Source organism: Sorex araneus, chromosome 10 (genome assembly GCF_027595985.1).
Source record: "Sorex araneus isolate mSorAra2 chromosome 10, mSorAra2.pri, whole genome shotgun sequence".
NCBI lineage: Eukaryota > Metazoa > Chordata > Mammalia > Eulipotyphla > Soricidae > Sorex > Sorex araneus.
The window spans coordinates 18,511,147-18,583,235 of NC_073311.1; the positions used below are offsets into that span (position 1 = coordinate 18,511,147).

Below are 72,089 nucleotides of genomic sequence, written 5' to 3' on the forward strand. Positions count from 1 at the left end.
GGGCAATTCCGTTGACAAGTTCCTTGCTTCTCCAAGTCCACAAGGCCATAAGTTCCATAAGGCCGCATCTAAGTGAGATTTTGGTCATATCCCAAGTGAGTTCTTTCCCAATGTCTAACACCAATAAAGCCTCTTCGGATGATTCCAGATCATCTTAGAAGCCAAATGCTCAGTACTAAGTTTCCAGCCATAATGGAATGTCATATCTACAAAATATTGTCTGTATATCTTAATCCAGTATTTTTTTTAACTTAAATGATGTAGAAAGGGCATTCATAGTGAGTATTCCTACATTCACTGTGAAGATAACCAAAAAAGTCACTTACCTTGCTTACCGTATAATTAACAACACTGCAGATTTAGGAAATCCTACTTAACCTACATATGCAAAAATCTGCCAAGTACCCTTCATCTTTCAGACCCAATATTTGAAGTTAAGCTGACAGTAAACTTCCCTAATGTACTACTTTGAATAAAAAGAACAAGTTCAAATGTGAACCAAAAGGTAGTTATCTAAAGCTTCTAAGCTGAACTAATGACATGCACAGAAGTTCAGGTTCAGGTGCAAGGGAGATGGCTCAGAATAAGATTCTCACAGAAACTATGGGTTCTATCTCGGGTGCACCCCTGTTCTTCAATATCACCAGATGTAGCTCCAAATACTAATAGTTTATAAGTCCAGAGAGAGGAAGTAAAAAAATAGGTATCTGTTGCTCTAAAGACTCTAGCTCTGATGGTGAATAGTTAATTGATATAAGTGCACAACTTCCATGTAGGAGGCCAGGGCTCCATCTTTGCACTTAAAAATAAATATGACCACAAAGTCAGGAATAACCCTCAAACTTCACTAATTTGCCTCCAACATCCCCTTTGGCCCCCAACCCCAAACACACACAGGGTCTAGGCTCTATGACTTTGTTATCAAGTCAAGAGAGAAACCAGGCCCCTTAATTTTGAAACATATTGACCAATGAAAATCTAAAATTACACATTGGGGGGCTGGAGCAATAGCACAGTGGGTAGGGCATTTGCCTTCACTCGGCCCACCCAGGCCCACCAGCATCCCATATGGTCTCCTGAGTATCACCAGGGGTAATTTCTGAGTGCAGAGCCAGGAGTAACCCCTGTGCATCACTGGGTGTGACCCAAAAAGTAAAAATAAAAAATAAAAAAAATTTAAAAATACACCTGGGGCCAGGGAGAGTGTTCAATTGGCTGGAGTATATACAGGTTCACCATGGAAACCCTAGGTTCAATCCCCTGTACCAACATACTGCCATAAATACTACCAAAAGTAGCCCCATAAACACAAACATTTTAAAATAAAATCGCAACTGCTCAAGATGAACACCCATCTCACTGTCTACCTAACATCCAAGAATTCATTCAAGTAATAGGGATTGGAAAAGATGGAATAAGTAATAATTTAAAATGCGTAAGACTTGGGCTGGAGAAGTAATACAGGTGCTTGTTCACCCAGCATATCCTGTGCACCACAGGATATGGTGCCCTCCAAATAATGAGACTCAGGCTAGAGACAGGGAAGGAAGGAAGGCACTTGCCAAGCACGTGACAGATCCTGGTGTGAATCCTTGGCACCACATATGGTCTTCAGAGCACCACCAGGGGTCACTCCAAAAGTAAAAAATAAAAAGGCTTAATTTTATACATCACTTTGACATTCAGCAAATCAACATAAGAAAACACGCATTTCCAATAAAATACACATTTAAAAAATATTTTTACTTCAATTTTTGGGGGGCACACCAGCAGTATGCAGAAAAATATATGTAGTACCAGGGTTGGTGGAATATAAGGCAAGCAGCTTAATGCCTATTCTATCTCTCTGGCCCCAAATCATGTTTTAAAAGTAGTTGATTTTTCAAAACCTAGTTGATATTAGGTAAGTGAAGCAAATTGTTTTTGTTTTAAAAAAATTAAAGTAATTTAAAAATTGGGCATAAACTCACTTACTACCCAATATAAAAATTAACCCAGTGTACTTACTTTGTGCTGCCAATACATTACTTCTAAATCTTAGTTTATTTTATACTTAAAAATTAGTCAAGACCTTGATTTCCCACCCCAATGCAAAAATCTATTTATTTTAAAAAAAAAAAACAAGATACAAAGTATACTGTGTTTTTAAAAATATAATTAGCCAACACAGCAATCAAAGTTACTTATGAATCATACACTTATCTTTAAAGTTCATACTAAAACAAACATGCTTCCATCTTCTGAACTCACTGGTCCTAAGAACTGGCTTAATGTTAAGGTTGTATTTTTACCTGGATTTCTAAAACCAGTATACAAAAATCATCAGTAAACACTTATAAGTTAATCTCACCATTATCATTTACATTTAACTTTTCAGGTATTAAGAGATTTAGTACTTTAGTAAATTACCTAAATTATGAGCACATATTTTCAAAACAAAATCCACTTCACGAATATCAAGTATATAATGTATATATGTAAATATATACAATGCATAAGGTCTTAAAAGAAAAACTAAATTAGCATATGGGTTAAATTTGCTATATGGTAGAACATATGCTGTTTCTTCTAAAGTATCTAGTTATTATGTACATTGGAAGTAGTCCAAAAAATAAAAGCTACAATTTTTCTAAGACTAACTAACTCATAAAAATGGACTCATTCTGTATCAAGCATTCAAAGAAAAACTGAAGGTTAAACAGTTTAATATTCTGCATGGTACGATTAAGATTTTCACAAAAATACAAAGTGTTATCTTTATTTTTAGTAATGGGAATGAACTCAATGAAATGGACTCAAACCCACAAATGTCTTAAAAGCAGCAGTAATATACAGTTAATTCTTATCATGGGGCCTTATCATAACCATTTAAACTCATTTAACTATTTACAGAATAATGAAAATATTTTTTATTAAAGCTATAGTTTCCTTCTAGGTTATTAAGTGAACTTAAAAGAAAATGGAGGTAGAATCCCATTTTTTAAAAGTACCTTTTCTATAAGCTAATTCCAAACAACTTTCATGTGATATAAACACCAATACTATTTCAGTGGACCAGATATAGTAATTAAGAAATTAGATATAACTTTTAATATCTGTATCTACTAAAAAAAAACAATAGATTATTAGAACTGTTCTTTGTTAATTTATCCTACTGATGTGGTTATTAAAAGATAAATTTTTTCCAAAGTATTATTTCCTATGGAATTTTACCATTTCTAAAGAGGAAATAAACTAGGGAAATGTAGCCAGTGCCCAGGCTAGAACAAACCTGAGAAATTAGAAATAAACAAAATCTAAAAAATGTCTGTAATTTAATCAAGTAGAATCTGTAGAAACTGGCGTATCTTCTGTTCTAATTTTCTACTACTTAGTAAGGGCGTTGAAGTTGTCTCACTTTATTGATTTACAGGCCACTGTGGCCTATGTAAGGAACATCTCTACTCTGTACTTACAAAAAAAAAAAGGTATATTCAGATATTTCTTTAAAAAACACCCAGAATGTCACTAGTACATTTTATAAAATTAAATGCAAATTTTATTAAGGACTTCAAATTACAGCATTTCAAAAGTTTATTCTATTCCAGGACGAAATAGAACTATGTATGAATTTGAGAAATGGCATAAACACTGATACTCTTTAAACATTTTTATTAAGAAAACAAATCCTGCAAACCACAACCCTTTAAGTAACAAAATGAAATCCTATCTACCTTCACTTTGGCAACAGCTATTTCCTAAAAGAATGGGGGGAGGGGCAAAGGGTAGTGGTTTCTGCTAATTCTTTAAGTTCACAAAAATGGGATTCTATCTTTAGTCAAACAGTTTAAAGTTCAGAAAAAAAAGTTACATTAGATGAGTGATGAGTAACCCCCCCCCCACCCAGTAGTCAGCAAAGATATCTGAACTGAAGCAACCAAAGTTATTTTGAAAATAAAGAGTAAAAATGTGAGGTGTATTCAAAGTCTTATCCCCCACAGACTTTTAATTGGTTAAGGATTTCCAGTAGTTAAAAATTTAAGAATGGATAGTACCATACAAACAGCAAAAAGCATTCAGACTCCAAAACTAAATGTTCCAAAATATAACTCAAATGTCTGAAGATGACCCCAGTGTAATTTTGTTAAGAGCAGGAACTCTAAACTTTCCAATTATAATCCAATTAGCCCATATTAAAGTTCACCACCAAAAAATTAACAGTAATTAGCCTGAGGTATTTTAAATGTGGCTCTACAGTCTAAAATTTAATGGCAATTTTTCATTTCTAAAATTTAACTTGTTTCTACTTTAGATCTCTGTAGATGTGCTACAATACGGCCATAACTACAATGCCTGGAAACACTCACCGGGCCTCCTTCAGTCACTCGCCCATTCTTACTATTGAAAAAGGAGCCACACAAAGATCCAGAAGTGTGGCCTGGCTAGATCCAGCTTAGAAGTACTCACTGAGCATTTGATTTCCAGTTTGATTAGCCCTGGTATGAATAATATGCTATAATATGCTAAAGATCATACTTGTGGCACAAACAGGTCCAAAATTTTAAGATTTTAATAAGAATGAAGAACATTTCATAAAATTTTAACTAATAATGCTTTAACACATCTGTGAGGTAGTTTAGTGAACAGTACTACCCATTTGAATACATAGATAACAGAAGCATGGGTAAATGACAAACTCATACTTTAAGCAATAAAACTTGGAATTAATTAGAGGCTTGGGTCCATCTCTCTAGTTCTAATAAAAGAAAATAAAATTTAGCTTCAATCACTGAGAAAAACACTACATTTAAGAACGCTTTTTTCTTTCATTTTTAGTTTCTTATTAGATGTAGTACTTCTTCCCAAGTCAGCGCCCTGTTTTTCAGCAGTATAATAAACTGGGAACGAAGTTTAGTTTTAGCTAGGTCTTGCTTCTACCTGAATTAGTACAAAATTAAGACATTATTTTGTGAGAACTAAAATTATACTTGACACTTTTATTTTAAACTGGAAAAACATAAACAAGCAAACAAACAACAAAAAAACTTGAAATAGGCTTGTCAAATGATGTAAATTCATCCTTTCCAGGGAAGCAGAAGGTAGACCCTACCACAAAGAAGAGATGCTTATTAATGGAGGTTAAATTTGAAAGTACAGTTAAAATAATGAGTGAGACTAACTTCTGAAAATTCTAGGCTTTATTTGTCTCCCTATGATAACCAAAACTGTACTATGGAATTAGATTTCTTTACAATTAACAATGTTATCTACAACACAAAAATCCATGAATAATCTAAGTAACTGAGAGTGGTCTTACTGGAAATTCTTAACCATACACTTGTCTGGCCAAGCCCCCCCATCCCAATGATGAATAGTCTTAGTAAAGTCACTACATTTCTATAACAAAGTAATGAAAGGCACAGTTAATGCAAGCAAACTTAAAATCCATTCAACTACTCCAGCTGAATAAAATATTTTGGTTCCTGTGGGGAAAAAAATTGTCAATCAAAAAAATGCTCTATTTGGGGGCTGGAGAGACAGTCTTCATTTTTATAGCTGTTATCTAACAGCTACAGGTTAAAAATACTCTGAAAGAACCAAATTATGTAGCAATGGATGAACATGCTTGAGAGAATCTGTGCCTTCAATGTATTTGGCAGAGGAATCATAGTTAAAATGCTAAGTAGAACAAACTGGTCTTTAAAATATCAGTTCCTCTCCTTAAAAAAAATTACTGAGTCTACTAAGAAAATACAAAAACATAAGGCTGTAAGTAAATAATGGTTGTATTTAGGTTATTACAGTGCAGGTTATCCTCAAGGCCACACACATCATGCTTCACTGCTGCTTGCATTCTGCTGGGTTTTGATCCTTCTGTTAAAGGAAAACAAGAAGTCAATCTACCTTTTTCTACCTGCTTCAAATAATTTTCTTATAGTAACTCTTAGTTACCATATTATCTCACTGTTCTCTGAAAGTTTTTGCCAAATTATAGTATATATAATAGCAGTTCACCCAAATATCTGCATATCAGCAAAGCTAAAGTACATAAAGTCCATACTTTATATTGTAGGCTTAACACTATAAATAAAACATACTCTTAATGAAGGCAAAATGCTGTAATCTTAACAAAATAACCAATGTGTTAGTTGCTATCAATTATTCTGTTTAAAATCAGTTATTCAAAATATTAATTCCATTTGTAATTAGCTGCTAATGTAATTCACATCTGTAAGAATTAAATTCTATGGAGGCTGGAGCGATAGCACAGCGGGTAGGGCATTTGCCTTGCACGCGGCCGACCTGGGTTGATTCCCAGCATCCCATATGGTCCCCTGAGCACCACCAGGGATAATTCCTGAGTGCACAGCAGGAGTAACCCCTATGCATCGCCGGGTGTGACCCAAATAAGCAAAAAAAGAAAAAAAAAATTAAATTCTATCCACTGGGCTGAAGTGATAGTACAGTTAGTTGCCTTGCATGTGGCTGACCCAGTTTCAAACCCTGACATTTCATATGGTCCTGAGTCTACCCTGAGGTGAAACCTGAACAGAGCCAGAAGCCCTGAGCATTGCTGGGTATGGCCCCACAACAAAAACACCACCACCACCACCACCACCACCACCACCAAACCAAACAAACAAGAAAGTCAAAAAAGAAGATAGTCAAAAACTATCTTCTCCTGTGTCCCAGATTACATATCTTCTAAATAATTTTAGAAATAAAATTATCTTCTAAATAATTTTTATAATCTTTAGCAAATGAATTAAAAAGAAATATTTCAAATGAATTCTGATAGTTTTAAATACTTTGTGGCTAACCCTAATGTGGCAAATTCCCAGGAATAAGGAACTGGATGGGAACAGAGGGGCTGAAAAATATTTCAAAGACAGCACTGCTCCCCTGCTTCAGCACTCAAATAATTAAAAATTGTTCATTTGTTAGCTTTCCTTTGAAGGAAAAACCACCAGAGAATAAGAGCAATAAATAATTTATAGCATTTCTTTTGGATTTTCTTTTAAACAGTCTCCCAAGTAATTTAAAATATTTCTATTATTCCTAAAATTTGTTTAGAATTTTCTTCTACAACTTATTTTTTTAAAAATGCTCAAGATAGTATGTGATTAGAGTAGAATCATCGGGGTTGTCTGTAAAATACCAAGTCAGAAACAAAAACTTTGAAGTGTCTCAAGAAAAACCCATTAGTTATGTGCATTTGTTGAAATGCCAGAGGGAAATGGAAACAAAAACTTATCTAGCCAATGGGTTTTGTTGAAGACCATTTGAATGGACAGAAAACAGCACTACTTTTGCTCACCTTTGAGTCATAGTCTGGATCATTTTCCTCATCTCCTTCTTCTTCCCCTTCCTATATTAAAGTTCAAAATGCATCCATGAAGTAGGTACAGAGTATGAAGAAATGGCTCATAATGTAGGGAGAATTTAATACAATTTACACTACAGATCAACAGATTTTCATGATTACAGAGTTTGGTGACAATGCAATTTAATTTGAAAGCTTCTAATATGAAAAATTTCCCAACACAACTTGAGACATCCAGAGAGCTTTTATTGAAAAGATTTACTGCAGCCAACGTTGAAAAAGTTTACTGCAGCTTTTGACTTCTTCAAAGAGCTGATAACCCTGCAGCAGAACAGAATTATTTGAAATAAAAAAAATGTTCTGAGTTTTGCAATTTATTTATTGAAACCTTATACATACATTGTTTGGCTGTAGAATTCTAAAGTATTTTTTCCAAAAGCATTTTTATCCTCTACCACAGAAAGGTTATGGCAAAGAAATACACAAATTATTCAATATATTTCTCAATTGTTAAACAATGATTTGCTCATTTGGTAAACATTACCTCATCTGCTTCTTCACCTTCTTCATCATACTATAAGAGGGAAAAAAAGATGAGAGTTTGAATAAACCTGACAAACACCTAGAAAAAGCATTAGTTATATCAATCACTGTATCCACTAATTTCTAGAGAAGAAACATACTTTTCTCTAAAGTAAATAATTATGAAAACAAGGGCAACAAACTACAGAAATCATTCAGTGCCATTATCTAACAGACAAAAAAAATCCCCACAAAAACTAAAGAATCCAGTACAATTTTGGATAAGCTGAGATAAGACAATTATAACTAAACTTAGTACTTGTACAGTATATGTAAAACACAGCACAAAAACAGAACCTAAAGCCTATTTGTATTATCTCCATTCAGCAATAAAATAAAGATTTAATCCAAAACATTTGAAGAGATTAACTTTACCTCAACTGCTATTTAACATTCCTTTGTATAAAGTTGCATACCTCCCAATACTTTTTTAGTTACTTAAAAGCATGAAGTATATTTTGTCTACTCAGAGACACATACATAAAAAAAAATAAAAGATAAAATGACCAAGCATAATTTCACAAAATCCTACAAAAAATAATTTGCTGTAGGAAAAAACAACAAATCCCCAACATTCTAATAGGATTTAAAAGAAATCAGAAGTTATCTAAATAGTAGTTATGATAATATGCTATATTATGGTAAAGCATATGATATGCTCAACCTTTTTTATACCTGTAGATAGGTATGTGAACAAGTGGTTAAAAACTAGTGATCTATAATCTAGTTTCTTAAACAATGGGTTGTGACCGCTATATACCAGAATTCAAACTGAATCTAAGGGCTGCCAAAAAAAAAATCTAGCAACAGGAAAAGGTTTCTGAATACAAGATGACCAAAAATTCCAAATAAAGCACCTGGCAAATTGGAAGTTTCAATGATACATTTCTCAGACTGAAATTGATTTTAAGTGAAAAAAGTTTGAGACAGAAAAAAAATTATTAAATCTCAACAATTCTAATTTTCATACCCTCACCAATTAAATTTCATTGTAGAATTCAGAATACTTACATCATCATCATCATCTTCAATGGCTTCTCCAGTAAAGTATAACACTGATCTTGGAATTATACGCTCACGTAAAAAGTGACCAATTTCAAAGTCTGCAGCAAGGATAGCTTCAGCATCATCATCCTGTTTTGTTTTTATAAAGGTAAACACACAAAATTTGATAGTTTTGTTACTTAATTTAGCACATGCAAGACTCGGGGTATTAAATAATATAGAGAAACATTTAACTATTAACTACTATGTTACAAAATAATATACTGTATAATATATAGCATATAATAATATAATATATATTGATAATATATATCATCATCATCCCATTGATCATCGATTTTCTCGAGTGGTCTCAATAACGTCTCCATTCGTCCTAGCCCTGAGATTTTAGAAGCCTCTCTTTACTCATCCTTCCCAATGGTGCCACATTGGAGGCTCTTTAAGGGTCAGGGGAACGAGACCCATCATTGTTACTGGTTTGGCATATGAATACGCCAAAGGGAGCTTGCCAAGCTCTCCCATGAATAGACTAAAATATATGTATAATATATTTAATAATATATAATATAAATAAAATAATAGAGAAACATTTAAGTTTTACTTACAAACCAGAAACAAAAATTACTACTGCTTTGTTTTTTCTGGCTCACAAGTAAAATAACTTTCGTTACAACTAGAAAAAAAAGGCTTTTAAAAATAAAATCACGTTTCATTTGAGTTAGTTAACTTTAGGCAGAAATATCGGGCAGATCTGGTATTAACCAAAATGATTATAAATTAAAAATACTGAAAAGAAAAAAGAAGCAGAAATTTAAATTTTACATATATAAAAATCTAAACTACTTCAAATTTTTTTTTTTTTTTTTTTTTTGCTTTTTGGGTCACACCCAGAGATGCACAGGGGTTACTCCTGGCTCTGCACTCCTGGCAGTGCTCGGGGGACCATATGGGATGCTGGAAATCGAACTCAGGTCGGCCACATGCAAGGCAAACGCCCTACCCGCTGTTCTATTTTCAAATGTATATAGCTTCCCCTGCACTGCAAAACTCAGAACAAAAGGCCTGCTGTAAATAATCCATTCCCCACTTTTGAAAACATAGACAAATCAATTAAACTTACCAGATCTCCACTCTCAGGAACTGTAAAATTGAAAAAAAAAAATTATAATTAATACAAAATTAAACATAGCTTATAATAAAACAAGCATCGATACCTGCCCCAACAAAGTTCTATTTACCTTCAGGAGGAGCAAAGAAATTAAAGAAAGAATCATTGGAAACTGTTTTGGTCACAGTACGAACTGTCCCACGTCCCTTGTGTTTCTGCTTCTTTTTAATGGTTTTCAAAGTGACATTCTTTCCTTTTTTCCAATCTATCTGGCACCTTCAAATGTAAAGGAGAAGATCGTCAGCACATGATTCAATAGTTCAATAATTAGGGAGCTAAATTTTTTCTAAAGAATATTTTATGTAGAGGAAAACTTTGGTTCAACTGCTATCTGCAAAAGTACAAAAAAATATTTTAGCTGCCATTTCTGGCTTTGGGGCAGTACCTGGGCAGTGTCAGCGCCACTCCTAGCTCTCTATCCAGGGATCACTCCTGGTGATTCAGGAGACCAAATGAGGTGCCAGGGATTGAACCAACCACATGCACAGCAAGTGCCCTACCCACTGTACTGTCTCTCCAGCCCCCAATCTTAATTTCTCAGATTATTTCCCAAAAATACAAAAACCATTAGTACTATCAATTTAAAATGTGCACCCCAGGTGGAACATGTGCACTGGTGAAGGGATGGGGGTTCAATCATTATATGACCGAGACTTAAACCTGAAAGTTTTGTATTTTTTTTCACGGTGATTCAATAAAATAAAAACTTAAAAATAAATAAAATAAAATGTGCACCCCATTGGAAGAATATCTGCATCAAGTCAATGAGTCAGGATAACTCTAGGAAAGTAGGTATGTTCTTGGAACACATCACTGATAATTTAGATAAGGTAAATATTTAGACAACATATTTGAATTACACCAAGTGCACTGGGAGGAAAATATCAAGTGTCATAAAATAAAATACAAATTTAACATTCTATTATAAAGTAAAATTAAACTCACCCTGTACAACCCATAATTTCTGGTCCATCAAAAGAAAAAGGATCAGAGTCATCTGGTTCTGATCTCATCCGGTATGTCTTTGTCAATACTTCATTTGTGAAATATTCATTGGGTTCAAAGTGAAATTCTAAGACAAAACTCTTAAAAAAGAAAAAAAAAATCAAATTCCTATACCACAAGTTTCAGTATTTTGCTAAAGTATAATTTATGATTTTAACAAAGATAAAATTCTAAGCAGTAATTTTTCCCAAAATAAGGCTCAGATAAACCCAAATTATATTGAAAGCACAAAGTAAAAACTTAAAATTTATTCAATTCACAACTATTTAACACATTTACAAAATAGGTTAGGCACACTTGAATAAAAATAAAGGTCTCCCTCTTCCTCCCAAAAAGGACTTTAAAATTTAAAACCCAATTTAAAACCCAAATTTGACAGAGGAAAAACCCAAACTCACTACACAAAATTAGAATCTACAGACTAGAACATCTCTTCCCAAAGGATACTGGTGGTTTATGGAAAAAACTGTTCATTTTTGCTTATTTTTTTTGTGTTTGTTTTCAGACCACACCTGCAAAGTCCTCCTGGTGGGGGTCGGGGAAGTCCTCTGGGGGCCTCCCAGGCTGGGCACACACAGGCAAAAATATCCTACCTACTGTACTGTGTCTCTAGCTCTCAGAAGATGCTAATCTTTTATTACAAGCAAGGAGAGGTTCTCTCAACATCTATTTATGTAATTCCCAAACAGTGATTTTTGAAACAGAATAAATTTATGTCCCCTAGCTATTTGTTTTAATCTATTTTAAATTTGGGCTGGAGTGATAGCACAGCCGGTAGGGCGTTTGCCTTGCATGCGGCCGACGCGAGTTCGATCCCTCTGCTCCTCTCGGAGAGCCCGGCAATCTACCAAGAGTACCTCGCCTGCATGGCAGAGCCTGGCAAGCTATCCGTGGTGTATACAATATGCCAAAAAGAGTTACAAGTCTCACAATGGAGATGTTACTGGTGCCCGCTCAAGCAAATCGATGAGCAACAAATTGATGACAGTGACAGTGCTTTTAAATGCAGGATCAAAGAAGGGCTATTTCTAAAACAGTGTTTAAAGGGAGTACTTCTTAGCTGCCAGTCTCCATGGATTTCTTGACAAAAACCAAGATTATCAAGCATCAATTTTAATTTCTTCTTATCCCTCTCTCCACCCTTAAATATTACTTTTTACCTTCCCCTATATACCAAATATTACAAAACAAACTATTTCAAAGTTATTTACCATTGGCTGGCCAGCATCTGAGAATTTCACTTTGATATCTTTCAAATGCTTTAGAATAGGTTCATCATGTTCCTTTGAATAAAAAAAAATTACAATCAGTATCTATGACATTTTTAGGATTAGTAATGAACAATACTTAGTTGACAACTGATAAGTAAATCTTATATAATCTATAAAGCTTAAGATTAGTTCTCAGTGTGGTTTATACTAGTAAAACAAGTTTGCTTAAGTTCTACTTATACTGTCACTGGTAGAAAAAAAGTGACTAAATACAGAACTACATAATTATAGACTGAATGGGTCCAACAGCACAAAACCAAGTCTCACTAAGCATTTGCTGTAAAAACAAATGTCCCTTCCCAATTATAATCGCAGCCTTTCTCTTGCTACTTGTTACTTTTCTTCTGCTTGATCCATTTCTACTTTACTAAAGTAGAAATTAGTGATCATTAGAAATTCAATAATCAAAATTTAAAGTACTACAATACAGTTGGTAGTACCTTGAGATAAGTTTTGATTATGAGAGTTTCCCAGAAAAGGTGACATCTCTACTGATTTCGCAAAAACAATTTTTTCCCACTGACAAATAATTGTTCCAGAATAAAAAGGTCTCTTTTCTCCAAAGTCTTTCTTTTTGGGGGTCCACACCTCCTGGAGGCTCAGGGCTTATTCCTAGCTCTTTGCGCAGCAGACCATGAGTGGTGGGTGCCAGGGATAAAACCGGCCCGAGGACTGTTATTTTTAACTATGGTATCAAAGAGACCTAAACATACCAGCACAACAAAACTATCCTGATTACCTTACTATGCTTCCTTAGAAATAATTTTTTATGTGGTGCTATGGATTGAAACTGGAACATTACATGTACAAAGCATGTACTCTATTACTGAGCTATGTCTCCAACTTGAAAAAGTGTTTCAGAGTAAGTTAGTTAAAAGTTGAAGATTGGGGCTTGTTCTTCAAGCCCACTCTTGAATATACCTTGCTGGCTTTTCTCATGTTTCTCTGCTTATTTCTACGCCGGAAAAGTCTGTATTCTCTCTTAAACAATTATTCTCTTTCTATCCTCTCAAATCTTTCTAATCAAGTTCATTCAATAAAAGCTATCTTGCTTCACACACACACACAAAAACACCTAGGGAGATAGCTCAAAAGGCTGAACACTACATACAAGAGTCAATCCCCATCATTGCCACTGTAGTCTTGGTCACCCTGAGCAACATCAAGAATCACCTAAGAATTAAAAAAATGTTTTCTCATCCTACCTCCATACTAAGCTTCAAAAACAAAAGACACAGGGCTATATAAAAAAAGCACCAATTGATGAAAAGAACTGTAATCGAACGTTTCATTACTACACTTTTGTTTTGGGGACAGGGGACACACCTAATGGTGCTAATTGTTGCTCAGGAAACCGTATGTGGTGCTGGGAATAGAGCCCAGACTTCCCACATGCAAAGTATGCATTAGCCCCTTGAACTATTTCTCCCAGTCTCATCACTATTTTAAAATGAATCATATTTTATCACATTAAACATTAAGCTGCAGGCTGGAGCGGTAACACAGTAGAGAGGGCATTTGCCTTGAATGCAGCCAACCTGGGTTCAATCCCCAGCATCCCATATGGTCCCCTGAGCACTCAGTCATTCCTGAGTGCAAAGTCAGGAGTAACCATAAGTATTGCTGGGTGTGACCCAAAAAGCCCAAATAAATAAATGAAGCTGAAAATTTCTTATTATTCAAAAAAAAAAAAATCATTCTGCAACAGTCAGTAATAGTCACTACAACCATTTAAAACTTCAAACGATTACTCTATAAAGTAAACTGTTTGCAAAAATTTACCTGAACCATATCACTGAGCAAGTCAACGTTCTTAAAGACAGTTAACCAAAATTCAGGAATTCCCTTGGGGTCTTCTTTTTCTTCATCTTTTTTCTCATCTTCAATTGTGACCTTGTCTTTCATCTCCTCCTTGATAAAAATAGTACACATTAATGCATGCCTAGATCACATCTCTTGATAAAATATCATATGCCCGTAATTCACATGCAGTAGCAAAGTATAGAAACAATAAACCTGGATAGGGAGATAACATAAAGGATTGGAACCCTGGGATCAATCCCAGGTACTAAATGAACCCTGGCACTGCCAAGTATAGCCTAACACTCCAAACCAAAGAAAATACTAGCCAACCCTTTATTAGCAATTACAACTTTTAGCAAAAGAAATTCTAGTCCAGGGCTGGAGTGATAGCACAGTGGGTAGGGCGTTTGCCTTGCACGCAGCCAACCCGGGTTCGAGTCCCAGCATCCCATATGGTCCCCTGAGCACCATGGAGTAATTCCTGAGTGCAGAGCCAGGAGTAACCCCTGTGCATCTCCGGGTGTGACCCAAAAGGCAAAAAAAAAAGCAATTCTAGTCCAATTGCATAAAACAATGCTTCTACTATACATGCCAAACTTTATCTCTGTAATACTGCTACTACCATAACCCTCCCAGAAAGAAAACCCTAAGGTCATGAGCTTTAGTGAAAAAAAGTTTTTTTTGAGGGGAGGAAGTAAAACTAAAGACTTTGAGCACAATAACCAGAAAATGCCAAAAGATCTAAACCTTATTCAATGCCTCACACCTTGCTGAACTAAGAACTTAGGCTATTATATTCTTTTATCAACTAACATTAAAATAACAATGCTAAAATATATGGTCACTACGTATAATATAGATGAGAAAAAACATATATACAATATAGCTGTACCTTATATTTTATAAAATATAAATATATTTTAGTACTGATTTGCCTAACTCTTCCATTTATCACTAATTGGGCAGGTCACTTTAAACTTGAATTTTTCACTCAAATAATGGGACAATCCTTTGCATGTCACCATTAAACTCAAGGAGAAACAACAATGACAACACAATGTAAGAGAACATACTATGAAAATTCAGATACCAGCAGTGCCAAGTTTAATAAAGACTAATCTGTACTCACTAATCATCTTAAATAAAGAATAATTTCCCAAAATTATTAAAAGATACTAACCGATATTTCATCTTCCTCATCTGGTTTCCATTCACATTCTTCTTCTGTAGGTTCATAAATTGCATTAATGATCTCAAATCGCTGAAATGATAAAAGTAAAGCTTGCCATTAAAAATCATGAACACCCAAGCTAAAAGCTAGCTAGTCTTCACTGTGGACTCAGAATTAATATATACCTCACAACTTTTAGTGCTATGATTGACAGCTTTTTTTTCCCCCTTGCTTTTTGGGTCACACCTGGCGATGTACAAGGGTTATTCCTGACTCTGCACTCAGGAGTTACCCCTGGCTGTGTTCAGGGGACCATATGAGATGCTGGGAATCAAACCCGGGTTGGCTCCATGCAGGCAAATGCCCTAACCACTGTGCTATTGCTCCAGCACCAACAGCTTTTTCAAATACTTCTAAAAACCATTTATTACCCACACAGTTTTTATTTCCAGAGCTTTATTGTCTTCTCAAATTTTAGATACGTGAAATAGTATAAAGCATTACCTTATCAAATAGAGGCTGATAGAGAACAGCATACTTTCTTTCAAGATCATGAACTTCCTCATAAAACTTGGCTTCTATCTGTGCACATTTAACTTGAAGGTTTTTGAGAGCATTCACTCGTCTTTTAACTACCCTAGGCAAGCTGAAAGAGTATAAAGCACTCGTTACAGAAAATCACAGTAAAACCTATACTTTTATCATATTAAACTGGAAAGTATGAAAGTTAGTGATAAAGCAAAACAAACACAATTAGAATTCAAATTAGATACAAATACATACACCTCTAAACCTTATAAAACATTTTAATCAAGTACAGTAAATGGGTAAGGTGAAAATCATAAAATCAACCTTAACTCTTTCATCATAATCTCAAATTCAATACTAGATGCATCAATGCTGGCACCTTGGCTACAAAATGTATCAAATTATCTCAAAATATATCAGAGTATCTCAAGTTAGTAAGTCATCAAATGATCGCCTTAACTTTAAGAACAGCAGCAACAACCTAGAACTAAACATGTGAATATTGGCGGAAAGGATGGCACGTGACACCACTTGTCCAATTTTAATTTTTTAACCTGGAATTTGAAATATTAAAAAATTTAAGGGGGATTTTAAAAAATAACAGCTTTACTGAGGTATAATTTATCATATAATTCAATATGGAATACAGAGTTAAGGAGAGTATACACACCTATATTGAACCCTTTGAAGAATGACTAAATTATAAATTCTATCTTCCCTCCCAAAATGTCTCTAACTTCAGAGAACCTAAAAACCCCGAATCCCCTTACTTAACCACTATTTTAGCTGAGATAGCAACTTTTTCTTACAACTGAAAATAAAAAATTTAATATTCCGTAAAGACGGTAAAATAGGGCCCAGAGAAATAGTACAGCGGGTAAGGCACTTAACTTGAACACCACTAACCAGGGTTCTATTACTGGCACCTCCAAGAGTGATGACTGAGCACAGAGCCAGCCCCTAAGCAAACAGATATGCTGCAAAAACAACCACAGAAAATAAAACTGCCTGAACCACTACCAGTATCTCCAAAACAAATCAAACTTTAAAACCAACAAGAAACTATTTCAGGCAGGAATAGGCAAAACACACACAGAAAGACACATACAACCTCTATGTACAGAAGAAACAATTTCAAGCAGGGATGAGCACACACCAGACAGTCAGCCTCTCCTCTCCTGTCTCACTGAGTACAACATAGTAAAACCTACGAGACTATGCCCTCCCAAGGCAAGGGGGGAAGGGGCCCGGAACGGTCAAACAACTTTGAATTCCATTTACCCTCTCACTGCCTTCTACTTCTTGAGAATGTCACAAATTAGAACTGTCACAAGCTATGTCTAATCTTCATCCCCCCTCATATTAATTATTGGAGTAACTGGTATCACCTCAGTACCCCTCAGGTCACCAGTAAAGTTAATACAAGTCAAATGTATTGCTCAAATTTGAGCAATAACAATCTCTATGAAACCTATCCTCTGAAGCAGAATTATAAAATTAAGAACTTAAGAAATAGGGAAATGGTTACTATAAATACCAAAAAATTGAAAACAAAACAGGAACATTAGCTATGAAAAATAATGTGAGTAAAATAGTTAACCTACACATAAAATTAAAAGGATAGGTTCAATTGGAGAGAATAAGTCTGTGAAGCTGACAACCTCACCAGAAAGGAACAGGAACATTAATGAGAAATGGATGACAAAATTAATTGATAAACAGAGAAGATGAATTATCTTAAGAAGTAAGAAAAATCAGAGTAAATCAATAACCTCTTTGAGAAATGGCAGCAGCAGCAACAGCAGCAAAAAAAGAGACTCATCTTCTTGTAGAGGGAACAGGCAGCTTTCCCGCCCCACCCTATATGTCACGGACATACTGGTGTTTCTCCCGGGATAACTGTGGGGCGCCCTCGGAAGGGCGGGCCACACTGTCCGACTCTGCCCAAAGCTCCAGCGGCCACACTCACGCCCTACCAGGCCAAATGGCTTAACTCAACTGCTTCACTAATAATCTCTGCTAGCACCAAACAATGAAAAATTTCAGGTACCCTGATGTCCAGGCTTCGGGAGTCTTTAAGAGTGAGGCAGACCAGAGCAGATTCTTGCAGCCATGCATTTTGACTGCGAACTGAACTACAACCTCGTGCAGCCCGGGGAGGGATTTTTTTCCCTCTCCACCCCATTTTTCTGAGCGAAAATGGCGGCAGCGGCAGCAGCCACGCGGTGAGAGCCACCCTCTAAGACCCCTACACCAGGAGGTAGGACTTTCTTTAGTGACGTAGCCTGTAGGTGATCCTGGGAGGGGAGGTGTTCCCGGCGCGCCTTCCGCCCAGAGATGAACCAAGAGCCGCGGCACGAGAAGCAGAGCCTCCCGCCTACTGACTGTGATCCTGAGGTCTCCTAACCCATTTTGGCACCAGAGCAGATTCTTGCAGCCATCCATTTTGACTGTGAACTGAGCTAAAGTATTAGAAACCCAAAACCGCGCGGCTGCTATCGCGGCCGCGCAGGCTCAAAATCTTCACTTTTACCAAGGAAGAGAAATTATTAGATGATGCTTATTCAGCAGGCCTGATTGTTGGGGAAAATTTCCAATCAACAATAGTGAGTTCTGTATGGAAATATGAAATGTACTCAATATATAGAGAGAATAATGGGAATATCATCAACTACTTAGATGGGGGTGGGGTGGGAGGGGGGTGTATTGGGGTTCTTGGTGGTGGAACGGGTGCACTGGTGAAGGGATGGTGGTTTAATCAGTATTTGACTGTGACTTAAACCTGAAAGCTTTGTATTTTTTTTTTGTTTTCACGGTGGTTCAATAAAATATTTCTTAAAAAAAAAAAAAAAAAAAAAAAAAAAAAGGAGAGAGAGAGAACAAACTGGAATGCCCTGTCTCAGAGGTGGGGTGGGGTGTGGGGGATGGGATTGGGGGGTGGGAGGGATACTGGGTTCATTGGTGGTGGAGAATGGACACTGGTGGAGGGATGGGCTCTCGAACATTGCATGAGGGAAAAACAAGCATGAAAATGTGTGAATCTGTAACTGTACCCTCACTGTGACTCACTAATTAAAAATAAATAATTAAAAAAAAAAAAAAAAAAAAAAAAAAAAAAAGAGTGAGGCAGGCTCCTCCCTGCCCCAAGGGACCCAGCTCCAGTTTCCAGCCCCAGCAGATCTCCACACACCTTACCCACGAGTGAACCTGTTCCTGGACAAATCATACCTCACACCACCCATACTCCAAGAGTACTGCACCACATTTGATGGGGTTTAAAGTAGGAGGCAACTAATCTTAGAGGGAAATGTTTTTCTTTACAGATATATATAAGCACACAAAGCTCAACCTTTAACAACATGTTAGTGATCTCTTATAGAAGGGCTCAATGGTCCCTGGGTGAAATACAACAATCTTCACACTCTTTCCTCTATGGAAATTTTTTAATAGCATTTTCAGAAGTTTTTCATAACAATACAAAATAAATTATTTCAGTTCTGCTTTGGGGCAGAAGTTGGGGTTCAGGATGGAAACATCCAAAATATGACAGTGAGAAGGTGTAATGGTGGTGGGATCGGTGTTCGAATATTACATGTAATCAAATATTGTGAACTACCTTATAAAATAAAAAAAAAATTAAAGAGTAGGGGCCTGCAGCTTCCCAGCCTCCCCATCCCCCATGTACTTCCCTGAAGCCCTGGCAGCCACGCCCACCCCACCGCACCCCTCCCACCCTCCACCTCACCAGTAAAGCCAATTCATTGGCCTAAACACTGGACCACACAGCTTCTATTCAACCACAAAACCTCCTAATTCTTCAATACTGAAATTCCAGTAGCACACCTAATTAGATGGGAAAGTAACAGAAAAACCAGCTAAACTCAACAAACTAAAACAACACAGTTGGCTCAACTAGCAACAAACAGCTTGGTAAATCCTTAGACAAAGACTTAACTCCACGATGAAACATAACAATTTTCACATACAAATTTGATTTTTTTAAACCTATCAATTTTAATACTGGAGCTTTATTATCTAATCAATTTCAACTAGAAGACTAAAAAAAATTTTAAAAAAGAAACTATGGGAGAAAAAAATCCTAAAATGTTACTAAGATGGGGGCTGGAGCAATAGCACAGCGGGTAGGGCGTTTGCCTTGCACGCGGTTGGCCCGGGTTCGATTCCCAGCATCCCATATGGTCCCCTGACCACCGCCAGGGGTAATTCCTGAGTGCAGAGCCAGGAGTAACCCCTGTGCATCACCGGGTGTGACCCAAAAAGCAAAAAATAAAATAAAATAAAATATTACTAAGATCTATGTGTATTTAAAAATATATATTCTAATTGTGTTTGATGAAAAACTACAAAGGAAAAGCAAGTCACACTGACATCAGGTTTAAAATGACTAAGAAATTAAGTGATTATTTTTTTTTTCTTTACTTTTCGGGTCACACCCAGCAATGCACAGGGGTTACTCCTGACTCTGCACTTAGGAAATACTCCTGGCGGTGCTCAGGGGACCATATGGGATGCTAGGAATCAAACCCGGGTCGGCCACGTGCAAGGCAAATGCCCTACCCACTGTGCTATTGCTCCAGCCCCTCCTATGTGATTATTTTAAAGATAAAATATTTAAGAGCTTCAAGGTACCAATTTTATACCATACTATTATTCAAATATGGAAGGGGAAAAAAATCCTGCATGAGATATACCAGGCTTCAGCAAATAAGCCACAGATATTTACTAACCATAGAACTAAGAGATCTATATTTGTAAAGAATGTAGATACTGGAAAAAATAAGAGGGATTAGTAACATATTAGGCTGAGTCATTTTACTATAGAAAAACTTAGAATGTATTGTCTTTGAAATGAGAAGATATAAAATTTTAACTATTCAGTGGAGCAGGAATGCACACACACAGGCACACACACTCACTTAGGGGCCAAAGAGATTATAAAGTGAGTAGGGCATGTGCCTTGCCTGGGGTTTGGTTTGATCCCCAGTATCCTATATAATCCCTGGAGCACCGCCAGGAGTGATTCCTGAATACACAGCCAGGTGTAACCCCTGAGCATTACCAGGTATGGCCACAAAACCAAAACCAAACAAAAACAGTACTTTAAAAAGAAAAAAAGATAGCAAGTAAAATCAAAGACATATTACTTTTAAGAAATGCAAAGTTTGAAACTACTAATAAGAAAGCAAACATTCACACCAGAGTAAAATTAAAAGGATGAAAAAAAGACATGCCAAGTAAAAGAAAAGCTGGGACAGTTCAGGCAAAACTTTCAATAATTGGAACCAGAGCAATAGCATAGCAGGCACGGTGTTTGCCTTGCATGTGGCCGACCTGGGTTCGATCCCTGGCACCCCATAAGGTCTCCCAGGAACCACCAGGGGTAATTCCTGAGTGCAGAGCCAGGAGTAACCCCTGAGCATTGCTGGGTGTGACCCCCCCCCAGAAAAAAAAAAAACCTTGCAATAATTTTGTTATATAAATAATAATCCGTTTTGTTATATAAAAAATGGGGCTGGAGCAACAGCACAGCAAGTAGGGTGTTTGCCTTGCACATGGCCAACCTGGGTTCGATTCTTCCGCCCCTCTCGAACCGAGAGTATCTCACCCCACGGCAGAGCCTGGCAAGCTACCCGTGGCTTATTCGATATGCCAAAAACAGTAACAACAAGTCTCACAATGGAGACGTTACTGGTCCCCACTAGAGCAAATCAATGAGCAACGGAGTGACAGTGAAAGTAACTGTTATATAAAAAAATAATCCCTTACTAATGAACTAAAATAAGAAAGTCAATATATCATAAGACATGCTTAATAATACAAAATCGGGGCTGGAGCAATAGCACAGCGGGTAGGGCGTTTGCCTTGCACACGGCGACCCGGGTTCGATTCCCAGCATCCCATATGGTCACCTGAGCACCGCCAGGGGTAATTCCTGAGTGCAGAGCCAGGAGTAACCCCTGTGCATCGCCAGGTGTGACCCAAAAAGCAAAAAAAAAAAAAGATACAAAATCATAACTGATGAATTATACATAGAAACAAATAAAAACTAAGTGTAAACTATTTTGCCAGGTGGAGGGATCAAGGTCTCACAATGCAAGGCAGACTCTACCACTGACCCAGCCAGGGATCATGCCCAGCAGTATCTGGAAGACAGAAGTATTTGCTTCCCAGAAACTGTTCAAACAGACAATAACCAGAAACAAAGAGAATCTGAATGATATAAACCCAAGCTATTTAATTTTGGCATAGTCACAGAACATTTACAAAAACAGTAATAAGGTAAGAAAAATTACAGGTCAAATTTTCAAAATCTAATGAATAAGCATGTAGAGAAACTGGAAAAAGCAGCAAACTCAAATAAGGAAACAATAACATTCCAGCCAGAAGAGCTCTAATAAATATATAAAGAACCACCAGAGGTCAGTCCTGAGCACAATCAAGAACAGCCCCTGAACACAAGATGTGGTCCAAACCCCAAACACGAAATGCAAGATTACACAACTGAAACCTAATAGATGAAAAACTATAGATTATGTAAAGGAAAAGTTACTTGAATGTATTATACACTAATTAATTTGAGGCTTGAATAAACATAAACATCTCAAAATATAAAAACCTCCAGAACTAACCTTAGAAAACGAGAAGGTGGCAAATCCCCAAACCCTAAAGTCCCAAGTTCATTTTTAGAAGAGTTCTAAATACTGTTCAGTGACTAATTCCTTCCTCCTAACTTGTTAAATCCCCAGTATTTCACATAGTCTCCCAAGTACCACCAACAGTAACCACCAAGACCTATGAGTGTGGCCCAAAAACGCAAATTGAAAATAAGTAAAACCAGGCAAGGACAAATGACCATTAAAAAAATTTTGCTGTACTTTCATATATATATATGGATATATACAAACTCGTTACATTAGTCAAAAAGAAGTGTAAATAAAATATTGATTACTTAGTAAAAAGGTGTAACAATTACACATCATGATAAAGTTTACTGATCATCAGTAAAGAGTAAAAAGAGGCTGCTAAAATCTCAGGGCTAGGACAAATGGAGATGTTACTGGCGCCCCCCCCCAGCAAGCTGAGGAACAATGGGATGACAGTTGTACAGTGATACAGTGATAAAGATTATTCCAGGAATGGAAAGCCAGTACAATACTGGAAACTTTATTTCCAGATATATATATATATATATATGTATATATATATATAGTATATAGCCTTAAAAAGATCAAAAGTTACTTGAAACTGACAGACTAAAAAAATGTAAGAATTCAGACATCACACTTATTGAGTTCCGAGTAAGTATGAAATATTTAACACAGTACTCAAAGTCCTGGCTGGTGTTAAAAAGAAAAATCAGCCCTGGCTGACGGTGTAATGTGATTACAGCTAAAAATTGTATTACAAGAATTAGCCAAGAAAAAAAAACAGAAGAAAGCTTTGCAGTAAGACAGAAAATATGACCCGAATATAATATGGATGATAACTCAACAGTAAAAAAAAATTTTCTGCATACAAATATCCTGCATACAAATATCAAATAAGTCCAATTAAACAGAAAAAATACTGCTCAAAGACAAATATAGGTGCTTACAAGAAAATGAATAGTACCACAAAAGATAGTACCACAAATAAGAGAAGAACTGATAAAAAAAAATCTCACTAACAAGAGGAAAAAAGGAACTGGAAGACTTATTACACCACATACAAAAGTGAACCTAGAAATTTACTAAATATAAAAGGCTAAACTAGTCAGTAAGTTATGTCCGTAGAACTAGGAAAGATTTAACTTCAAGAGAACAAGTCATAAGTTAACAATGTTAATGTAAAAATTAAGAACTCTGTCTATGGCGATGCTACTAATAAAATTAATGGAAGTGACACATCAGATTTTATAAGTGTAAAACAGATAAGGGATTAATGTCCAGAATATAAACTCTAAAAAAGACAGAAAACTCCAAGAGGAAAAAGAATAAAGGAAACACATGATAATCTAGAAGGCTAAAAATCAAAGAAACTTAAGTACACGTAGGGGAAGAGAAATAGCTCTTGTCTAGAACACATGTCTAGCACATGCAGGTTCCAGAGATTGATCCCTGGAATTAAGTGCCCTCCAATGCAAGCACTACTGGATGTAGCCCATACAGAAAATAAAAACTGACAAAATAAGCCTATGCCTCTTAGATTTCTAAGACATAAATAACTGTGATGCTGAGTTGTTGGCAGAAACACAAGGGAAAATGGAACCTTCATGTACTAGATAGTTGTTCTTAAAAAGCAACCTAAAGAACTGAAGGGTTGCATATACCAAAACAAGTCCAAACAAGAAATTCTTACAACGTTCTGTAAGAGGATTGTTACATGGGAATTTGTACTGATGAAACTGGAAGGCAAACTAGGTCCATCAAAGAAAAAGGACATAATAAGATACAGTGGGCACACATCACAGAGAATCATGTAACACTTAAAAACTAGAAACTACTACTGAGTAAAGACCCATATACGCAGCAATCAAATCTTAAAATAAAGACTTATTAAAAATTCCAACCAAAAAAACTATTTGAAAAGTTACCAACTTGTTTAATCACCAATTTAAAAAAAATGTGCATTTCTTCTGAATCTATTCTTCTAACAAATCTCAGCTATGACAAAGATCGGTAAGTACTTAACATGAGGATGAATCTAAATAAACTTTAAAAGAACCTCTAACTTGGTGATATTTAGCAAAATCTTTCATTCTCAATAATCCTACACTAATTACTAGTAGACATTAGCTTTCTATTTGCATATAAATTCTAGATGGTCTACAAAATAGATACACCTATAATGATGACAACATAAAGTAAGGAACTGTGGAAAAGAACTTGTACCTTTCAATGTATCCTGTTGGTGTTTCTACCAGACCATCAAGTCTTTCTTGAAGGGCTGCAAGAATCTGAGGATTTTGCATCATCTGAACAGTCAGCTGACGCGCTTAAAAAAAAAAAAGCATCAAAAGGAGGATTTTATGAAAATTATAGGCTATTTTAGGATAATCCAATAAAGAAGTTTTCCTGACTAGTTCATAAAACTGCTGAGTTAGGATGCTAAGCAAATTCCAAATGAACTAAATATTATTTCTCACGGCCACTATCATACCTACTATGACAATATTTTCTCTTCCTATATTGTGTTTTTACCCACCTTGCATTTTGGAGAAACTCAAAGCTTCTTTCAGATGCCTATCTATAATATAAGATAACCCTCTGAAGGCAGATACTATCAGAAAATGCAAGTACAATAAAATTGAATCTGGGAGCTAGTGATGTGAAAATCTGATGGCTGTATGTAGTGTCCTTGCATGTTGCTAAAGAGAAAAGTGGACAGTTCTTAGGGAGAAGGGTCTTTTGGGTAATGGGATGCACTACACTGCTGATGCTAGTGTGGTGACAATTGTACTCACATAGATATGTGAATCTAAACCTCTAAAACTGCAAAATAAAGTCAACAACAACAAAAAAATTTAGTGTTAACAGTCCAGAGAGCATATTTGTTTCTGAATAGAGAAAGTTAACAATTTAGATAATCAAAGGCAAAATTTGGTTATTAATGGTGTTTAAAAATTATCTTCAATCCAAATGTTTTATATATGTGAAACAACTTTTGCTATATTTTAATTCAGATATTATATACAAAATCACCAATAATTTTTCCAATTTATGGATCAAAGGTCAATTTCGATGATTAACATTAATTTGATTAATGTACAGTAGTAAAAATAAGTATAATTTAATAGTATTGACTATGAAGGATACAGTCTATCTCTTAAGAAAATACTGAAAAATGAAAGTTAAAGATGAAAGGTCAACAGTGCTAACAAAAAATGTGTCAGTAATATCTCAACAGTCTTGGCCATTTCTACAAGCATAATCTAAAGCATGAAACAGTCTAATTTCAACACTATCACTACCACCACCACCCTACCCTTAAATTTCCGAAAGAAAACCTTGAAAGGCTTTGTATACATTTAATACATGTTTTGGTTCTTTGGTTGAAATGGATTTTTAAAAATACATGAAGTGTACTATACACTAGACATTTGCAAATAGATCTAAGCTAATGTTTAGCACCACCAAAATCATTTCTGAATTCAAACAAAACTCATGAGCTGTGAACTGCTAATAAACAGTTCATATGTGTTATAAACTGACACAGGTGCGCCATGTCAATCACGCAATAGAAGTACACACTGGGCACAGTGCACTCATACTTTCTTCCCTCACTACCACTTCTATCGAACTCTCTTTGCTGCTCCCATTCAACTTCTACTGAAGTAGACAGAGGCGTAGGGAGGTAGAGTGAACAAGGTTCCAAAGTAGAAATGCATTTATTACTACCCTCCAAGACATGTGCCAGCAATTACTGGCTCCTGAAGTAATTTAAAATAATACCTTTGATTTTTGTTTCTTCACCAGTTTCTTCTTCTTCTACTTCTTCAACATCATCCAAATCTTGATCAAGTTCAGCCTGTTCTTTGCTACAATATCATAGTATCACACCAAAGTTCATATGTACCAATTACAAAAAATAAAAATATTATAGAAAAACTTCAATTAATTTTCTATTAATATGCTACTTGTAAAAATATTCAAATATAAAATATTTTAAATTAAAAGGTTTTTTGTTTTCTTGAACTCCATAAGCAAATAGGAATTAGAAATAACAAAATTCCATTTTAAAGATACAGTCACACATAAAAGTTTATATTTCAAGCTTAAAAAATGTGACTTAATAAGCTATTATTCAGGAAATATAACATAGGAATATATACCTACTGTCCAATATTCACTGATCTCAACCCTGGTTAATAGTAATACAACTTTGAGATGGCAGTAAATCCTGCTAAAAAGTACTGTCCCAGCCTACCATTTAATATTATTAGACTATATTTTAGCAATGAGATTTAAAAAAGCAGTAGTGTAAAAATTTTAGAAAGTGTCCTTTAGAGGACAACAGACAGCTAGGAGGCCTTTTTGATCTTGCTCTTCCTGGAATAAGGATGTGAAGCTAAAGCTTCACAGCTATGAGGCAGGCATTTGAGAAAAGGACATTAACAGCTAAGGTTGAATTGAACCCTTTGAGAAAAAGGTGGATCCTGGAACCCTGCTTTTCATGGAGTAACCATACAAGCCTCTTCTCTTTACACTACTATTTTTATTTCACAGGAGACAGTAGGAGGGACAGTAGAAGTTGAAAAGATTATTTTATTTCGTATAAACAGGCCATTAAAAAAAGAAGGATAATTAGTAAGATAAGGTTCTTATTTGACCTTAAAAATTAGAACAAGTCTAAGGGGAATACAGAGCTAATTCAAAGGGTTGGAGCTCATGCTTTCCATACTAGAGCTCTGCATCAGACCCCCAGCACCACATGGTGCACAAAAACCCAACAGAGAAAGGAAGGAGTGTACTGGTCGTGGACAACAACATCTACACAGACTATCATATACTTCTTGTGCAATCTCACACTTTAATATTCAATTTGCTGTTTTCTTGTCTGAAACATTTAAAAAGTTATCAGTACAGAAAAAAAGAACCAGATTTTGCAAGCAAAATCTAAGTCCCTGTCAACTTAGGAATAGTTCAGTCTTCACATCAGGAAATATACAGATTTGAAATCTGTTAACAGTATTAACTTTAGAATACTTAGTTAAGGGCTATTGAATGGGTGTGTTTTCTTTTTGGGGGGGACACAAAACCTCAGTCCTTTCTTATTATTTTATCTATTTATATGGCACTAAATGCCTAAAATACTTAATGATAATCCCTCAGCAGATAGTTTCTAACTCCTGCTTTAAAGAACAAGAGTCCACTCTTCCTCTCGACCTCCTAGAACTTAACAGACTTCCAAAATTGAAAACATGTGTGTATGTGTGTACTTGGAAAGGAAAGAAAAATTACATCATCATAACCAATTTCTTCTCATATTTTAAATGAAAATTATATTCCAAGATTAAGAAGGCAGGTTGCACATACTCATCTGCATATCCAAAGTCACCACTAATAATAACCTTAACACACACTGAGACGAAAGAAACACCTATAACTTCACTGAAAACAAAAAATAAAAAGTTAACAAGTGGGGAAGGCTGAGAAGCAGCTCAAACAGAATCTACAAGCAGGGCTGAGGGATTAAATACAGAGGATACAACAACCATCAGATCCTCTGATCTCTCCTATACTGTAAACATAAGTTTAACCCTGAGAAGGGTTAAACTGAGCTCTGACTAAAGAATCACATACAGTTAAGAGAATCTAACAGTGATTTACAACTTGTGCACCTGTGGGCAACTTCTCAATTTGGCTTTAAAAACACAGAACCACATTGTTACCCAGATACTTTTTTCATGGGACTTACTCAACAGTCCTGGGCGGAAAAGTGCCAAATTCCCTGGTGAATTCACACACCATATGCCCACTCTCAACAATCTTGGTTAAAATCCTAAATGGGCAAATCTCCCCCTCCGACACGTAAATTTCCAATCAACAAGGTAAGGAAAATTTAAGAACAGACTATTAAGGATAAAGAAATATCCAAAGAAAAGATATTACAAATAGGAAAAGAGAAAAGCTATTAAAAATGAAGACAATCGAAATTTACAGGAGTTGAAAGAGTTGAAATCTTTAAGAGTTACAAGTTCGTCCAGCAAGACCAAAGTGACAAAGATGGGAAGTAGGACAAAAGGAGCTTCAGAAAGAAACAAACAGAACAAAGTCAAGAGTATTCCCTAGAACTGAAAGCAGAGCTTTCTGAAATATATATGCCTTTTTTTTTTTTAAAAAAAAAGCCATATATAAAAGATAAAAATCATGACTAAATTAAACTGGATGGAGACAAATGAGCAATGCCTTCAAAATTCTGGGAAAAAAATGTATGACCAAATTAGAACTTTTCACTGAAACTACCAGACATAAGAATAGAAGAGTCACTTTTAATTATGTTATTTTAAAATAATTTACTTTCTTGTACTCTTCCAAGGCATTAAACTAAAGAACCAAAAAAGGGGAAAAGGAATGAGTATAGCGAACTACAAAGTCAAAGAGGAGAAACAAAGGAAACACAAGACACAGCAAAATAAGAGTCACAATGACAGCTGTATAGCCAAGATGTTGGTTACAAAGTAATCAATCAGACATGTACAATCAATTCAGATGGGCGAACAGCACAATTAAAGAGACATACTTTTGAGAGCCATTATCTAAAACACCAGCAGAAAGAGCTCATTCTCAGAGAAGCCGAAATTCCTGTATGAACTGTACATGCTGCCCTTAAGCTAGTTTCCTGTACTCCTTCCTCCACGTGCACCCACAAAAACATTGAGGATCACATCTCTTTCATCCAAGTGCTGTTTAATATACTCCTGACAGGCGACAGTAAAATTATAATTAAACTAATGCAGCTCAACTCATACTCCCTGACCTTATCTCTATAAAATCTATTTCCACAATAGAACCCTGAAACGCTAATTGGATTAAAAGTATGCTCTACAATGCATGCCTCTGCCCATGACTTGTCCAACCAAAGTAAAAACTTTCCTTGCAAAGTTCAGGGAAGTTGAAGACAGATTCAGATAAACTCCTGATTACATTTTTTTTTATCTTAGCATTCTCCACAATAGTGCTGACATTATTTTTCTCTACATAGTTATTGTGACTACTAATTGCATTTTCAAAAAGAAATTTTAGTGAAGAATTTATAGGTACAGCAAAAATTGCTAGATAGGTAAAGAAAAGCAAAGACATAAATTAGATAAAAGGTTAAGATAGTGTTTCTATCCGTGGAGAGAAATACAGGAAGCAACTGAGCAAGTGGCTCAAAGAGCTTCTATCTGAAACTTGAATGCAAGTGTCCTTTTATTCTGCAATTCCTACAAATACATTTGGTAAGCTTTTGATCTCGTACTATGACTCATTACAATGTAAGCTGTAGTCTCTGAGAAATACATATAGGGTAACTGAAAATTTTATGATTACTGTGCTCAGCATTTTCCTGAGAAAACTGACATATGATTCACTATATTGATGACAATGATTATGTGTACTATATTATGTCTTGGATACACTGTACCCAACTTTGACAATGGTAGATGCGAAGGATTAGTCATTATCATGCATTTTAATACTGCTGCTACCCACGTAACATTACAATATACCAAATCACAGGGTATAAAAAAAAAACATGCCACTTACTTGTCAATATCCGCCATGTTGTAAGAACTCCAAGTATCTAAGGAAAAAAATATCAATGTTAAAAAAAAGTACAAAATTTGAGAACCAGTTAAAACAACTGAAGTCAAAACACTTTAAATTAATACCATATTAAAAACTATACCAAGAAATTTTAAAAAGCATCAGTATTAAGAAAATGCAGCTTCATTCTAGTTTCTTTTTTTTTTCTTTATGGGTTACACCTGGCAATGCACAGGGGTTACTCCTGGCTCTGTACTCAGGAATCACCCCTGGCGGTGCTCAGAGGACCATATGGGATGCTGGGAATCGAACCCCCGGGTTGGCCTCATGCAAGGCAAATGCCCTACCCACTGTGCTATTGCTCCAGCCCCCATGCTAGTTTCTAAAAGCCATTTTTCACACTTTTGCGTAAAACAAGAAAGTTATCACCATGTTTTTAGAATCATGTAAGAAAAAAGGAATAGAAAGAACCTTATAACTCCTAATACCAACTATTTGTTTACTACCCAAAAGTTACAACCTATTTCAGCAGTCAAGTGGCAATACTTGGAAAGGAATATATACAAATGATCAAGGAAATATTTCTTCCTAATGTACTGTACTGCATTTATTTTTCCTATTTGTTTTAAATAATTTTAAGAACATTTATAAATTTTTCTAGTAATACTAGGAAATTAAGAATCATCAATAAATATTTAGCAAATATAAATAAATACAAAAATATTGTTGGTCAACAAATATATGCAAGAGAAACTCTAGTCTGCCTATCATACTAGCAAAGACTTTTTTCCTTAGTGCAAAGAAAATTGTGAGGCATAAACATTCTTAAATGACTATTGTTTTTATAAACTGTTATCTCTAAATAGCAATCTGGCCACTGAAACTCAAGATTTAAATATGTTCATAGCCAGCCCTGTAATTCACACAGGAGAATCTACCATGAAACACCTTTTTTCTAAAGACCTGTGCTTAACCTAAGCAGTTCTGCCAGAACTTCAGTAGAAACTTTCAGTAGAAAGTTCTACACAATCTTTTTTTCTTGACCTCATGACTCAATTTAACTTCTTCAGATATTTTGTCATATATATTCTGTTTAAGTAAAACTCTTAAAAAGCGTCTTTGCATTTCACATATATAAATGTAAATATCTACCAGGAGTCTGTCCCAAGGTGACCATAAGAGTCATGCTACAAGGATTCTATCTGCTTTTGTCAATCATTGCATCATATCCCCTTCACAGTACACAAATCTGAAGACTCATATACAGAACACTGCAGTTACAATCTTTATCTCATCAAAAATAAGACCATAGAAACCACTTTATGGGGATTCTAACTGCTTTTGCCAACCACTACATAATATCCTCTTCACAGTAGACAAAGCTATACAAACATACCCACAGAATGTTGCAGCTACAATTTTTATCTCATCAAAAATGTTTACTAGAACATGCAGTGTGTATACAACAAAATGCAGTTAAAATGGACATTCTGAGTTGGTGATTCCACACCAGATACACAGGATGTATGACAAAATTCAATCGGGGGGTTTAAAAAGTATGCATAATCATACATACACATACTTCTAACTATAACATTTATGGAAAGAGACACCAGATATCTAACAATAGCTAACTATAACAAGAACAGCAGGCCCAGAGAAAACACAGTGGGCTGGAGCACATACTTTGTATGCAGGAGGCCTTCGTTCAATTCCCAGCACCATCTATAGTTGTCTGAGCACTGCCAGGAGTGACTTCTGAGCACTACAGGGTGTGGCCACAGACAAAAAAAGTCAATTGGCATAATTCAGTTTTCCCTCGTAATTATTCTATAATATTTCAAAATTTGCTAAATCGTGAACAGTACCTAGTAAATCCTTAACACCAATAAACGAAACTTTTAAATTCCAAATTTTTATGTTTTGATATGTTCACAGAGGAATGGATATACTACTGTCCTCGGTGTCCCCCCGACTGTGTGGTTACATTTAGAATTCGAACTCTTATATGAAGAAATTCTTTTTTAGCTGTTACTTTTTAAGTTTCGTTTTGGGGTCACAACTCATAATGTTCAAACATAACTCCTGACTGCACCAGGGATGAGCTTACTCCTACTCTTCACTCAGTGATGATTCCTAGCAAGGCTTACGGGACATAAGGGATGGAAACCCAGTTGGAGGCATACAAGGCAAGCACCTTAATTCCTATACTATATTCTCTCCTATCCCTCCTTTAATTCTTTAAAAATTTTAAAGGCTTGGAAATCTTCAAGGGCTCAATAGAGCAACGAGCCTGACAGATGTGAGATGCAAGGCCTTGGGGTCAATCCCTAGTATATACACACACACACACACACACACTTTAAGACATAAAGTGATGGCACTTTTTCAGAGGTGTCTTCTCCAATTTTGCTTAAAATAGGTTTCTTGATTTTAAATGCTTTTTTTCCTTTCAAATTAATGCTAATTTTGTACTCAGATTGTTTGCCGTAAGTTCTATAGCAAATCGAACACAATCAAACAACTTCTGGCCAAAGTTAGGGACAAAACAAAGCAAGTTGGATTGCTCTAAAAAGCAAATTCATGTAAAAACTCATGTTTGACAGCTGGTAAACTCTCAATAACTAGATTCTATTTGGAAAACTCTGTCCATTTTGAATTATCCATACTTTATGGTCAGTTTTACCACAAAACCATTTGCTAGGATGATAATTGAAAGAAGATTCTTCTTAGTTTTTACAGACTGACCAATAAATGTTCCTTGGTATTGTAATATGTTTATGTCAGAGGAAACCAGGAATAAAGCATGCATTAACTCTGAATTTTTCTGAAAAATCTGAAATTAGAAGACAACTTCAGAAATTTTCACATCAAGATTCTGTACCAATATGCAAGAAGAGATGGACCCAGATGTATGTAATCCAAAATGAAAATTCAGCTCCTAATACCACTGGTTATCAGATTAACATTGTACTGAAAAAAGGTCAGGTTTAGATTAACATCTACAGTCCGGACTTGTCTTTTTTCCCACAGCTGATCATAAAGGTTGCCAGGGATGGAACCAGGGCTGGCCACATACAAGAGAAGAGCCCTACCTGCTGTAGTATCTTTCTGGCCCCTACTACTGTTTTAATTTTCTTTGTACTGCAGTCAACAACTCTAAATAAAAATCAATGAGAATTTTACTTTATCAGACAAGAATCTGATTTCTAAGAGATCTGAGTTATTTGAATTCCTGACAGAGACACGATCAGTCGATAAACAGAAGCCCTGTTTGCCCTGAGAGCAAATGTCAATCTTAAATTTGAACCTTGACTGTACATTTAACTACTGGAACAAAAGCCCCAGATCTGTGAAAAACTTTACAGCAACCTCCGAAATGAACTAAGAACCCTGAAATGCTATATTCTTAGGGATTAAAAAATATTTAACAGTTGTCCTACACAAGTTTATATTCACCTAATCTGTTATCTTCAAAACCCCAAACTGAGTTTGGAGAGGTCAGGTCTGTGTTCTTAAGTGCTCGAATAGCCAAGCAAAAGGAACCTACCTACACCCTAGAATTCAAATAATTCATACAAGAAATTTGCAAGTTACATGAAGAACAAATGAGGCAACAACATTACAACAGAAGCAGTCAAACAAAGACTTAAATATTGTCAGATCGTAAACAAATGTGCAACAGCAGATAAAAGAGACTCCTGCTTTGAGTTTGAAAATAGTGTCTAAAGAAATGTTTGCAATGAACAATCACTATTAGAGGTGATTAACAAATTTGGAAAAGAACTAAATTGGGGGCCAGAGTATAGTATAGCGGGTAAGGTGCTTGCCCTCGAAAGCAGTCAACTTGGGTGCAATCTGCAGCATCTCACATAGTCCTCTGAGCCACCAGGAGTAACTCCTGAGAGCAGAACCAGGAGTTACCCTTAAGCACCACAGGGTGCGGTTCAAAAACAAAACAAGAACTAAACAGAATGCCTACCTACATAGAAAGATAACAAATAGAACTAAATGAGTAAATTTAATAGTAGACTTAAAACAGCTGGAGAGAATTAAGTGACCTAGAAACAAACTTAGAAGACAGCTTCCAAATTATAGCAAAGACTAATAAAAAGGATCAAATATACTTCAATTAAGTCTTATTTCTAAGATCAGGAAAATCTAGCTCAACGAACACATTCCACATGTGTAAGGACCTGAAACACAGAGCAACACACATTTCAAGATACAACAAAGCTTTAATACAAGTCTTAGAAGTGAATGGACAGAATATTTTAAGAAATTAATAGCCAAGACTTTTGCAGAACTAGGATTGGAGCGACATTACAGAAGGTAGAACGCTTGCCTACACACAGTGAACCTGGGTTGGGTCCCAGGCACCCAGATGGTCTCTTGATTCTGCCAAGAATGATCCCTAAAGCCAAAGCAGGCAGTAAGCATGAGCACTGCTGGATTCGGCTCCCAAACAAACAAAAAGCATTTTTTTTTTTTACAGAACTGAAGACAGCCCTAAAAATCCTAGAGAATAATAGACACAAAACACAACAGAATCCACAATGAGGAGAAACCTCACATCAAATTGAGTAGCTTAAGACTATTTAACCCAACTAAAACATTCTTTTAAAAGGAAGGTGAGACCAGAAATAGTTCAATGGGATGTTATGTATACTTTGCAGCAGGAAGCCCAGGTTTGATGCTTAGTACAAAACTGGGAGTAGTCCAGGACAGGTGTGGTCCAAAGCAAAACCAAAGGTGAAACATACTTCTGGGCACTAAGAATCCAAGCACTTTAATAAATTCTAAAACTATTTTGAGAGCAAAATGACAAGCAATCCCAGATGGAAGGTTAGAGACTACAAGGAATGAGTTAAATGCAGAAATGATTTTAATGCAAGAATATACTTGAGCTAAATATACTCAATTAAAACAATAAATCTGGGGGAGGGTCGAGCAGTATTTAGGGGACTCAAGGGCCACTACTGATGGTACTTGGTAAAATGGACCTAATAGCTGAATGCTAAGGCCCAAAAAGGTGGTGCTCTTTGGGTGGGGCCTGCAACAAGCAGGGTGGTGCCCAAGGGGCCAAGTGGTACTAGGGTCCAACCTGGACACCATACACGCAAGGCATGCACCCAAAGTCCAGTCCAAATCATAAACACAAAACTACTATTATTGTATAGTGTAGTGTGTTAAAAATTACAACACTAAGTCAGCACAAAAGCAAGAAGGAACAAAATAGCCTCTGTTCTTAATGTTGCATGTTAATTCTAGTATAGGGTAGTCCTCCGAAGGATAGGATAGGAAACAAAAATTACTTCCAAAATAGGAAAAACATTTTTTCTCCCCCTCTTTTTGGGTCACACCTAGAGATGCACAAGGGGTTACTCCTGGCTCTGCACTCAGGAATTACTCCTGGCGGTGCTTCAGAGGACATGTGGGATGCTGGAAATCGAACCCAGATCAGCCGCGTGCCAGGCAAACACCTACCAGCTGTACTATCAGTCTAGTCCCAGGAAAAACATTTTTAAAATTAATTTGAAAAATAGGTTAGACAAATTGAAGGTGAATGCATGCCTGTGTGCAACAAAGACAAACCTAAATATCATTGTCATTATACTATAATTATACTAAATGTAAATCAATGTAAAGCTCCATCAGAAATGATATATCAAGCTGGATATTTAGGAAAAAACCACTACATATATATGTAATATATATGTATATATGTAATATATATGCAATATATATGTATATATGTACTATATATGTGGAAATAAAGATTCTTAAAGTAAAATGCAATCATAAGGAGGTATCACTATATTAACATCTGGAAAAATGGACATCGGGGAAAGCATTACAGTAGGGAAAAAAAAAATACGCTCAACTGACAATCTGAACACACAGAAAATCATCCATTGAAGAGAAGGGAAAATGTATGTGAACCTGACCATATACTGTTTAATTTGTGGTCTTGTAACACTTACTGAAACTGACTCTAAATAGCATATTCTAACTAGGGGTATGAGGCGTAAGGGGGGGAGGGACCATATACAGCTCTGGGGACAGAAATGGATGGAGACGGTCAAGTGCAAGGCAAATACCTCACTTCTGAACTCTACCTTGCTATTCTCAGATCCCACAATCTCCTCACTTTTAACAGTAACAATGCAATGGCGCCAACTCTGTAAGTTATTAAACACTTTCCTCCTAATTGCAGATCAAGTATTAAGGCAGTTGCACAGCAATACAAGGGAGATAAGTATAAAAAGTAGAACTGAAAATCTGAGACTCTAAAGCCCAAATCTAGTCTACTATCCCAAAAAAATCAAGGTGCCTTCCCTCTAACTTGGCAACAAACTAGTTACTTCTGTAACAAGAAATAACCACTTGGGGCCTGAGAGATAGTACTATGAGTAGGCCGCCTGCTTTGCACACAACAGACCTGGGTTTGATTGATTGATCCCATATGTCCTCCCAAACACAGCCAGGAGTGAGCTCTGAACAGAGGTGTGAGGCACCAAAAGAAAAAATGAAAAGAAAAAACTATACAGCTGTCACTAAAAAACTACATGTTTTAAAGCAAATTCAATCTGGAAACCAGCATTATACCAAGAATAGCAAAGGTTTCCCTTCATTTCATTTAGTCTTTATCTCATTGGAAATGCAGTTTAAGCAAATATTTCATTTCACTGGTGAAGGGGCTGAGAACTGTATTCAGAGAGAACATAAATATATGAAATATGTATTTTACATGTACCAAAAAGACACATAAATAGACAGTCATAGGCTAAGGAAGGAGCCATCACCCAACTAGTGCATAGAAACAAATTGCTTGGAATGATGTGATTCCCCAGAGCAGTGAGGAATGCTTTTAACAGAAATGTTACTACTGTATCGTGTTGCTTTAGCCTCAATTAAATTTGGGGGTTTTTTGGTTTTTGTTTTTGCTTTTTGGGTCACACCTGGCAATGCTCAGGGGTTACTCCTAGCTCTGCACTCAGGAATCACCCCTTGGCGGTGCGCAGGGGACCATATGGGATGCTGGAAATTGAACCCAGGCCTGTGCTATTGCTCCAGCCCCTACAATTAAACTTTGAAAAAAAGAAAAAAATGTTAGAATGAATGCTCTGAAGGGGCAGGATTGGCGAGCCCAAGGAACTGGTGCACATATTATTATCAGCCACCCAGACTCATAATGCCATATGGTCCCACCCACAGTGCCAGGTGTAGCACCAGAAAAAGGAAGAGTATGGCCCCAAAGTAAAATGAAAATGCATGATTTCAAGTCTTAAGCTGAAGTATAGAATCATTAGTCCAGGTGAATTCACATAGGATCCCTTTAAAAGTCAATCAAGTCTTCATAAACCATGATTATGCAACCATGGATGAGGTTTTTTTTAACTGCCCTGTGCCTTAGTTTTCCTCTGTTAAAATATTACTATCTACCCTCTTGGAACACAACATTAACACAACGATAATTTTAAAACATTTGACAATCACCCAATAAATGCGATTTCATTTACCCCTATTGTGCTCTTTATCATAGAAAAAGAAAAGTAATCAGCTCAACCCTCTCCCCCAATAAAAATGAAAAGGCAAAAAACTTCTACACAAGTAAAAATTTATCAAAAGGTAGCAATAAAAGGTAGGCTTAGTAACCCTAATAACCAAGACCACTTTCTGTGATAAGTCCTGGAACATCACCTTGGGGCTGGCTATCAATGTGTTACACTTCAAAAAAGATGCGCAACAAGAGTGTTCACCTTCTAACACTTGCTCTGCCTGTCAATCAGAGATAACGTCAGGGGCCCTCTACTCTTTTACATAGGACTTAACGCCCGTCTGGACGCCGTCCGTCCCTGGATCCCGTGGTGTTCAGAGACCACCAGCTCCAGGCATAACTTCACCCGGGCCTCCCACGAGGGCATTCGTGCGGTAGGAGAATGAGCTCGGACTCCACACGAATGCCCTCTCCCCCTCCGCCCTATTCCAACCGTCCTTAAAAAGCACCGCAGCTAGTTCGGAAAACTCCTTCTAGGAACCTTGATGGCAGAACTGAAGAAAGGAAAAAGACCTTGAAAGCATGAAAGACATCGATGGCCAAAATCATAGTTTCCATCTTAGGACTGTGCGGGGGCAGTCTGACTGGGGAGAACGTCCAGCCAAAGGAAAAATAAAAATACCGACGAAGCCAGTTCAATTTCTAACTGTACCTGAGGCAAGCAGGCAGGCACGTACACGCGCACACACACACCCCTTCTGTCCATTTCTAACTGTACTTGCGGCAGTTAGGCACAAGCAGGCACACACCACCTTCTGTCCAATTTCTAACTGTACTTGCGGCAGGCAGGCGCACACGCGTGCGCGGACACACACACACACACACACACACACACACACACACACACACCCTTCTGTTCAATTTCTAATTACTTGCGACTGGCAGGCGTGCGCACACACACACCTTCTGTCTGCTCCGCAGACACACACACACACACACCCTTTTGTCATAAGGGCTGCTCCGCAGAGGCGCTACACACACAGACACACACACACACACACACACACACACACACACTCTTGTCACAAGGGCTGCTCCGCAGAGGCGCTACACACACAGACACACACACACACACACTCTCTTGTCACAAGGGCTGCCCCGCAGAGGCGCTCCCCCTCACGAAGCTGGCGGTGGGAGCCCCGCCTCTTCAGCCTTCACCTAACACTCTGCCCTCCGGCACTAGGAAAGATCCTTCTGGAAGCGCTGGGCGGGCGCCCAGCGGGGCTCCACTCGCTCCCTCGGCCCACCGCCCGCCACCGCCACTTCCGGCCCGCGGGCCCGGGTCTCTAAGCCCGCGGCGGCGGCCACGTGTCTGGGCAGCCGCGGGGGTTTCCCCGGCCCACACGTCGCCGCCTCCGGGGGGCGGAGCGCCCGGCCGCCTCCCCGCCGCCCCCGCCCCCGCCCCCGCCCGCCCCGGCCCCCACAGCCCCTCCCGCCCATCGGAATTCGCCGCCGCCGCCGTTCTTCCATCCCCCAGCCGCCTGCCTCCGCCCGCGTACTCTGGAGTAAGCGGGGGTCGGGGCGGGGGGCGCCGACGGGGCGGTGGGCTCCGCCGCCTGGCCCGGCCGCCCACCCGCCTCGCCCGTGGCCCCGAGCCGGGCGGCCGTCGTCCCTCGCGAGGCGCCCGGGCGTCGCCGCGGCCTCGCTGGGGTCCGCGCGGAGAAGCCGGTGGGGCCGAGGGCGGCCCGTCGCCACCCCCCACCCCGAGCGGCCCCCCGCGCTCGCCCCGGCCTTCCGCAGCGGTTCTCCCCGGGCTCCGGGGACGGGGAAGGGGGTTCGAGACTGAGCGGGCGGCCGCGGCGGCTCAGGCCTGACCGGGACGAGCAGGGCAGGCCTCGGGCGGCCCCGGCCCCTCGGCCCTCGATCGAATCCCCCCCGCGGACGCGGCCCCCCGGCTTCCCGCCCTCCTCCCGGCGCCCCCGCAATCCGTTACCGGCGGCGAGCGCTGCGGAGCCGGGCGGCCGGAGCTGCGCAGGCAGTGACTCAGGCGGCAGCGGCGGCGGGAGGAGCAGGAGGCGGCGCCGCGAGCAGATGGCGCTAAAAAAGACCCGAGAGCCCGCCGCTCGCGCTCATATACAATTAGCGTCAGCACGTAGGGCCCGCTCCGCCGCCCTCCCCCCGGCCTCGCCGTCTCCCGGCAACGCGGGCGCGGGGCGGGGCCAGGCCGGTCGCCTAGCAACAGAACCGTCCTTCTTCCAGGCCCTGCACCGACTGCGCCGCGCTGGGCTTCCTGGGGCGGGGGTTCTCGCCTCCAACCCCCTGCTACGCGCCCCGCGCTCTCGGTTTTCTCCCCGCCATCTCTTTTTCTCCCCGCTGGGCTGGCAAAGGCAATCTCGGCCCCTTTCAGATCGATCACTCGAAGGGCGAATCTGCGCGCCCCGCCGCCGGTTCTCTCCTCGGGGCTGTGCCGGGCGCAGGGAGGACGACGGGGTGGGGGTTCTGCGTCTGGAGGCCCCGGCTAGCATCTCCCGACCTAATTCCTTACAACGTCTGGATCCCCAACGAATCATTTCATGTCCGCCACCGTCCACTCCGTTTTTTCTCTTCCAAAGAACCATTCTTTCCTTCTGCTGATTTTGCTCCTGCTTCAGTGGGTCTTCCCTGGCCTCACCCCTCCATCCCTTTCCCTTGTTTCTGCTTAAGCTCTATTTCTGCCTCTGCTCTTTTGATGGATGAGAGAGCCATATTGGAATATTGGCTGATTAATTTATTATGAGGATGCTGTTGTTTCAGCTTTCTGGAAAAGTAAATCCTGTGTAAACCCTCAGGCGTGTGAAACCATGTCTATTTTTTCACTTGATGCTGAATTGAGCCATATTAATTAGTGGCTGGTGACTATTAATTAGTGATTCTCAAAGGTTAGCTCAAAAGACCCCGATTTTTTTCAAAGAAGGTAGCCAGAATTCCTTAATGCAAAGATATTTGCTTTTTGCAAGCTCATTTTCAAATGTGCTGTGAGGTTTTCCTGATGCCCCTTGGTGTAACATGGAAACAGTGGAAACAAAACAGATATGAGAACTCGTTTTCTGTTTAGACTGGTTAGACTATCTACTTTAAGAGACCCTCTAAATGTAAAACAATACCATTCTACAGGTTTGTTGTGGAAAGTAGTTACTGAAAATAGATTATTTTGTTAATACTTTGTTGTTTTGTGGTTAAGACTCCGGTAAAGGACATGCCTTTGAAAGCATGCATGAGGCTTCGATTCATGCAAAAAGAGACCTGACTTCATTCCTGGGACACCACTAGAGCAACCCAGGTCAGGAGTGGCCCCGAGCACAGCAGAGTGGATCCCCAGACAAACACTTCACCCCCATCCCCTCTCAAAATTTATGATGAAATGACTACTCTTAAATTTTCTGATTTTAGGGCCTGGAAGATAGTACAGTTTCATGCCTTGCATGCACTCCTTCTTAGATCTCTGGCATCATTTGGCCTCTGAGCATCACCAGAATGTAGTCCGGTAGCACTTGAGCACCTGAGCACAGCAGGCCTCCAGCTCTACATCCTCCACCAAGCAATGGAACATTCCCTCCAGCTGAACCAAGGTCAAGGCTAAGAACTTGTGGGAATGGGCCCAGGGACCTTAGCATGCTTGAGAGGCTCCCAAATCAATAAAAATTTGTTTTGGGGCCACAACCCAGTGGTGCTAAGGGCTTACTCCTGGTTCTGTGATTAGGGATCATCCCTACAGTGCTCAGGTGCTGGAAATTGAACCCCAATTATCTCTTGCAAGGCCTTACAAGTGCCTTACCCACTGTACTGTCTCTCTGGCCCTACAGAATTTTTTACTTATTTTAATTTTTATGATGGACTGGAGCGATAGCACAACGGATAGGGCGTTTGCCTTGCATGCCACCAACCCGGGTTCAATTCCTACGTCCCTTTCGGAGAGCCTGACAAGCTACCAAGAGTATCCCACCCGCATGGCAGAGCCTGGCAAGCTACCCATAGTGAATTCGATATACCAGAAACAGTAACAAGTCTCACAGTGGAGACGTTACTGGTGCCCGCTTGAGCAAATCGATGAACAATGGGACAGTGCTACAGTGCTACAGTTTTGGATGGATCCTTAATTTTTAAGATTGCATAGGGAGTCTGAAGCCAAAATGTTTGAAGTCCTGTTATATTCCTTGATGCTTAAACCTGTCTGGAGTCCTCTAGTAATCCTCAGGTTTAGCTACTAGCTCTATTCCATTTTAGGGTATACAAGTTCTCCTTGTACTCCCCAACTTTGCTGAAATTAGTTTCTTTTCCCACTGTGTTACAGATGCCTTGATTTAACCATTCTATTTAGTTCATCTGTTTTCTTCCATCTTTCTTCATGTGCATCATTCTTAGACATTCTCAGTCTTCATGTCTACTCAACAATGATGAAAGGTGGTTAAGGATTATAATATTAGTATTGAGTTTATGTATTGGAAAGAATCTGGAATATATAAACTTGAAAGACCAGAGTCTCATGTGTACATACATAAACTTGTTACTAGTTTTAATTTCTTGGGGTACAGGAACAATTAAGTAAGCCCTGAACTCAGCATTTGGCTGTTCTCAAGGTTTACTCCTGGCTCTGTGCTGAGGGATGAATGCTGGCAGGGCTCAGGAGACCATATGAATGCTGGAGAGCAAAGTGGAGTCAGCAATTTGTATAGACAAGCACCTTAACCCCTGCACTACATCTCTCTGAACCCAGCACTAATTTTAATGGAGGTCTTAATTGTTATATGCTAATCAAAGCTATGCACAGTGTAAGATAATTAGCATATACTGACTGAGCTAAGTAACTTTAACCTTTCCATAAACTTTGGTGGTGGTAAAACTTCTGAGACCAAATTGAGAAGACAACCTTCATTATGGTTTACTCCAACTCCAGAGAAACTGACCAAATTCAATATTGAAGCTAAAGCTACTAATTTCTGATGCTTCACTCCCACTCCCATATTTAAGGGTAATTATTACCTTTTTGAGGCAGCTAATTCTGTTTACTCTTCTTGTCAGCCTCCAGCTCCTTACCCAGCTCTCTCTCTCTCTCTCTCTCTCTCTCTCAGAGGATCACAGCCAATCTAAAAAAAAAAAAAAACCAAAAACAAAATTTGAGAAATTACTAATAGTAATTTGCCACTAATGGGAACTTTAAAAATTCGGTTTGTAAACCTGTTGTTTAAGATCACAGTCAATATTTATGCATTCATTCAACAATGTTTATATTCAGGAGCAACTTGAGGCTCTGGAAATACAACATTGTATAAGATAAGATATATTGAACTTATGTTTAATAACATGGAATGAAAAGTAGACAAATAATGAAATAATTTTTTATATAGTAAGTGAAAGAATGAAGAAAATAAATGGGATAAGGTGGGAGCTGATTGACCTGAACTTTTCACACTGGCTTCTCATGGACAAACAAGTTACCCTCTGTAGTTAACTCATCTAATTTAATTACAATAAATGGTGGGTCTGGCCTCTGATCTTGAACCATACTTAACTCTGAGTGTAAAAGTACCTTTTTATTTCATAACCACCCCCAATTCATTTTATTTGGTCAATTTTTACAGTTCTGTAGCCTAATAAGTACAACTGTGACCTTGGAGTGAAACAGTTAAGGTCTGTCCCTTTTTTATTGTGAAATATTAAACATGTAAGTCACTTACCAAACGCTCAATAAAAGTTAAACATCAAAAACCCTGTACTGAGGTTTTGATTTGATTTGATTTAAAGGTTGGACGAACTCCCCTTTTATTTCATGGTTTAAGGAATACATTCTATGGAATCTTTTTAAAACATCTTAAAATCTTCTTGGAATCCAGGGGTGGTTTTATGGCACACCCCTACAAGCTCTGAGCATGCTTCCATTGGCTCTACTGTTTGGGATCCCAGAGAGCACCAGACCAACGAAATATGCAACCCTCAGTCATAGCAATAACAGGGGAAAAGGGGGACAGGAAGAGGAATTTAAAATAAAGGGAGATTATAGTCGAAGTGACATATGCACTTATATGTTCACCGCAGCACTGTTTACAATAGCCAGAATCTGGAAAAAACCCGAGTGCCCTAGAACAGATGACTGGTTGAAGAAACTCTGGTACATCTATACAATGGAATACTATGCAGCTGTTAGAAAAAATGAGGTCATGATGTTTGCATATAAGTGGATCAACATGGAAAGTATCATGCTAAGTGAAATGAGTCAGAAAGAGAGAGACAGACATAGAAAGATTGCACTCATCTGTGGAATATAGAATAATAGACTATAAGACTAACGCCCAAGAATAGTAGAAATAAGTACCAGGAGATTGTCTCCATGGCTTGGAGGCTGGTCTCTCATTCTGGGTAACTCAGGGAAGGGACCACCAAGTAAAATGTGGTTGGAGGTCTTGTGGGGGAAGGGTGATGCGGGCCGAATACAGACTAGAGACTGAACACAATGGCCACTCAACACCTTTATTGCAAACCACAACACCTAATCAGAGAGAGAGAACAAAAGGGAATTCCCTGCCATAGTGGCAGGGTGGGGTGGGGGGGAGACGGGACTGGGGAGGGGGGGAGGGATGTTGGGTTTACTGGTGGTGGAGAATGGGCACTGGTGAAGGGATGGGTTATCAAACTTTGTATGGGGGAAACATGAGCACAAAGATGTATGGATCTGTAACTGTACCCTCACGATGACTCTCTAATTAAAAATAAACTAATAAAAAAATCAACACATTAGGTAAAAAAAAATAAAATAAAATAAAATAAAGGGAGATGATGACTCAATGACTTAATGCTGATCTTAAACTATGGGTTCATAGTTCTCATAGCTGAACATGATGGTCACAAAATACGTGGCAAGTTAAAAGTTCCTGAAAGTACAACAAAAATTAAGTTAAGGGCTGCAGCGATAGCACAGCAAGTAGGGTATTTGCCTTGCATGCAGCCGACCCGGGTTTGATTCCTGGCATCCCATGTGGTCCCCTGAGCACCGCCAGGGGTAATTACTGATTGCAGATCCAGGAGTAACCCCTGTGCATCGCCAGGTGTGACCCAAAAAGAAAAAAAATTAGTTAAAATAAGCCACATAATGAATCTGAGTTGTTTCTGGCAATGCTCACTCCTGTTGCATTTGTCAGCTGAAAAGGTTTTCATGTAAAAGAAGATTGAAGAAGCTCTGATTTATGACACTCTCCCAGTAAGCATAAGGTTGTGAGTTCAACCCCCAGGGCCAGCTGCAGGCATTGAAGCTATCATGACAACCTGACTATTTGGGAACCCCAGCAGAAAGACTCAAAACAGATGACGCTATGATTTAGGAAGTGCCAGAGCAAGCTTGAAAATTTGAGTTTAATCCTCAGTTATGCACTTGGATCAAGATAAGACCAACTATTCACCTTATGATCTCAGGACTCTGGAGAAGGAAAACATAAATACATATATACAAATGTATATAAATACATAAGTAATATGCTTATTCTACATTTCTAAATACTGGATATAGACACTAAAAAGAAAACCCAGGTGTATCAGTGACAGACAGTATCTTAAATGTTTTGTTTTTTTTAATTGAATCACCATGAGGTATAGTTGCAAAGCTTTTATGATTGAATTTCAGTCATACAATGATGGAACACCAGTGTACATTTTCCACCACTAATGTCCCCAGTATCCCTCCTGCCACCCCTTCCCACCCTCTTTGTGGCAGGCACCTTTGTTCTAACTCTCTCTACTTTGGGCATCATAATTTGCAATACCAGTATCTTAACTATGCTTGTGCATTTCAGCCCGTAAGAAATAGGAAAGGGCAGAGCCTTGTACTTGAATGGAGCGTAGGTTCATTCCAACACACTGTGACTTTACAAAAGTACTTATGTACTCTGAGCCTTAAGCTTTCCCTGTAATCTATAAATGCACTAATAATTCTAATAGAAACTGCCTTTTCATTAGGATGAAGAAGAGAAATGTTTGTAAGATAAATGACTTGTTCTTTAACTACTCAGTAGGTGTTTATTTTCTTTGCTCCCAGCTGAGAAGCCTATAAAAAGTCTAAGACACCAGTAGTAATTATCAAAAAACTGAACACATTTAAATAAAATCTCAGTTTTGAATTTGGTTGGTTTTAAGTTTTTGTTAAAATATTCTATCAATGCAATGTGAAACAAATTTAAATTTTACTGTGGGGAATTTAGACAAGTAACTTTAAATTATTCACCTACATGGAGAAAATTTTAATCTATTTTTATATATACCCTTACTTTGCAATAACTTAATGAAAAGTTTCATTTAAATTATTTCAGGTTTACCACAAAATAATAGATTTAAACTTTATGTTTATGACAACTGGAAATGGGAGCCCGGTAAGCTACTGAGAGTATCCTGCCCGTACGACAGAGCCTGGCAAGCTACCCTGCGTATCTGATATGCCAAAAACAGTAACAACGTGTCTCACGATGGAGATGTTACTGGTGCCTGCTCGGGCAAATCGATGAACAATGGGATGACAGTGCTACAGTGCAGTGCTACAGCTGGAAACATTGATCCACAAACTTACTCAAATTATTCCCATTTTCACTTGGATCCCCTTGCATATGTTTATATTTGGTTTCATACAGTGTTTAATACAAATTAAATAACATAAGTGCATACAGAGTTAGTAGATATACCAACTAGCTTTGTATATTGAGATAGCCTAGAAGCTGAGACAGACACTCTAGTAGCAACAAAGCACTCCCAGCTTCAGATATTGATTTCTAAATAGCATTTTCTAAGAAATGGAGAAATGGCTGATTCTAAGGCTGGGTAAGAGAAACTACAAGATGAGTCTGGAACATCTTGTAATTCCAGAAAGGAAGTTCGAAAACTATGAAAGCTATGAGGACATGTTAAAAAAGCATCAGAGTCAATCAGAAAGAGCTCCAATGGCGAAAGCTGAAACAATTTTATCAACATTATAATATCAGAGACCAAACAAATATTCATGCTCCATAATGACATAAAATCATTAATAATGGAAAAATAACAAATTATCCTTTCAAAAGATTTTTAAAGAGTAGGTATAGATATTTCCCCTGAAAGTAGAAAAGATAAATTATTTTATGGTTGTGTAGCAGATTTAATGACTCACTTTTTTAAAAAAAAAAGTATGTAAGAAAGAGGAAAAGACTAACTTTATAATGGAAAATCCTGTCAAACACAACCTTAACTTAAAATGTCAAGTTAATATCAAGTATTCCTTGACATAATGGGTTAAGAACATGTGTTGTAATTAATTACAAAGAGTTGCATATCAAATACATTATAATGGAAAAAAGAAGAAAATGAGAGCAAAGAACAAATTAAAGGGAATCAAGTACTGATCTAAAAGGGTCTTCCCAGGAGGTGGGGAGAATTATAGGATAAGTTAAAGTGAGAACAGAAAGACATAAGGCCCCTTATTACATCTCAGGAACATATGCTACCCTCCCGCTAACTCCCAGCATTTCCTTGTGTAGCTCTTGGAGGCCTGAATCTTGGTAGCTGTGGACCCAGTAGTCACTAGCACTACAGAATTCAAAAGTATCCAAGTACCCCCAGGCCCTAGTCTTAAGTTAGGAAAGATCTCTCCACCCGACAGCCCTCATGCCTCCAGACTCCACCAAAACTAAGTGAATTATAGCCATGTATTTTTATTAATGTTAGGTGTCCACTATCTTTCATTTCTCAGTATTCTACCTCAGCAAGATCAAATTATGATTCATAGGTTGAAAATCAGAAAATATCAAGAAAACTCCCTCACAGAAAACATACAGCTAGCTAACAGGTATATTGGGGAAAAAATGCTTCATGTCACTTATCATCAGGGAAATGCAAATCAATCACTGTATCATCTCACACCAGTGAGAGTAGACACATCTCAAAGAACAAAAAAACAACAACATGAAAGGAACTTTCATCTACTGCTAGTAAGAATGCTGACTGGCTCATTTTGGGGGGAAACAATATGGACACTTCTCAAAAAATTAAGAATTGAGTTTCCATCTGACCCAGAAATTCTGCCCTGGGTACCTATCCCAAGGATCCAAAAACTCTATTCAGAAAACACATCTGTGCTCCAATGTCCATTGGAGCACTGTTCATAAGAGCCCAATTCTGGAAACAATGCAAGTGTCTGAAAACACATGACTGTATAAACTATGGCTCATACACACGGTGGAATACAACTTGACCATAAGAAAAGATGGTCACTATATAGATGGAGTTAGAGGAAATCATGCTGCGTGAAGTCAGCCAGAAGGAGATGGATAGATAGAGAATGATGTTTCAGATAAGGGATATAAAAAGGCATAGCAAGGGAAAAACAGAAGAACAAAGACAGCAGAAATTGAGATCTGCTCTACAGAACTGTGCTTCCATGGTGGGGAGATGGGGACAATGTAGTAAAGGGTGCGGTGTGGAAAATTGAGTACTAAAATCCTATCATTAACACTATTGTAAATCATGGTGACTCAAAAAACATTTTTTTAAGTTCGTTCTTAAATCTAGAAATGAGCCATACATTAACACTTGTCATTAGTTGTAGCACAGAGTAAAATTGAGCAGTTGGAAGACAGTAAAGATAAGATATAAAAAAAAAATGAATTAAGGAAAATAACGCCTATATCAGTAACAATAATCACTAACTTAAATAATGTTTATTGCATATTATTAAGGGTTGCTTATGGGCTGGAGCCATAGCACAGCAGGTAGGGCATTTGCCTTGCACACACAACTGCGTTCGATTCCTCCGCCCATCTCGGCGAGCCCAGCAAGCTACCAAGAGTATCTCCCCCACACAGCAGAGCCTGGCAAGCTACCCATGGAGTATTGAATATGCCAAAGACAGTAACAAGTCTCACAATGGAGACATTACTGGTGCCTGCTCGAGCAAATCGATGAGCAACTGGATAACAGTGACAATGATAGTGACAGGGTTGCTTATAACAGTGGTAAGGGAACCATATAATTCTGGGGATAGAGTAAGGGCCTTCTGTATGAGGAACATGACTCCAGCCCAATGAATTATCTCTCTAACCCTAAATGTTTTGTATATGCCATGCTTTAAATAGAATTACGTGATTATTAATTCATTAGATACTTCTAATAAATCTGTGAGGCAACGACATTGCTTACCTCCTTACAAGGAGGTTCAGAAAGACCTAGGGCATTTCCCTAGATCATACAGCATGGAAGTGGTAGAGTCAAGATTTGATTTCAGATAATCTGGTACCAGATCCTGAGCCTGTAATTGCATGCATTTTACCTAATACGGAAGACCTGTCCCAGAATCCAAGGAATTCACTCTGAGAGAAACAGACATGAGAAAACTCAATGTAAGAGCTGGGAACAGAGAAGAAGGTATCAGAGAACACATAACAGAAATGACACTGAAAACAAATCTTGCAGGAGAAATAAGAAGTTGTGATAAAGTCAAACCACATCCTTGATAACAGGATCAACATACAGAAGAAATTTGCATTTATTTCATACAGGAAATATAGTGTGGAAAATAAAGCTACTCAAACAGTGACTTCCTGCTGTGGACTGAATATGGATTTCACATATGAAAACAAACAAATAAGAGAAAAAAAAACTTCAATCAATTCATGAAATGTGTTGATACTAAAAACTTGTTAGTTCGAATTGGACCTATTCACTTTCACTCCTTTCAGATGTCAAAATTTAACCTCTAACTATACAAACATAATTGTTTCACACAATCAAATTTGTGTTCTTCACAGGTCAAAAATCAATTAATCCATCTTTCTAAATCTTATGATGAAACTGCTTTTTTTAGAAATTGTTTGAAAAATATTACTAAAATCCAGAAGACAAAATTAAGGGCTGTGATGTAAACACTATAGTTATCATTATTATTGGGGAAAAGGAACTTTCATTTACTGCTGTAATAAAATAACAATAATATTATTTATTGGTGCAGGGCATCATTGTATGTTACCTTTAAGCTCATTTAACTCACAGAAAATCCTGTTTTAATATCACTTTTATATTTGAGGTCACTTGGATAAAGAAAGACTAAGTAACAAGCAAATTTATAAAGTAAGTGTAGCCCATAATTCTTGTCCCAATAAGATGATGATAGTAGTTGGTACTTTAATTCATGTATTTTGGGGGGATATGAGGTCACCCAACAGTGCTCGGGGGCTACGCTGCCTCATTGCTTAGGACTAAGCAGTTCCAGGAATAGAACCAGGGTTCCCACATGCAAAATATGAGCTCCAGCTTTTTGAGCTTATCTCCCTGGCTCTAAATTCAGGGTTTAGCATGCTTTATCTCAGTGGTCACAAATTCAATATCTACAGTTGTCAGGTCAAGAACTTAATATATACAAGTAGCCTAGCACAGGATAGTAGGGATTGTTAGTGATTATGAATAGTGATTATGAATGAATATTAGTGATTATGAAGAGGTCATAGGCTCCCCTTTAAGAGGAGTTACTCCTTGGCTCTAGGCAGTTATTATTATGTTGACTCAATATTACCAGATTTGGGGCCAAGAATGTATCTCAGACGTCAAGTGCTTACTTTGCTCATAAGAGGCCCTGAGTTTCACCCCTGGCACTGAAAAATATCCGTCAGATTTTTCCATTTTTCTCAATTTGAGGGAAATGGTACATAACATATACTCAATTATAGCCGTGTTACATGTGAAATATCAGTGATGCTTCGTGTTGGAGATCTGAGTGTGCCGTTCAGAAGACTGATTTGGAGATAACAGATTTAGGAATCATTTTGAGGAGTGTAGCTGTGTGCATGGAAAAGGTATGAGGAGGAGGATGGGAGCTACAGTATTGAAAGAGCTGGAAGAAGAGGAAGGAAAGAAGGAAGGAATAGTGGGAGGGATGAAAGGAGAGAGGGAGGAAGAGGAAGGAAGGACGGAAGGAAGGAAACAAGGGACAGAGGGAGGGAGGGAGCGAGGGAGGGAGGGAGAGAGGGAGGGAGGGAGGAAGTAAAGAAGGAAAGGAGGGAGGGAGGAAGAAAGGACAGACAAATGAAGCAGTATGTGAGATACTAAAGAAAGAGATACAGAATCTAGCAATCTAATCTTGCTAGCAGTTGATGTAATGGCTCTCTTAGGTGAAAGAAACCATGACCCTCAGTAAGAAGAGATAGTAGTAATTCAAAGAACACAGTGATTAAAAAAAAATCAGTGGCTGTAAGCAGAAAGGAGGATGATTGATTGATAAATTGGGTTAAAAGGAGTGACAGAAAGGAGACTTTCAATGGTGAGCATAAAGCACATACAGACTGAGTAATAAAGCTGCTAACCTGAAATCTATATAATGGGAAAAGTCAATGTTACTTCAATACAAATATTATTTTTAAGTAATTTTTAAAGCCTAGTGGCTTGTGACCTTATTGGATTAAAAAAGTCAGTATTAGGAGAGAAGTAGCTCAGTGAGTGCACTGGAGAGCATGCTCCAAGCATGCCTTGCATGTTGGTGGTCCAGGTTTCATTCCTGGTACCCTCACACTTCACCAGGAGTGAACCCCAAGCACTGAGCTGGGAATAACTCCAGAGCACTGCAGTGTGTGGCAAAATCCAATTGGAAGAATGATCACAACCACAGTCCTACCAGCTTGGGAAGAATACCTCTTGGTACAGACTAAATTTCATTCTCCTTTTCTTCCTGGTACATTGTTCCTTCCTAGACAAAGTTCAACAACTTCTGCATGTTGAGGTATTACAGTTTTACTAATAAAGCTTTTCTTACAAATAGAAAATGACTGAGTGACAAGTGCTGTTTCTAATCTTGGGTTTTAAAACATTTGATACACCTTCTTGTTCTCATTGCCTTTCCAGATATATATATATCTGGCTTGACAGCTAAGGGTCTTCAACAATTCAGATAAGGACATTCCTGATGTGGTGATGAAGAATCTTAGTTTCTGAGAACCCCACTGAGCACGGCTACCTTGCTGTCTTGAACCATCCTTTCAAAATGATTTCATAACCAAGAAGTATCCTATTTTTTTAATTTGTCTAGTGTTAGATATCTATTACAGACACATGAACTCATTCAAACTGATACAGGTCCAAGACCTTAGCTGGGCCTCTACAGGTTTTGAGACATGTCCAGAAATGTGACTATCAGAAGTAAACAGCTCAAGGATGGGTCTGTTTCTTACTTCTAGAAGGCAGGACTAAGAAAACAAAACTGGAAGATGGGAGGTTAAAGGGTGAAGAGAGAGAGAGAGAGAGAGAGAGAGAGAGAGAGAGAGAGAGCAGTGAATCCCAGAAGACAGCAGCTCATCGGAGGTCTCTCCGGACCCCGCACGGAGTCAGTTCCCCCGGGGCACCTCAGATGGAGCAGGTGCACCCTCTCCATTCTCCATCCACTCCAGATGAAACCCCAATAGCCATGAGCTTCCAGAAGCAAAACCCAGGTACGTGGGTTCCAGGACTAAGACTCGAGGCACAAGGCAGCGGCAGAGACAGGCCATCCCTTCCCATCTCCCTGCCCACTTGGGGTCCTGACTGTCGTGCCCACAATCGCCATCTCAGCGCATCAACGGCCTTGACCAGACACTCCCAAATGAATCTCAAAGTGGATTAGCTGCCTACAGAGATGTCTCTGGATCCCAACCATTTGCAGTTTTAGAATCCAGAAGCACACAGTTTGCGGCAGTGCGACCTCTCAGAATATTCATAATAAGCAATACTAAATAAATGATCTAGCACCTGCCCCTGGCAGGCAGGCTTGAATGGTGGTGGAAAAATTTGAAATAATGGTGGTGAGAAGGTGTAATGGTGGTGGGATTGGTGTTGAAATATTGAATGTAATCAATGTGAACAAACTTATGAAAATAAAATTTTTTAAAAAGGTGAGAAGAGGAATTAATAGTATTTTTTTAAGCTGTGTGAAACGTTGATCTTATAACAAGAGGCGTAGCATTGCAAATAATGGAACAATTAGGGGAAAAGTTTCTCTTCTATCTAACAAAATTTATTATATGGCACAATTTTTGAAAACTGATATTTTCCCTGTGAGTGTGTGCACACACATGTTCACATAGTGGCAGCATTTGTGAGTTGTTATGTGTGCATTTGTATATAACAGTGACAGATAGTAACAGAGAGAGAATAGAAAACAGGACAGGAAGGGAAAGATTGAGAGAAAGAGAAGATAGTCTAAATTTTAGGTCATTGAATAAAAATGAAGAGAAGGGTCTAAAATTCATCTGGAGGATACCAGAGGCACAGAAACCAATCTCAGAATGCAGCGGCTGCAGGTAGATATACTCCTTGAATGTGAACTAAGCTATGGCCCCATGCAGCCCCAGGAGGGTAAGAGTTTTTGTCCCTCGGCCTTTTCCCCTTTGCAGCAGCATGACGACTGACACCTTTCAGAGCCAATTGGACAGAGAAGCAGGAGCTTGCAGTGATGGGATGCACGGGGAATCTCACGATGTGGGATGGGGGGAGGGGGAGAACTGGCCCTGCTCCCTTCCTAAATGAGACCCTAAGCACCCGCCCACAACAGCTCCTCCGCCCCTGAACAGCCATGATTCCAGAGGCACACAAACCAATCTCAGAATGCAGCGGCTGCGGGCAGAAATACCTCTGGACTTAATTATTAAAATACCAGAATCCCAAAACTGGGCGGCTGCTTTCGCGATCATGCAACATCATATGCTCTTTGTTATCAGCAATAGAAAACATATGATCTAATGATGCCATTTCAACAGGTCTGCTTGTTGGGGGAAAAGCTCCAAATAATAATGGTGGGTTTTCTGTCAAAAATTGAATGTAATCAAAGAAAGAGTAAAGTGAAAATCATCAGCCACACAGGCAGGAGGGGAGTGGGAGGTGGGGTATACTGGGGTTCTTGTGGTGGGACATGTGCACTAGTGAAGGGATTGATGTTTGATCATTGTATGACTGAAACTTGATCCTGAAAGCCCTGTGACTATTCTCACGGTGATTCAATATAAATAAATAAATAAATAGAAACTGCAAAGAAAAAATATTTTTTTAAATTAAATAAAATTCATCTGGATGGGAATACTACAAGATAACTACACTTGATACACTCTCACATATACTTTCCAGAACTTGGATGACAGGGTGATTTTTTTTTTAGGACACCATTCTAAATAATGTGCCCTCTCATCACTCTTTCCAAATTGATATATGGAAACCCATCCCCTAATGCTATGGCATTTTACAGGGATCTTTGGGGGGTAATTAGACCATAAGGGTGGAACTCCCATGAATGGGATTAGTGGCCACATAAAAGAGAGTCCACATGAATAGAAAGTAGGCTCTTGGTGAAGAATATAATGCATTTTATACAGCTGTTAGATAAAGTGCACTGTATCTGAAACCTGTATGTACAATGTTTTAAACCAGTGCTACTTCAATAAAGTATAAAAAAGAGAAAATCTAGAGACTTCCTAGTCTTCACTGCCATAAAAGGACACAGCAAGATGAGATGACACCAAAATTTCAAGAGATTTCACCTGGAACTTCTCAGCCTCTAGGATTATGAGATTATCAATATGTGTTATTTAAGCACATGCTAAAAATATTTTGTTACAGCAGTCTGAACAGATTAAGACAGATACAACCAGCTATACTCTTGGGACATACACAGTCAGATTTACAGTGACAGAAGTTACCACTGGTAGCCTGTCTTCTCTCTCTGGGGAAGGAGCTTGGATTCTGGGATGGGCTATGTGGACTGAGAAAGAGTATGCAGGTGGGTGGGTAGACATAGCAGATAGAGAACTAGGGTTATGGACAAAGAACCCAGAGCTTCCCTGTTCAGTGACACTAGATGTAGGTAGCTATGAAATATATCACTCACTGTCACTGTCATCCCCTTGCACATAGATTTGCTCAAGCAGGCACCACTAACATCTCCATTGTGAGACTTGTTGTTATTGTGTTTGGCATATCGAATATGCCACAGGGAGCTTGCCAGGCTATGCCATGAGGGCGGGATACTCTTAGTAGCTTGCCGGGCTCTCCGAGAGGGGTGGAAAATTGAACCCGGGTTGGTCACGTGCAAGGCAAATGCCCTACCTGCTGTGCTATGCCACAACTGTAGTGTAAAATATATGAGATTACAGGAGATATTTTAAAATATCATTAACTACTAATCATTAACTACCCATAGTTTTAAAAATGTGAATTGCTTGTTGAAATAATTAATTTGATGTATTAAATAAAATGTTATTGGCTAAATTCATCTTTTAAAAAATGTTAGCCATCATGGTTTAAGAGGGTTTACTGGTAGTGTTTCTTACATAAGACAGTCCAACACCACATCCTCAGCCAATGTCCACTTCCCTCTACTATGTCCCAGTGTTTCTGTTGTCTTCTGTCATTTGTCATCTCCCTACTACGTTTCTTTATAGCCAACAGATGAGAGAGGTAACTCTGTCTGTCCCTCCCCTTTTGACTAACATCACTTAGCTTGATACTATCCAGATCCATCCACTGTATCACTGTATCACTATCACTGTCATCCCATTGATCAACAATTTGCTTGAGTGGGCGCCAGTAATGTCTCCATTCATCCTAGCCCTGAGATTTTAGCAGCCTCTTTTTACTCATTCTTCCCAGTGGTGCTGCATTGGAGGCTCTTTCAGGGTAAGGAGAATGAGACCCATCATTGTTACTGTATTTAGCATATTGAATATGACAGGGAGAGCTTGCCGGGCTCTGCCGAGTGGGCCGAATGCTCTTGGTACCTTGCCAGGTTCTCTGAGAGGAAGAAACAGGCTATAAGAAGTCGCTTTGGGAGCGTTGTTTTATAGTCTCTGGATCTTGGCTGTTGATGGGATTACACAGCGCTGGGGGCAGTTTATGGGTGTGGCTGCCAAGCCACTGGAAAATGGGGGGGGGGGTCTGGGTGGAGGAGGCCCAATCCTGATCCGAGCAGGCTTGGAGATCTCAGCCCCAGGTCCCACATACCTGCGTTCTTCTGCCGGTTCCTTAACGTGTGAGGCTCGTCCTAATGTGTGGAGAGGGGTCTTGAGCATGGCTGTGGCTGGGTTCTGGAGGTCTTCAGCTGCTGGGGCTCTGCTTGTGGCGGGGAGAGAAACTCAACCCACCCCGCACTGAGGGGCCCCAGTGAAGACAGCCAGGCGTGGGGGCAAGAGACTGCCCCGAGAGATCCATCCACATAGGAACAAATTGCATGATTTTTTATTTTCTTATAGCCAAGTAGAATTCCATTATGTATATGTACCATAGTTTAAAAAAAATTTCTTTTTTTTGCGGCAGAGGGGTTGGGGGGGCACACCTGGCAGTGTTCATGGCTTACTCTTGCCTCTACATTCAGGTATCACACCTGGAAGTGTTCAGAGGAACAAATAGGGTATTTGGGATTAAACCCAGGTCAGCCGCAGGCAAGGTAAAAATGCCCTACCTGCTGTACTACTGCTTCAGATCTGTCCATTGTTACTTTATTCAGTCATTTCTTCTTCGACATTTGAATTGTTTCCAGATTTTAGCTATTGTGAATAGTGCTGCAATGAACATAGTAGGGTAAATGTCTCTTCTAAATAGATATTTTGAGTCATGGAGTAAAAATACTCAGAAGTAGAATTATTGGGTCATGTGGAAGTTCAATTCCTAGTTTTTTGATAAATGTTCATATTGTTTTCCAAAAACACTGACCCAGTTGATGTTTCCACCAGCAGTGAGTGTTTCTTTATCCCCACATCCATGCCAACTCTGTTTTTTTGTTTTGTTTTTGATAAATTTTGATGTGTGCCAGTCTTATTGGTTGGTTGTTTTTGTTCTTTGTGATGTATGCCAGCCTCACTGATATGAGTTGATTTTATTGTTTTGATTTGTATTTTCTGCTGAAGAGTGATAAAGAACATTTTAAAATATACCTTTTTGACCAGCTATGTCTTCTTTGAAAAAGTTCATCTATTTTTTTTTCAATTTTCTTCATCATTGTTTTTGCTTTGAGAGCCATAATGCTAAGTCCCTGAGCTACTCTTGGCACTGCTCAAGGGACCATGTGGTGCCAAGGATTGAAACTGGGTCTCCTGCTTGCAGAAAGCATATATGTGCTTCAGAACTTTGTGCTATCTTCCTGGTCTGTTTTAATAATTTTCCCTCCAGCCACAACTGGCAGTGATTGGGGGGCTACTCCTGGCTCTGTACTGGGTAGGGGAGTTACTCCCAGTGGAGCTTGGGGGGCTATGTCTTGTCAAGAGTGGAACCCAGGCCTTTCAAATGCCAAGAGTGTTCTCCAGCCCACTGGGTCATCTCCCTAGTTCCCTTTTAACTTTTGAAAAAACTTGGCATGGCTACTAAATACTTTAAAATTATATTATAACTTACATTGCATTTCTTTTGCTTGGTGCTGGATGAGGCCAGAGGTCAGTAACTATAGGCCATAGACCAAACCCAGCCCACTATCTATTTTGATAAAGTATTATTGATACACAAACAAGTCTTTGGCAGTTTCCCCTATAATATGAGTCCAAATGTCACAATACTGAATTCAAAGCCTAAACAATTGACTCTATGGCTATTTACAGAAAAGGTTTGCCTACTATGGGAAATGTTTAACATAGAAATTAGCATCATACTCCCTGGAATTCTGTAATTTCTTTTAGTAACTCCCAACATTAGACAGAAATTGAAACAACTATTTCGACTTCAATGAGCTATGGAGCAAAATAGAGTTATGACAATAGAAAACATGAAACTTGCCCCCCACCCTTCCTTTATCCTTCTTCAGGCATTTCTATAGTGACAGCTGCATCCTATTAAAAAAATGTTAGGTGGAGACCAACATCAAAGTGCGTGTAAATGTATGTGTAACTGTGTGTGTATGTGTGTGTGTTAAGCTCATGAGAGTATGAAATGAAAAGAGAGAAAGGGATCGCATGCTGACAGTTCAAAAGAAAAATCTTCAAAAGCAAAACTTGCTGTTCTTTACAGTAGAGGATCCCGAGGTTGCTAGTAATGGAGGTAGAGCTGCACTCTCCACTCTCCGTTCAGTGCTCAAAAACAACGGGATACAACCCCAGTTAGAGGGTGGAGGCACGTGTGTTTGTAACCCTTCTGTCAGTGGTCACGCTTCTTCACTTATGGTCACTAATGAGTTGGAAAGAGGAGGTAAAAATCATGCTTGTATAGTGGATGGCACACATCAAACATTTGGGAATTTACTGATATTTTCTTTCATACACAAAATCCTGGTTGATTTAGAGAAAGACATAGTTGCTTTTCTGTATTTGGGGTTTGTTGTTTTGGTTTTTTTTTACTTGTTTTGTTTGTTTGAGAATAACACCTGGTGGTCATGGATAAAACTACCCAGGGATCACTGCTGGCAGTGCTCAGGGGATCATACGTGTGCAGCACAAGGAATTTAACCAGGGTGGAGCACATGCACGGCAAGCACCACAAACCTTGTACTATAATAAGATTGTGTGTGTGTGTGTGTGTGTGTGTGTGTGTGTGTGTGTGTGTGTGAGACACCTGGCAATGCACAGGGGTTACTCCTGGCTTTGCACTCAGGAATTACTGCTGGCAGTGCTCAGGGGACCATATGGGATGCTGGGAATCGAACCCAGGTTAGCCACGTGCAAGGCAAATGCCCTATCCGCTGTGCTATTGCTCCAGCCCTAATAAGACGTATATTTAATTTTAAGATGTATAAGAAATTTTGGAGAAAAAAAATAGAAAGCAATGAAGAGGAAACTTTTTTTTTCTGTTCCTAAGTCTTGTCTGACTTAATAAATGAAATGAAATTGTGTAAGAGTGAACAGGCACTTAGGGCTGGAGTGATAGTACAGCGGGCAGGTCGTTTGCCTTGCATGCAGCTGACCCGGGTTCGATTCCAAGATGGTCCTGTGAGCACTGCCAGGAGTAATTCCTGAGTGAAAAGCCAGGAGTAAACCTCTGTGCATCACCGGGTGTGACCCAAAAAGCAAAAAAAACAAAAAAGAATGAACAGGCACCTTTGCTATGACTGATATTTTAGATACTTTCTTGTGTCCTGCCTTTGACAATTAGATTTAAGGAAAGAATATTGAAGGTATTATGAGGATTGACTCTACATGAAAATAAAATGGCTTTAGACTGACCCAAACTTTCCCACTTTCTGATATTCTCTCTCTTCTCTGCTCACCTACAATGAGCAACTAAACCATTTCAAAGTACTCTGAAATCCTTCCCACACCCCCACCCCCGGCCACTAGAATTCTTCTAAGAGTTGAACAATATAATTGACTCAAGAAAGTCAGTGCTACAATACATCTAAGGAGAAGGCCCGGATATTTATTTTGTTGTATGTATTATGAAGGTTTTTGGTGACTGTTTTCCTGCTATTGGAACTTGATTTGTTTTCTAATTCTAACTTAAATTGTTCAGAATTTTCTTCCTTGAGGTGTGGCCATTGCTGTAAGGAAAGAGCACGAACAGAAATAATTTGTTATCATCTTCCAGGCAAGAAAATGCAATTTTCTGACCTGAGGAATACTGAAAAGTTTAACATTCTGTTTTGCTGCCCCAACCATAAAAAATGTTACCCCAGAAATAAATCAGCCTATTCTTATTTATAAATCATAAATCCTACCTTCCTCTGGAGCTCTCAGAGATTCAAAAACTACAAAATTAATGGCCTTAAGTTAGGTTTGTATTTATGAGCAGACTTCAAATCACCTATTGTCTAATATTTTTTCTGCCCAAAGACTTTTGTGCCTCTCTTACAATCTCCAAAAAGAGGGTTAAGTGAAAACAGATGCTAGCCCAGGTTTTGGATAAATCTCCTGAGTTCTGAAGATTTTCTACTTTTGTGCTTAAACTTTTTAAGAGAAGAATTCCCTTGAGATGTATCACTCAGAAAGCCAGCCTTGTCTCCCTTTAGGAGGTAAAAGTGAGGCAAGGCCTACTTATCTACACTATTTGATATCTTGGAAAATAGATACCATTTCAAAGGAATTTTCCAGACCTGGTGATAAATAGTAATCCAAACTGTCAAAAACCAAATCAATAAGCAACTCTTTTCTTCATCTCTTTAAAATACTGCATTAGATACATCAAACGTTTGGTGAGGTCTTATCTTTTTGGCACTGTTCCAAATACTTCACCCAATCCTATATAATTTAAAAAATTTTTGGGTTAGCTACAACTGTTGTTATTCTAATTAAATAAATTAGGAAACTGAGGCACTGGAAGATTAAATTGTTGGCTCTAGGCCACATAGGTGTTAACTGTGAGTCAAGGTCAAGATTCTAAATTGGTTCACATACAAGAAGTACTACCATTATTTTCTGTTAGAGAGAATTTAGACTGTGATGAACAGTGTGTAAAACTTTGGAATTAGATAGGATATAGTTTAAATTCCTATTATCTCAAAACCTACCAAGTGATTTGCAATAAGTACATCTGTCAGTGAGCTTTACTTTCTTCATCTGCATTTTGAAAGTAACAGCACTGTCCTCTTGGAACTGCGAATAGGTTTAATGAGAAAACCACTACTTTGTGGAAACCCTGATAATATAACATTGTTTCTTGAATAATAAGCTATTATCAGTTATCAGGGAATAATTATATATGGCATGATATTTACCAGTGGAAATTAAAAAAATCAATTCCCTCAACTATCAACTTACACTGATTGTATTTCTATAAAATTCTAAGAATTATCCTAAATTAGCAATCAGCAATTTTAGTATTTATGATAAAACTTTCTGAAATTACTGAAATATTCTGCTTCTATAATATTAAACATGGGTGCTACTAACCACATAGTGTATCTTGAACATCTGAAATGTGGCTAGGAACTAATATTAAAATTTTTTTTAACCACACAATACCCCTATTGCAAACCATAACACCCAAAAGGAGAGAACAAAAGGGAATGCCCTGCCAGAGGCGAGGTGGGGGTGGGGAGATGGTATTGGGGGGTGGGAGGGATACTGGGTTTCATTGGTGGTGGAGAATGGCCACTGGTGGAGGGATGGGTTCTCAAACATTATATGATGGAAACACAAGCACGAAAATGTGTAAATCTGTAACTGTACCCTCATGATGATCCACTAATAAAAAAATAATAAACAAAATAAAAATTTTTAATAGCCATATGTGGCAGAGAGGCTACATCATAGCCCTGAATGCTCTAATCATTTTATATCTAAAGAAAAATGCCCAGATAAATCTTTAGGGAGATACTAGATTTTTTAATTTCCTGTTCTAAATGCAGGATGTGAAATAAATTTGTGTGGCTGTTTACTCTGATGAACCATATAGGAATAGTCCGGATCATTGTTTCCTAAAGTGGGCAATATTTACCATGAGGTTCTGGAAAGATCTATGGGTGTGGTAGTAGACTTCTGTGAAATTGAGGGGTGATTTCTACTTGTTCAATTGATAAAAATAGGTTCCCAGGGTTGCTGAGTTAATTTTTTTCCTAAAAAGGAGGCAGATTGGCCAAGTATTTTTGGAAACCTCTTATCTAGATGAACTCAAGATGACAACTATACTCAATCCTAAATCATTGATCAATGTTTTAAGTAAAACCAGCTTCTTCCATAATAAGCTACTTGAAATTCTATAAAGATCTAACTTTTATGATCTCTCTGATGTTTCATATATACTGAGAATATAGTTAGGGATGAAAACTAGGTCATAGAACCACTGCATTTTAATCATTAATAGGTGACTAGAATAAATGTTTTCCTTCTATAGAACACAAGAAAATGAGCAGTTGTTTTTTTTTAATGACATTTCTATGTTTCTATGCAGCAAAAGTTATGGTAAGAAAGAATCAGATCTACCTAAGGACAGTAGAGACAAGAGCCAGGAATATTGCTCCATAGTTAGAAGCCTGCCTCATGAGCTGGGGAGAACGCAGCTGGACTAGAGAAGGGATCACGAAGTCAATGATGGTTGGAGGAAACAATCGGTATCTGTATTGCAAACCATAATGCCCAAAATTAGAGAGAGAGAATGGGATAAATTGTCTGCCATAGATGCAGGGGAGTGGGTGGGATGAGGGGGGAAGATCCTGGGGACATTGGTTGTGGAAAATGTGCACTGATGGAGGAATGAGTGTTCAATCATCATATGACTGAAAGAAACTCAAACATGAAAGCTTTTTAAGTGTTACTTACGGTGATTCAATTAAAAAAATCAAATTAAATTTAAAATGACTCTCGGAGAGCCCGGCAAGCTACCAAGAGTATGGAGCCCGCATGGCAGAGCCTGGCAAGCTACTCGTGCGTATTGGATATGCCAAAAACAGTAACAATAAGTCTCTCAATGAGAGACATTACTGGTGCCCGCTCGAACAAATTGATGAGCAACAGGATGACAGTGACAGTGACCAAAAAAAGAAAAGGAATCAAATCTATACATTAGTTGAAATCAAAGATTTTAGTGATCTTACCATAGAACTCATAGTTTTACTTTGTAGTCAGTTTGCAATGTTTTAACTGAACCCTTAGACAGAACCAAAAATGAGAAAATCTAATTATTCAACAATATAGGAGGTACAGCTGTTACTTGACTACTTGAACTCCATCAAAATGACATAATGTCCTGTCCTTTTCTCCCTATGCTACAGAACTTAGGAACCTTGAACAAATAGTTACTCAAAATTGCAATATAAAAGAATTTGATTATATCTGTAAACCTTCTGCCTATTTGATCTTTCACTTGATTCCAGTTGAGTAAAATTTTGATTGGGTCAGAACATGTCAGAATTGTTTGTTAGCAGAATAAGTTTGTTCCCTACTAAATGGTATCTAAATCATGTCTCTCCCTTTAACTAACAAAAAAAAAATTGCTGATTTTCAGCACTGACTAACAATGCTCAGTCAAGAACTGATAGCAGCTTTGTAGGCAAAAAACCTTGAATTTGATCCCTGGTACTGCCCCATGTGCTGAGTTTAATCTATGGTGAACGGCAACTACATGTGTGAACAACAGCCCTCAATGATCACAACAATAATTAAAAGGAAGGGAAGATATGAATAAAAAGAAAAGAAATAATTGATTAAATTATTTGAGGATGGAGGGAGTTCGAGATGGAAATGGCTGGGTAGCTGACCAAGAGGCTGAAGTAAAATCTCTTATCAAATAACTGAAACTAATAATTGCCCACTCTCCTTTTCTCCAAGTCTCAGAAACCCAGAAGAAGCTGATGTTCATTTGTTTTTGAAATAAAAATAACTAAACAAATAAACCACACAGATTATCAAGAAGAAATGGAAATGTACATTGCCTTCCAAGAGTGGAAAATTTGAGCTCTATAGACCAAGGCTCTCCCACCCCAAATTAAGAGAAAATGGAAGAACAAGAAAAGTGCATGATAGTATGTACAAGCTGTTGTTTCAAGGATGAAGGCCAACATTATGCAGCACCCCCACAAAATAATGAATGGGATGGAATGTATTTGAACCCAGTACAACAAAGTTAAAGAGGTGTTACTGCTGCCACCATTTAAGTTCACCTACTGGCCTTGTTCCAGAGACTCAGAAATAAATTTTGAAAGGGATCAACTATCCACAAAAATTTCCTGGACTCCCTTTCCTAGCTGTGATCTCTGGATGATCTCATAGGGAGCACGCCAGCTCCCACACAAACAAAGCCCCAGTAGTTGCTCCCACACCCCAAAACCATGGCCATATTTCTGGCAAAACTGCCCAGTTAAATATTCTGGATTTTCTGGAGTGACAGCTCCAAACTCTACAACACTGACATCTCAGTAGTAGATATTAGATTACATATGTAATGGAGAAGCCAACGAAACTCAACTAGCAAAACATTAACAGAGAAGGTTTAACTTGCAACAACAACCTTCAGACAAGGACTTAATGTCTGCATGTTAGCACTGTAGCACTGTCGTCCTGTTGTTCATCGATTTGTTTGAGTGGCACCAGTAATATCTCCATTATGAGACTTGTTGTTACTGTTTTTGGCATATCAAATACGCCACGGGGAGCTTGCCAGGCTCTGCTGTGCAGGCGGGATACTCTCGGTAGCTTGCCGGGCTCTCCGAGAGGGGACAGAGGAATCGAACCTGGGTTGGCTATATGCAAGGCAAATGCCTCTGCTATTGCTCAAGCTCTGTCTGCACGTTGAGATACATTAATTTTCACAAATTTTCTTCTGAGGAAATATTTTTTGATCATACCATTATCCATTTAGTAGTAAGAAGCAATAAAAAATAAATAAAATAAATCATTGTTGATCTGCTATGGGGGCAGGATTTAGGGGTGGTTGGAAAATAGAGACAATGGTGGAAGGAAGTTGATAGTGGTGGTGGGACTAATGTTGGATTATTGAATGCCTGCAACAAATCATCATGAACAACTCTGTAAACTACAGTGTTTAAATAAAGTGGAAGTGGGGAGGAAACTAGACATTTTAATATTTTGTGGCATATCTGAAAATCTGATTTTCCCCACTTCCTCAGGGGGAAAAAAGGAAAAAGAAGGTGCTAAAAGACAAGCAACAAAAACTTCCTGAAACCTCTGGATTCATTCTATGGCTCATAAAAAGAAAATCCCGATGCTTATAAAGAATTGATAAAGGAAAAAGTATAATATGACTAGAAAAGGACTCAGCCAATATTTTGATGCCATCAAGAGTTCTTAGAATAGGGAAGTAGAGAAATTTCTTTGCCAGATATGTCACATGCTCGTTCCAACATCTTCGTATAGGGTACTCAACTTCCTCATGCCTGGGCACCTTCCATCATTAAGACTTAACCTATGACCTCAAAATTTGGCAGTTTCTACACTTCATCTTCTTGGGCATGGTATTCCAGGTTGTCTCCTAGCTGAAAGCCTCCCAGTACTCCTCCTGGGATATCTTTTCCTCAAGTCTGACAGATGCCTGATCAAACAGTTTTGCACTAGCAAGATTAGGACATGTTATACAATCCTGAACTTGCCTGGTGAGGTCATCATGATGATGATGACGATGCTGGCTACAGAAAAATGATGGTTATCCTGAGGACAGAGATCAAGGTGAGCATAATAACAGATTAGATAGAGTGAAGGGGATGAGTTTCTACCAAGATAATCATGAGATATAAATGAAGGGGGAGGAGAGTTAGGTGTCAGTACATGACTTTCAGACATACCTGGAATATCAAAGGAGTGAAAGAAGAATCTTGAGGCGTGGATTCCTCTTCAAGCCATGATGCCTTGAGTGGCAGATCAGGAAATCCCTGAAGAGGAATGAGAAGCAAAGCAATTTTCAGAGGATGATGAAGATGATAAAAATTACTCTGAAGCAGAAAAACAGTTGCAGAAGCAGCCTAAAGTCAAATATCCTAGGGGCATTGGGCCACATCCATTGGTATTCAGGTGCTATTCCTGAAACTGTATTTATGGATCAGTCTTTGGGCCCAAGAAACCATTTGCAGTGCCAAGGATGGAACCATGGTTGAATGAATGCAAGGCAAGTGCCTTACCTGCTGTACTCACCCTCTGTTCCTAACCAATGACTTTCTGATGGCACAGCTTCTTCAAAGCACTAACTCCCCTGCCCTTCTTATTTCTCCTCTAGTCCAAGCATATGGCAAGTCTAGATCACTTCTTGGATTACCAACTTCTCTGCCTTTACAACTGCCAGGGCCACCTTTGGGTGCGCCTCTATTCCTGAGACCACCCAGAATTCCAGGATTCCAAGGCCCTTTTATTCTACTTTTATCTGCACAATCATCACAAGGCTGACCCTGCTGAGCTTCCCCTCAAGTCCACGTCCAGGTTTGCCTCTTGGCCATCTTCCTTGGGGACCTCCACTTAAGCTACCTTTCCTCTGCACCACCAGGTATCTTTCTACCTCCTCCTGCCATCATGCTTACATTTTTGGCGTTTCCTCTTATAACTGCCTTTCTGGGCTTCCTGCTCACCCAGCTCCCCATGCCTGCCAGTTCCCTTACCAAATCTGGCTTGCTGTTTTTTAAACTTTTGTGGCTACACCCTGCTGTGCTCAGGTCTTACTCCTGGCTCTGCACTCAGGGCTCACACTTGAAGGGGCTTGTGGGACCATATGGTGCAGGAGATCAAACCCAGGTTGGATCTGTGCAAGGCAAGCACTCTGCCTGCTGTCTGTCCAGCCTGGGATTTTAAGTGTTTAGCTTGATTCAGTGACCTGAGGAAATTCAGTCACCATTGGTCACAGAGCCACAAATGTCAAGCCACAACCACAGATTAATAGTCTCATAGTCTCGGGGATGAGATTACTTGCTTTGTGCACACTATTCTGAAGGTATAATAGGAGAATAAAGGGGCTGCTGCTGTCCCCCCCCCAAGTCAGAGGATGATTCACTGTGCCTGTTTCCAAAACAGCCCCTCAATCAGGTTAATCAGTTCCCATTTCAGTACAGACTAAGTATGATGTCTATGAAGCTTTCATGAAAGAGAAGGGAGAGCAACTGTGGCCGTTCCTGATGCTAGAGTGGGCTTTGGGTCTCATCAGTGGCTCACAGAGAAAGTAGCTCTTAGCTAACTTAGGCAAGAGAGCTACTTTCACAACAAGGGTATTTCTCATTTCAGTTCAAGGAACACCCTACAGTTTGGCACAGTTTCTAACTTACTTCATAGAGAGAAGGGGTATTTCATTCAGAACAGATTGGTCAGTAAAGCAATACTGCTAACTTCTATTTCCTGTTTTTAGCCTGGGGAGGGGGCACACACTTTGATGCACAGGGGTTACTCCTGGATCTGCACACAGGAATTGCTCCTGGCAGTGCTCAGAGGGCCATATGGGATGCAAGACAAGCACCCTACCCATTGTGCTATCATTCTGGCCCTAATACTCTTTACCTTTCATATCACCATTTCATCCCATTTATACCTTTCTAATTATTTGAAAGCTTGTGATTGGGGGAGTCTTGATAATTTGTTATAATTCTCTTCTTGAAGAGTGTTATAGAATCTCTGGGAGAAAATGTTTATTTCACTCCATGTTGGCATTTGAGTTTGATTTATTCTTTTTTTTCCTCCCCAACATTTTTTTTATTGAATCACTGTGAGAGACACCCACACAAAGTTGTTCATGATTAGATTTCAATCATACAGTGCTCCAAAACACCCATCCAGTTTGAGTTATTCTTAATTTTTTCTTGTAAATATTTTGTAATATTATAGGAAAAACAATTACAATGTCACTTTCTAATAGAGAGCATGAGGATATGTCGGAAGAAAATGCATAGTTATTTCAAAAAAGTGGGTTTTTTAAAAAAAAATTATTTGTAAATCATTGTGATGTACAATTACAAACTTATGAACTTTTGTGTTTGCCCACATCCAAAAGAACAAAAGCAACCAGTGTTGGCGTGGATATGGGGAGAAAGGGACTCTCCCTCACTGCTGGTGAGAATGCCAGCTGGTTCGGCCCTTTTGGAAAACAATATGGACGATTCTCAAAAACAAAAAACTGCTTTTAATGTAGCACTGTAGTCCTGTTGCTCATCGATTTGCTCGAGTGGGCACCAGTAATGTCTCCACTTCGAGACTTGTTGTTACTGTTTTTGGCATATCGAATACACCACGGGTAGCTTGCCAGGCTCTGCCATGCGGGCGGAGATAGTCTCGGTAGTTTGCTGGCTCTCCGAGGGAACGGAGGAATCGAACCCGGGTCGGCTGTGTGCAAAGCAAATGTCCTACCCATTGTGCTATCCCTCCAGTCCAATTTAATGTAGCATGATAAAAATACAATTTGGTTTTTGGAGGCTATTTAGGAGAGGGTGTTGGTTTTTGTTTCGGAGAGGGGTCATGCCCAGCAGTGCTCAGATCCTATTTCTGACTCCATGCTCAGGAGTGACCCTGCAGGTGCTCGCAGGACCAGGACCATATGTGGTGCTGGGGACTCAAACCAGAGTCAGTTGCCTGCAAAACCCTTACTCCTATACTATATCTTCAATCCACAATATAATCTTAAAATTATTTCCCAGTGGCCTAAAATTCTGTGTGTCTTATGACATAAATAAATGTTTTACACCATAGAGAAAAAAAAACACCCACACGATTGGGCTATGTCTCTTCATTATGTTATTTAAGTATGTGAAATTAAGAGAAATTTTTATCATTGTGATCATTATTATTCCTTGAGATTCCCTTAGTTTAGCTTTAATATTTTTAGTTAATAACACTTGCTAATGGTGCCAGAGCAATAGTAGAGTAGGTAGGGCACTGATCTTGCATGTAGCTGACCTGGTTGAAATATTTGGCACCACTTTGCCAGGAGTGATTCTTGAATCTAGAGGCAGGAGTAATTCCTTAGCAATTCCAGGTGTGCCACCAAAACAAACAAAAATACTTGCTATATTTATTGGTCACTTCTGTCAAAAGGTTGATACACATTATTTCATTTAATTATGAATTATGCATTTATGAATAGGGATTGGTGCTATAATTCTTTATATGAAAACCAAGGTTCAGAGGAAGACATGGTCTGACCCATTCCACACAGCTTAAAGAGAATATAGAACAGACATAAGCCACATGTATCATATTTCTGACCCTAACGTTTGAGCTGCTAAACATTAAACTATATTTTGTCTTAATTACCCAGTATCAGTGTGTCTGAGCCTTGTAATTGGTCATTTGGTTATCTATGAAATCTCTCATGAATTAATTGTAATAGAATCTTTGAAGAAGTATCCAGAAAGTAATTCATTCAAATAGCATTTGGTTATTTTGCAAAGCCACAGATGCATTTATTTAAGTTATTTAACTTTTAGTTCAATTCAAGGAATAATGACTCTTCATGCACATGCTATTTTAAGTTAGAAAAAAAGCCCAATGAGTTTTCAGTTGGTCTTAACTGCCAAGTAGCTGCCCGTGTCCTTGCTTAGCTACCAAAACAAGCTTCCTAAGGTGTTCAGTGACATCAGTAGTTTACCCAACATATGATTATCGTATTTATGAGGCCTGTTATTTTCCATGGGCTCTAATCATATGGGGGGTGTAAAATCAGGGTGCTGAACATGACAGAAAGCTCTTCCAGGAGCATAGAGTTGATAAGGAAGAGATCACACAAATAACACATGAAATTAATTACAATTGTGACAAGAACTACAAAAGGCAGATGAATTGTGTCATAGTCCAGGCATGCACTAAAATTAGTTAATAAGAAAGTAAACTTTACCAACCTTAGTCAGCAAGTCTAATACGCATTGATGTTCCATCATATATGATTGGATAATCAATACCTTAGAATAAAAAAAGAAACAAACATCTCTTTCATTTATCAGGAAGTACCTAAGAGAATGGAAAACCAGCAAGACCATCCTGTTGTGCAAGAAGGGAGACATCTTCGGCAAATATCACCCTATCTGCCTGTTGTCCTTCATCTACAAGTTATTCACTCAAGTCATACTGAATAGGATTAGCAGAACACTAGACGAAGGACAACCATGAGAGCAAGCCGGATTCCAAAAAGGATTCAGCACAATTGAACATAGTCACATGGTGACCAAGCTCATTAAAGTTTTGCTAGAGTTCAAGATGCCACTCTATCTAACGTTCATTGATTTAAAGAAGGCCTTTGATTCTGTTGAGACTGAAGTGGTCATTGAAGCCCTAGCCAAACAGGGTATTCAAACTCAGTACATCAGGATCCTCCAAGAGCTGTAATACGGATTCACCACCGGGATCTCACCATTCTACAAAGAAGTGACCATCGACATAAAGAGAGGGGTTTGGCAGGGCGACACCATTTCACCGAAACTCTTCAGTGCCACCCTTGAGAACATTATTCGATGACTGGTATAGGAAGGAATGGGAGTGAAGATAGATAGTCAGCAATTACACCACCTCTACTTCACTGATGACATCATTCTAATAACACCAAATATGAGCCAAGCAGCACAAATGCTGGCTGACTTTGACTGTGAGTGTGGAAAGGTCAGACTGCAGCTGAATCTCACTAAGACAATGTTCATGGGAAATGAACTAGTTCCTGATGTTCCATTTGCCCTCAACAGAACAAACATCTCCAAATGTAATAGTTATGTGTACCTAGGTTGAGAACTCAACATGACAAATGACCTGGCACCTGAACTGAGCAGGAGGAAGAGAGCAGCATGGAAGGCCTTCAAGAGCATCAAAGAAGTGGTTAAGAGGACAAAGAACCTCTGGCTCTGGGCACATATTTTTGACTCCACTGTTTTTCCTGCACTAACATATGCCTCAGAGACCTGGACCCTATGAAAACAGGATGAAAACGCTATTCGGGTATCCCAAAGAGGAATCGAAAAAGCTATGCTTGGAGTATCATGTTTCACTCAAGTGAGAGAAGGAATCCTGAGTTCCAACCTCCATCAACGATCAAGAACCAGGAACATTGTTTCATTTGACAAGACATCAAAAATCAGATGGGCCAGACATGTAATATGATTCAGAGACTACCGCTGGACTAGAGCTGTTACCGACAGGATTCCATGGGACGTCAAAAGACCGAGTCGCCACCCACCTTCAGACTTCTTCACCGAGACCCTGAATAAACGGTTTGAGGCTCTTCATGTTCCTGGAGGGAGCAGATGCCATTGGGCTACACTAGCATGAGACAGGGACGAATGGAAACATAACTGGTGCCCGCTCGAATAAATCGATGAATAATGGGACGACAAATGATATAAGTGATATCTAAGAGAATTATTCTTGTATTTAGTTTTCTTTCAATAGAACTGCTATTTAAAATATTCCTCTGCAAAGAACATAAATGAGTTTTATGATAATAAAGATGGAAATCGAATTGAAATTATGTCAATAGGTTTTGGCATTAATTTGGGGAAGTTTTAAAAAATTTTAAAAATTTTTAAAAATTAAAAAAATTAAAAAATTTTAAAAAATAAATATTAATTTGGGGAAGAAAAGACAAATACAGTCTCAACCTGCTTAGAAGTTTAGAGTAATAAAGATCACATCTTTGTGAATAATTCTTATTTTAGAAAGATGACTAAGAAAGACACATTTCTCTTGGTGCTGGATGCTTTATACACCATCAACATTAAAAACAGATCAGGAGCAAGGGTTGTGACTCAATGAGAGAGCCTCTACCTTAATTACTTGAGACAATGAGTTTGATCCTTGGCCCCACCACCCACCACACATCACCATGTGTGATCACTGGCACTGCCTTTGTGATCCCTGACACTAAAACAAGTGTAATATTTACAAGTGTGGAAGCACCACAACTGAGTGTGTGACCTAGGACATCACCACAACAAAAAAAGAAAAGAATTGGGGGTGGTGGTGGGAAGGGTGGACGTGGATGGATATTTGTTTAAAATTATATCGTAGACTGAGACAGGATTTCTTAAATGTTTCCTACTTTTAAAATCCCTTTTGCCTGAAAAATGCAGCATAGGTAATCTGTCATTAACATCTAGAATTCATTACACATTTGATTTTGAATTCATTCTTGTTCAGGAAGTGTTCAGAAACCTTTTAATGTCAAATTTTTCATGATCCCCCGTTCAGTCATGCAACTCTATATGTGTCGATAATCCACAGTTTAAGAAGACGGGAACAAAGAGTTTTAGAAATGAACTTTTACAGGGTCATCCCCGGTCTTGACCTGGGTACTCATGACCACTCCTGGTGATGCTTGGTCAGGAGGTGCAGATTTGAGAGCTTAATTAATGCTCAGGCTCTGAGGCACTAGGAAATGGCATCATGTAATGATGGAGACTAACTCAGGGTCTTGTATATGCCACGGCATGCACTCTACCACTTGAGTGTTCTCTCCTGCCCCTCAAAATTTGTTTTACTTTCCTTTCCACATACAAATCTTTCAAATCAAGTAAATGTGAATCAAGTTTTACACCTTTTAGTGATGACAAGCTATACAGGTATTAGATGTTAACATGTGAACAATAGAAGATGCCCTCTACTGTTTTACATCATCTTCACAGTCCCCACTTGGTTAGGTCTATTAAATAATATTATTTGTGTCATAGATTATTTGTCTTAACTGGTCCCTCCCTCCCTCCCTCGTTCCCTTCCTCCTTTCCTTCCTTTTTTCCTTCTTTCCTTCTTTCCTTTTCTCTCCTTCCCTCCACTCTCCCCTCCCTCCTCCTTCACTCCCCTCCCCTTATGTGCAGGGGATGGAACCCAGGGCCTAACATACAAGGATGTACTGTACCACTGAGTCATATTTCCAGCCATACTCCATGTTTTTTTTCCTGCTTAAAAGTAGAGAAGGTGTGGGGGAGCTGGAAATGGTTTGGGTGGAAAGTGTAATTTGCATATAGAAGCTTGGTTATGAGTTAATGAAAAATATAAAGATGGTAAGAAGATATAAACATTGAAGCAGCCCTGTGTTGTGGCCTCTATAAATCATCTTTTATAGAAGCCAGGGCTTAATTGTTGCCCTGGGTCTTCATATACTTATGACAGATGCTGTGCCATGCAAAAGTTACATTAAATAATGTATCTATGCTTTCACTTGCTAGTCTTTATTTCATCTAATTTGTAAGGGCCCAATAAA

At 38.6% G+C, this 72,089-nt stretch overlaps 1 protein-coding gene across 6 annotated transcripts; it reads right to left on the reverse strand.

The window, feature by feature from the left end:
• Positions 1–2,138: 2,138 nt before the first annotated feature.
• Positions 2,139–39,713, reverse strand: NAP1L1 (nucleosome assembly protein 1 like 1). Of its 6 annotated transcripts, XM_055118216.1 has the most exons (16): positions 39,580–39,713; positions 30,086–30,122; positions 26,288–26,373; positions 24,728–24,830; positions 15,813–15,954; positions 15,318–15,398; positions 14,117–14,245; positions 12,275–12,346; positions 11,004–11,143; positions 10,129–10,274; positions 10,011–10,030; positions 8,897–9,019; positions 7,848–7,877; positions 7,298–7,348; positions 5,782–5,853; positions 2,139–5,085 (listed from the first exon to the last, which is right to left on the reverse strand). In XM_055118216.1, the coding sequence occupies exons 2-15, from the start codon at positions 30,100–30,102 to the stop codon at positions 5,818–5,820; spliced, it is 1,176 nt and encodes a 391-aa protein (XP_054974191.1). In that variant the 5' UTR covers positions 30,103–30,122; positions 39,580–39,713; the 3' UTR covers positions 2,139–5,085; positions 5,782–5,817. The 6 variants fall into 6 exon arrangements, with proteins under 6 accessions (XP_054974191.1, XP_054974189.1, XP_054974192.1 ...); XM_055118214.1 differs by having other exon boundaries at positions 2,139–5,853; XM_055118217.1 differs by lacking the exon at positions 39,580–39,713 and adding an exon at positions 31,772–32,174 and having other exon boundaries at positions 2,139–5,853.
• Positions 39,714–72,089: the final 32,376 nt, after the last annotated feature.

Bases quoted from the DNA above. Each gene is read 5' to 3' on its own strand.
- NAP1L1 (XM_055118216.1), bottom strand. The intron at 15,955-24,727 runs GTACAAGTTCTT...ATACTCTTTCAG, and splicing joins CCAACAGGATACATTGAAAG to CTTGCCTAGGGTAGTTAAAA. The intron at 10,031-10,128 runs GTAAATAGAACT...TCAATTTTACAG, and splicing joins TTTCTTTGCTCCTCCTGAAG to TTCCTGAGAGTGGAGATCTG.